At 43.8% G+C, this 62,398-nt stretch overlaps 1 protein-coding gene and 1 long non-coding RNA gene across 6 annotated transcripts; one reads left to right on the top strand and one right to left on the bottom strand.

The window, feature by feature from the left end:
- Positions 1-2,135: 2,135 nt before the first annotated feature.
- On the top strand, positions 2,136-44,199 carry HOMER3 (homer scaffold protein 3). Of its 5 annotated transcripts, XM_081325306.1 has the most exons (12): positions 2,136-2,283; positions 2,734-2,932; positions 20,621-20,736; positions 25,336-25,479; positions 26,159-26,315; positions 26,978-27,109; positions 28,677-28,784; positions 31,621-31,742; positions 35,432-35,588; positions 38,141-38,248; positions 43,191-43,271; positions 43,758-44,199. In XM_081325306.1, the coding sequence occupies exons 4-12, from the start codon at positions 25,466-25,468 to the stop codon at positions 43,944-43,946; spliced, it is 1,068 nt and encodes a 355-aa protein (XP_081181432.1). In that variant the 5' UTR covers positions 2,136-2,283; positions 2,734-2,932; positions 20,621-20,736; positions 25,336-25,465; the 3' UTR covers positions 43,947-44,199. The 5 variants fall into 5 exon arrangements, with proteins under 5 accessions (XP_081181432.1, XP_081181434.1, XP_081181431.1 ...); XM_081325308.1 differs by lacking the exon at positions 20,621-20,736 and having other exon boundaries at positions 43,191-43,265; XM_081325305.1 differs by lacking the exon at positions 20,621-20,736.
- Positions 44,200-53,137: 8,938 nt separating this feature from the next.
- LOC308667514 lies at positions 53,138-61,826 on the bottom strand. Its single transcript, XR_014026304.1, has 3 exons — positions 61,620-61,826; positions 55,454-55,604; positions 53,138-54,164 (listed from the first exon to the last, which is right to left on the bottom strand). It is a non-coding gene; the product is annotated as an uncharacterized lncRNA (long non-coding RNA).
- Between the last annotated feature and the right edge of the window lie 572 nt (positions 61,827-62,398).

Below are 62,398 nucleotides of genomic sequence, written 5' to 3'. Positions count from 1 at the left end.
TGTCTTGTTCATCTAAGGCGCATCCTTGAAACTTGCAGTTGGAAATGTAAAGGGGCAATTTATTTGGAGCACTAATTACTCAGCTGTTCACAAATTTCCACATGAAGTTCTCACTTGAGACTTGTGACTCACAGGCTTGAGATGTTGTACTCGAACAGAAGGTTGGGTTCAGGTCTCACTGTAATCCATGCTCCTTGAAGGCAGGGCAAGGTAAGGCAAGGCGTAGCTCGCTGATAGCCTGGTTGAGATTGTGGTGTATCCACTGAAATGAAAACAAAAGAGAATCTTCCCCAATCTGGCACTCTCCAAATTACTAGCTCCCATAAGGCCTAGTAATTAAGTAATTAAGTCAGACTGTTTGAAAATAATGCAATTGTCCTACGTATTAGGAAAAATCTTTCATCATCCTTTTTTAATTTTTGTAATTCTGTATTTTTATTCTTGCCCTGTTCACCGCCCTGAGTCCTTCGGGAGAAGGGCGGTATAGAAATATTATTAAATAAATAAATAAATAAATAAATAAATAAAGTCTTTCTTAGAAAAAACTGGGGGAAAGCTGATGTGCTCCAATATTTAGTTTCCAACAGTAGCCAGTCAGTAGTAAAGTCATTAACCAAATTATGGAAGAAATCAGCAGGTGTGCTACCTGTCCTCATTATCTTGTTCTTGTCCATAGACAAGCTTTTTTTTGTTAATGATTATGATGATAGCCACTGATTTAATCTTAAACTGCCCATCTGGTTCAGGTATCTCATGCATGGTATCTCATGCATCATCCAAAAATAAACAGGTATCCTGCAAAGCTGACAAGCTAGCCACAAAAGCAACAGTTACTCTTGTTCCAGACAAAAATGAGCCGTTGCTTGTTTCTACAGCTTGGTATCTTGCCTTTGAATATGGTTGGGCCAAGGCCAGATGACCATGAAGAAAAGTCAGGTCACCTCAGTCATCAGACATAGAGCTGGGATAAGTAGAAAACAGCAGAAGGCTTTTAAAAGAACAGATTCTGTGGCCTGCTGCCCCCAGGTAATTGGAGAATGATGTCCTAGTGTCTGTCTTAAGGTAACTGCCAGTCCAGTTGGCTTTTATTTATAGAGGTGTGTTTTCCTGGATGGACCATCTTCTCCGTAGCAAACAACAACATTTCATGCCCGGTCCTGACTTGTCTTTTCCCTCTAATTACCATGGTTGGGTAGAGACAGGATCCAGAAGGACCGTTGTGTTTTCATCTTAGCAAAAGTGGCTCTTCCATATTTCAGATACAACTTAGTATTGAATACATTATCTACAAATCAACAGCATGGATGGGTTCTTATTCTCTCCAGCTTCCTGGGAGCGCTGATCAATCGGTATGCTAGAGAAAAAATATTTAATTAAATTTATTTGCCACCCATCTTGTTGAATGTTCTGCGCCTGAGCTGGCTGGATAGCATTGTTTAAAAAGATGGTAAAAATTGCGGCGATTCCATTCTGTGAGAAAAGTTATAGTAAATTAAATATATTTAGTTTGCTAAAGTTGGCCAGTTATTTGAAGAATCTCACACTGGGGGAAAAAAAATCTGTATTTCTTGCTCTAGAAAACAGAATCCTGACTAATGGCTTCTAATTACAATAAAGACTTTAATCTTTATTCCTATGGGCTGTTCCAACGGTGCATAAGAACACGTTAGATTTCCTACCTGAGAGATTGGTAGGCAGCGGTTAATCAGGACTTCTTGGAATAAGCCAACTTCAAGCTCTTTTCCAATTCTGTGATTCCTAATAATAGATTTTAAAACAATGGCTTCAGTTCGAACTATGACAGCTGCCGGGCCAGGGCCAATTCTATAGTTTTGTAGCAACTTTCCTCTGTCCATCGGATATTTGACACGTTTGAAAAGGTTTGAATTCTAGGACAGCGTTTCCCAACCTTAGGAACTTGAAGATGCGTGGACTTCAACTCCCAGAATTCCCCAGCCAGCATAGCTGGCTGGGGAATTCTGGGAGTTGAAGTCCACGCATCTTCAAGTTCCTAAGGTTGGGAAACGCTGTTCTAGGAGGACTCCGGCGTGACTGCAGAAGCTGTGGAGTCCGGTTTCCTCCAGCAGATGGCAATAGAGAGTCAACAAAGAAGACACCCTCCCCGCCCCCGCCCGCCCCTTTGGAAATAACTCAGAAGAAATGTGATAGAAACGAAGCGGAGTTTGCAGATAAAGGAAGATAAATTAAAATAAATTTTAAAAAAAATCTAAAAAAGGAGAACAAAGGCTTGCCGGCATTATCCTCCACAAAAGAACAAAGTCGGTAAGCAGCTCCATTTTAACATGATTTTTTTTTCTCTCTCTCTCTCCCCCTTTCTGTTTGAAAGCGCTGCAGAGAAAGCTGTGGGTTTGCCTGAAGCGCTAGAAAAGAGCGAGAAATATTTGCTCACAGAAACCACCACCACCACCACCACAACAACAAAAAAGATGACAATCTCTTGCTTCCAGCCTTTTTCCAACTCAAGAGGAAGAAAGAGAATCGGGGGGGTTTTGGGGGAGAAAGAAAGTTCTTATCTCGGGGGTCCTTTAGGGTGATTTGGAAAGGGAGTGCTTTTTGGAGCGAAAGGAACAGCTGCTCTTATCCTTTCATGCTTCTCTTCCATCCCCACACCCTTGGGAACGTAGATAGAAGAAGTGTGTGTGTGTGTGTGTGTGTGTGTGTGTGTGTGTGTGTGTGAATGCGCATGTGGTAATGCGCTCCCTTTCTTTCAAGCTCAGAATCCAACCCCGCCTTTTCCATCACAAAGTCATGGATTTCCAAAGTGAAATTCCGGAGGAAATTTGAGGAGTATCCGGATCCGGAGAAAGAGTGAAAAGGAAGAAAGAAAAAGAGAGAGAGAGAGAGGCAACGTGGAGATTCGATCAAAGGAACAACTGAAAGAGACCCAGGCAGGCGGGCAGGAGAAGATGGGGTGAGAAAACCGATCTTTGACCCTTAATGGTGCTTGCAGAAAAATCAAGAGTTGTAACATTACGGGGTTGGGGTGCGGTTTTTTTTTTTTTTAGTTTTGCTGCTTTAAAAAAAAACCGACTCAACAAAGACAAAGTTTTATTTAATCCGAGGAAGAGATTGTGTGAATTTCCTGGTGTACAGGGTTTTAATGTGAGGAGAAGAAGAAGGAGGAATGTGGTAATATAAATCTCCCTGTATGTTAAAAGGATGGCATTTATTTTTTGATTGTATCCCCTTCAATACTGGTACACACTTTGTTCTCATTCCCACCCACCTACCCACCCACCCCCTTTCACGCTGCTGCTCTCTTTCACCCTAGCACACAAATGGTTCCCTTTTAAAGTGGCTTGTGAATGATCAGCCCGTCCTCCCCCATTCATTCCTGTTGAAGTATAGTGTGTATCTGCATATTGTAAGTCATTACCCTGGTCACCAACCAACACTTCCGTGGGTCCATCAATTTGACAAAGGGGTGGAGTTTGTCAATCCAAGCTTCTCTCCTCCACCACATGTACAATATAAACTCACAGCAAGTAAGTTTCTTTGGTGTGGCCCCCTGTCCTTCCTAATCATCCCATTTATTGTTGAATCATTGTATGTGGACCACAAAAGCCTGCTCAAAGGTGCAGAATTTGCTTTGAGAAACCTAATTGTTGATTTCCAGCAGGCTCCTGCCCTTCTAGCCTTTCATAGGCATTGGAATAGGATACGGTTGAATATCTGTACTTGTTTTTTTTTATTTAATAAAAATGTTTTACGGCAGAGAAGTTGGGGGCTGGGTTTTGAGGGGATATTGGTTTTTGTTATTTCTTTATATCCTTATTACTGTAGTTGTATAGAAGTTATAATGCCTAAAATGGACAATCATGTAAGTCTCATAATTACAAATATACATACCTTGGGCAGCCTGTGGATGTGAGTGAGAGACCCACTTCAGTTTGATAAGCAAACATGGAGTTGCAGTCAACTTTTGATAGAAAGAAGCAGACATCAATGGTGCAAGAATCCAGAGGGGAAGGTAATATTATCTAGGTTTATTAAATAATAAATGCACAATATATGGTGTGCTAGTATATATTTCATAATATACAATAATATATATCATCATTGTAATGTACAATATCTCCATACTACTGTGGAGAAAGTAAAGATGTTACAAAGCTGAGTATTGGATGAAGTGACAACTTGCAGGAATTCCCTGGCACAAGATACCCTGTTCTTAATTCAAATGTTTTGTGTGTGTATGTAGATTGGGAGTATCTAATGGGGTAAAATGGAAAAGAGATTGATTAATCTTGTACTAGCTACCAGAATGTCTTTAGGGATCAGCTAAGTGCTGGTGAGGCAAACAGAAGAACAAAGGAAGCAGCTTCCTGTTATTATTTATCTATGACTAGTGGAGAGATGGAATCAAACCCAAGGGCAGCATTATTTTTCTCCCTTCCTCCATCACCCCAGGCTTAGCATTAGACTCAGTGAAACAGCTTAGCTAGTCAATGAGCAGAGGCTGGGCTCTGCCTTCATTCAGCGCTGTCCATACTCATCAATGAGATATGGATTTCATTGTCTTTAAGGCAGGTGGCTCGCTGAAGTACCTCACCCTATCAGCTGGGCATCCTATGGAGGGACCTATGGAGTTACAAAGCCAACACACTTCTAGGCTACATTAACAGAGGGATAGAATCAAGATCACGTGAAGTATTAGTACCACTATCACACCTTGGTAAGGCCACACTTGGAATACTGCGTTCAGTTGTGCTCACCAGAATTTTAAAAAGATGTTGAGACTCTAGAAAGAGTCCAGAGAAGAGCAACAAAGATTATTAGGGGACTGGAGGCTAAAACAGATAAGGAACGGTTGCTGGAATTGGGTATGCCTGGTTTAATGAAGAGAAGGGTGAGGGGTGACATGATAGCAGTGTTCCAATATCTCAGGGGCTGCCCCAAAGAAGAGGGAGTCAAGCTATTCTCCAAAGCACCTGAAGGCAGGACAAGAAGCAACGGATGGAAACTCATCAGGGAGAGAAGCAACCTGGAACTAAGGAGAAATTTCCTGACAGTTAGAACGATTAACCAGTGGAACAACCTGCCTCCAGAAGTTGTGGGTGCTGCATCCTTGGAGGTTTTTTAAGAAGAGGTTGGACAACCATTTGTCTGAAATAGCAGGGGATTGGACTAGAAGGCCTCCAAGGTCCCTTCTAACCCTATTATTCTGTGAAAGAAAGCCAAGAGTGGTATTTCCACAGTTGGAAGGGCATTGTCCAGAAGAATGTTTAGATCCTGCCATAGGTGCCACTATGTTTTCCTTTCCAAGTATTTATAACGGAACTTAAGGCAGCAGTTTGTCACAGGGAGAAAATCTTCTGCTTTCCAAGTTCTCCTCCAAATAAAGCTGGAGAAAAGACGAGGTCAAAACAACAACACTTTCACCTTGGCCCCTTCAATCCAGCTGACTCAGCAGCCGGCTGTCTGCCAGCAATGAGCCACATTTCCCAGGCTCCTCCTTGCTGCTGCTAGCTCAGAAAACAAGCTCAAAAGGAGAAGGCAGATGTTCCAGAGTTTTAAAATTAAAGAAGTCCTCCACCTTAATAAGCTGCAGACAGGACCTTACATACGTACTTTGAGAAAAGTATCCAGGGATGCATGCGGATAATGGAAAAAGAATAGTTATTATTCTTGTTCAATACAAGAAAAAATATGGAGACATTTTGTACAGGGGTGGGGTTTGGTCATTCATGGAACACTGGAACTTTAAGTCTCGCCTCTGAGTGGTTTTTTCATTGAACGGGAATCTTCACCTTTATGAAACTGACAAGTGATTTTTTTTCCAAGCTTTGTTTTGAAATGGTGTTGTTGTTAGCTGCGAAGCTGTGTCCGACCCATCGCAACCCCATGGGCAACGTTCCTCCAGGCCTTCCTGTCCTCTACCATCTTCTGGAATCCATTTAAGCTCACGCCTACTGCTTCAGTGACTCCATCCAGCCACCTCATTCTCTGTCGTCCCCTTCTTCTCTTGCCCTCAATCTTTCCCAGCATTAGGCTCTTCTCCAGTGAGTCCTTCCTTCTCATTAGGTGGCCAAAGGATTTGAGTTTTAGCTTCAGGATCTGGCCTTCCAAAGAGCAGTCAGGGTTGATCTCTAGGACTGACCGATTTGATCGACTTGCAGTCCAAGGGACTCACAGGAGTCCAGCACCACAGTTCAAAGGCCTCAATTCTTTGGCGCTCAGCCTTTCTTATGGTCCAACTTTCACTGCCATACATTGCAACTGGGAAGACCATAGCCTTGACTATACGCACTTTTGTTGGCAGGGTGATGTCTCTGCTTTTTAGTATGCTATCTAGATTTGCCATGGCTTTCCTCCCCAGGAGCAAGCATCTTTTAATTTCTTGTCTACAGTCCCCATCTGCAGTGATCTTGGAGCCCAGGAAAATAAAATCTGTTACTACCTCCATTTCTTCCCCATCTATTTGCCAAGAAGTAAGAGGGCCGGATGCCATGAACTTGGTTTTCTTAATGTTAAGTTTCAACCCAACTTTTGCACTCTCCTTCACCCGCAACAAGAGGCTCTTTAGTTCTTCTTCACTTTCTGCCATTAGAGTGGTATCATCTGTATATCTTAGGTTATTGATATTTTGAAATGGTGGGGGGCCCCCAAATCAAGGCCTTAAAATATCCCCGCCAGGTAATGGAGCTTCCAAATTCAGAGGCAACAGAACATCTGTGCATGTTCATTGCTGGGGAACAAATAGTATGGTCCTGCATACTTTATTCCTAGAGGCATTTGGCTGCCTGCTGGAGGAACAGGATATTGGATTGAGTCAGGGTGGGTAATCTCTAGATGCAGAGTGGGTCTGGCACATATAGGCAGTCCTTAATAATAATAATAATGTGTATGTAAATAGTTATTACAAGGCAAGTAAGCGATTGCAAATACATTGCAGCTTAGCAAGGTTCTGAGCGGGAAATTAAGGTGCAATCATTGGTCGCCACAACCTAGGAGCGGGAAAAGAGACTCCATTGATTGGTTACAGTTCTAACGCTTTTCTCTATAAAAGGGTTGCAACATTTGACAGTTGTTAGTTGACTATGTGTATTCAATAAACTCGTTCATTGTTAAATCACTCTGAGTCCTCGTCAATCAGAACCAAACAATTGGCGACGAAGGTGGGATTGACAGAAGACCAGAGAATCGGCGATTTGTTGCGCATAGGCGGCAAATTCGAAACGAGTCACAGTCAACCGGCGGCCGCGGCGAAATAAAAATTCTCCGAATGGCGCAGATAGGGTCCTTGAAGGAATTCGACCCAAACTTCCCCGAGGATTGGGAAGAATACATCGGTCAAGTGGAAGGGTTCCTGCTAGTGAACGGAATCACTGACGACCGTAAAAAAGCGGCGGCATTATTGACGATCTGTGGCACACCGGTCTACAGAGTCGCTGTCGGACTGTGCCAACCGCAACCAGTCTCTAGCGTGCCTTATGCCGACCTCCTCGCCAAATTAAAGGTCCACTTTACACCCCGAAGGTCCGAGCTCTTTTGGCGGCGCATCTTCGAAAAGAGGAATCAGAGACCCGGAGAGTCCATACAAAAGTTTGTCGCTGCCGTCAGGGAAGCCGCAGTACGGTGTAAATACGATAATTTAGAAATTAGAATTCGGGACCGAGTTGTACTGGGCTTACGTGATGAGCAGCTACAAAACAGAATAATCGCCAAACCCACCGGCGATTTACAGGAGGTGATTGACGAACTCCTAACTTACGAGTCAACCGGGTATCGCGACCCCCCCCGCAGTAGCATGGCAGCAGCGCCCGAGATCAACCAAGAGGGCTATGTGGACTGCGGGGAGGTGGACCAGCAGTGGGAGGAAGAGATCGCCGAAGTCTCCAGGCGGTTTGGGAAGATGGCACCAAGACAACCCAGAAGTGAGGGGCCCGAATCCGGCCGCCGTCAACAACCCGCAACTCCGCAAAGACAACCGACCGGGGCACAACGACCGTGGCGGGACACCGCAACCAGACCGCGCGACAATGATAGCCAGGGCCGATGCGGCAGCTGCGGCGGCAACCATCCCCGCGCCTCCTGCCGATTCCGTACCGCCAAGTGCAGGGCCTGCGGCAAGACCGGCCACATCCAGGCCATCTGCAGAAACCGCGCTCGCGACAACCGTCTGAACGAAGTCGATGTGTGGTCTGAGGGTAAGGTAACCCCTAATGCTAGTGGCAAGGAGACCCCAATAACCCGGGTTAAAATTCCAAATTTTGGGGAGGTGGCGCGAATCAATCGGAGAAGGCCGGGGAATGGTCACAATTTTCCGGACGGAAAATTAAAAATCACAGTCCTTCTGCAAGGGGTCCCTTGCAGAATGGAAATTGACTCAGGGGCTTCAGTGTCGATAATTTCCACTGAAACCCTTGAGAGAATTGAACAAATAAGTGGGAAAAGAATCCCACTTAGTCCAACAAATATTCAATTAACGGACTTTCAAAAAAGTCCAATAAAAATAAAAGGGAAGACCAGCCTTAGTGTAAAATTTAAGGGGTTTAAGGGGGTCTTAGAACTAATAGTTACAGAGGGAAATAGGACTAGCTTAATTGGACTTAATTGGTTCCCGGCCCTGGGAATTTGGATAGGGGGAATAAATTCAGTGATTAAAAATAAGACCATCGAATCCGTCTGCAAGGAATTTGCAGACGTATTCGACGGATCTCTGGGCAAGTATAAGGGCCCCCCCATTAACTTCAACCTAGACCCCTCGGTAAGACCAATCAGGCTTAAGGCCCGAAGGGTACCGTTTGCCTTAAAGGGTAAAATCGAGGCCGAGCTCGACCGGCTTGTAGGCCAAGGAGTATTAGAACCTGTTGAGGGCGGTTTGTGGGAAACGCCGATTGTCACACCCCTCAAACCCAACGGGGATGTGAGAATCTGCGCGGACTACAAAGCCACCCTCAACATTGGAATGAAAAAACATGCTTACCCGGTTCCGACGGTGAAGCAGGTCCTCGCCACGATCCAGGACGCCGCCATTTTCGCCAAGTTAGACTTGGCGCATGCGTACTTACAGTTGACTGTTTCTGAAGAGGCTGCAGAGGCACAGACGATCGTTACCCACAAGGGGGCGTTCCGAGTTCACAGACTGCAATTTGGAATTGCAGCAGCTCCAGGCATCTTCCAAGAAGTGATGGAGAGGACCTTAAAGGGCATACCTGGAGTATGCCCTTACTTTGATGATGTCCTAATAGCTGGAAAGGATGAAGGAATGTTAGTGGAGCGGCTGGAACAGGTACTGGGTAGATTTAGGAAGGCTGGATTGAAACTGAAGAAGGAAAAATGTAGCATAGGGGTTAAATCCACTGATTTTTTGGGGTTCAGGATTGACAAGGGTGGAGTCCACCCTACCCCTGAAAAAATTAAAGCGATCAAAGGGGCCCCAGAACCAAGGAACAAGGCAGAACTACAGGCCTTCCTTGGCTTGGTAAATTTTTACCATACGTTTGTGCCACACAAGGCTGCCATTGCAGAACCCTTACACAGACTCTTAGATAAGAAGACCCCTTGGCAATGGCAGAACAAGCACAAAGTGAGTTTCCAAACTCTAAAAGACATCCTTTCCAGTAATTCAACTGTAACCCACTTTATAGAAAACAAACCAATCTACCTGGCGTGCGATGCTTCGCCATATGGCGTAGGGGCTGTAATCAGCCACTTAGACAACCAGGGAATACAAAGACCCATTGCATACTACTCCCGCACACTCACCAAGGCAGAGCGGAACTATGCACAAATAGACAGGGAGGCATTAGCCATTGTGGCAGGTGTTAGGAAGTTCCACGACTACCTGTATGGTAGGAACTTTACCATACTGACGGACCACAAACCCTTGCTGGGACTGTTTACCACAGATAAACAGACTCCCCAGATTATGTCACCCAGGATGCTGAGGTGGTCCATTTTCCTCTCAGCATACTCATTTTCCCTCCAATACAGACCAGGTAAGGACATGGGTCATGCAGACGCTCTTAGCAGATTGCCCCTAAGCACAACAGAGGAGGACCCTGCCCCAGCGGGACAAATAATGTCCCTACAGGACATTCCTGATTTGCCATTAACTGCAAAAGACATTGCTGAGGCAACCAATAAGGACCTCACCTTAAGAAGAGTAATGGCCTGGGTCATGAGCGGTTGGCCTAACGCCAAACCGGACGAAATGTACAGCCCATATTTCAGAAGGAAAGATGAACTGTCAGTTCATTTGGGATGCTTACTCTGGGGAACCCGTGTAGTTATTCCAGGAATCCACAAATCAGCTATTCTACAGGAATTGCATGAGGGACATCCTGGAATAGTCAGGATGAAAGCGTTGGCTAGGAGTCACTTGTGGTGGCCAGGACTGGACAACGACATTGAGGAATGCGTTGCCAATTGCCATTTGTGCCAACGTTCCAGGCCTGAACAACAACATATCCGCACACATAAATGGGAACAAGCTAGGAATCCTTGGTCCAGGATTCATATTGATTTTGCTGGACCCTTCCAAGGGTTAACATTCCTAGTAGTGGTTGACAGCTACTCTAGATGGCTAGAGGTAGTACCGGTCAGTTCAGTAACTGCGGGCAGAACAATACAGGCATTAAGGGGCCTCTTTGCCACTCATGGGTTGCCGGATTTAATTGTGTCTGATAATGGGCCACAATTCACATCTATTGAATTTCAGGATTTCCTCAAGGCCAACTCGATTAAGCACAAGACTTCAGCACCCTTCCACCCCTCCACCAACGGATTGGCTGAAAGAAACGTGAGGACCACAAAGGACGCTTTAAAAAGAATTATTCGAGGTGACTGGCATCAGAGACTGGCAGAGTTCTTGTTGGCTCAGCACTCGACCCCATGTTCTGCTACAGGGAAAAGTCCAGCTGAAATGAGGTGGGGCAGGAGACTATCCACCAAATTGGACAGATTGCACCCTGACAGACTGCAAACAAACATTGAATTTGACATTCCTAACAGGACATTTAAAGTGGGGGATTTGATCTGGGCCAGGAACTATGCCCAAGGGGACAAATGGATTCCAGGGGTGGTGACTGAAATCTTAGGTCCCCTGTCGTACACTATTGAGGGGGAAGGGAACAGGATCTGGAAGAGACACATAGACCAGCTGAGGAAAAGATCTAGTGGTTGTGTGCCAGTTGAGGGGGACCCAAGCATAGTAGGGGGAAACAGTGCAGATAACAACAGGCCAGTGAGTGGCATAGAGGATGGGCAAAATGACTCATCCCCTCTAACCCAACAACAACAATTCAGTCAAACCGAAGGGGAAATACTCCTGCGAGGTAGGCCAGTGACCACTGAATTACAAACTCAACCTAATACACAAAACAGCACACCTGAAGCCAGTAATCCAGAGCCCAGGCTTAGCAGCGACAAGCAGCCAAGCAGTCAACCAGGAAGAGGGGTCCCTACCAGCCACAGTAACAGATACCCTTCCAGAATACATAGGCCACCAAAATACCTAAAGGATTTTGTAAAGAAATAACATCAACTGGGGGGTAAGGGGTGTTGTGTATGTAAATAGTTATTACAAGGCAAGTAAGCGATTGCAAATACATTGCAGCTTAGCAAGGTTCTGAGCGGGAAATTAAGGTGCAATCATTGGTCGCCACAACCTAGGAGCGGGAAAAGAGACTCCATTGATTGGTTACAGTTCTAACGCTTTTCTCTATAAAAGGGTTGCAACATTTGACAGTTGTTAGTTGACTATGTGTATTCAATAAACTCGTTCATTGTTAAATCACTCTGAGTCCTCGTCAATCAGAACCAAACAAATAATAATAATATAAAGTTGGAAGGGACCTTGGAGGTCACCTTGACTTACAACAGTTCATTTAGTGATCATTTGAAGTTACAGTGGCACTGAAAAAAGTGACCTATGACCATTTTTTCACACTTATGACCATTGCAGCATTCCCCATAGTCACATGACTTACATTCAGCTGCTTGACAGCTGACTCACATTTATGATGGTTGCCGTGTCCCAGAGTCATGTGATCCCCTTTTTGACCTCCTGACAAGCAAAGTCAATGGGGAAACCAGATTCACTTAACAACCGTAATACTAATTTAAGAACTGCAGTGATTACTTAACAAATGTGGCAAGAAAAGTCATCAAATGAGGCAAAACTCACTTAACACATTTCTCACACAGCAATGTAAATTTTGGACTCGGTTGTGGTTGTAAGTTGGGGACGATCTGTACGTACCTTTTTGTGCTCTTAGGGACATTCTGACTTATGGCTTTTGTGCTCTTAGGGGTCTTCCCACTGAGGGTAATTTCTCACTGTTTCGAGTCAGGAAACATAAAAATTACTGTACATGTGACACACTGAAAATGCATACGTTGCAAATTGACTCCAAAACATCTAATCCTACCCAGGAGTGTAATATGACATTGTGCATTTTATATCCTAGGCCAGGGGTAGGCAACCTTGGCTCTTTGATGACTCGTGGACTTCAACTCCTAGAATTCCTGAGCCAGCCATGCTGAGGGGAAAGGGAGAGGTTTCCAAGCTGAGCCATGCCGGCTCAGGAATTCTGGGAGTTGAAGTCCACAAGTCATCAAAGAGCCAAGGTTGCCTAGCCCTGGCCTAGGCCTTCACCTGAGGTTAATGCAGCCTAGGGCTGCCAAAGACTTGTCCACCTCTGAATAAAATGGATTGCTGTTTTGATCCTTGTTATGTCCTTAAACTGCAGTTTTATTGTCTGCTCTAAACCTGCATTGCCAAGAGCATCCTTTCAGTTTAAAATTAGGCTCACTATAAGTAACAAGCAGAAGAGCAAAAAGATTATGAGGGCTAATTTACCATCATTCCACAGGACTATCTAACTTAGGAGAATATTTGTGGCTCAGCGTTGAAATAAAGAGTCCTTAGTGCTCTCTGAACTTGGTTGCTTTCTTGCAGACGTTTCATTGCCCAAATTAGGTAACATCACTGATGATGTTACCTAGTTTTGGTAATGAAACGTCTGCAAGAAAACAACTAAACTCAGACAGCACCAAGGACTCCTCACTAACTAACTTAGCATCTGATCAATAACAATAACACAGATGTCATAAGAACATAGACCAAGTTACAGTAAAGCATGTAGAACGTGACTTCCCAATACTTTCCAACTACTTAAAAGCTCTACTGGAGGTCATATGACTGGAAGGAGGTGGGATGGGACATAGGATGGAGGACTCAATAACTTTGTGATTGGTGACCGACCAACTGTCTCTCCCATCAGATATTTTTTTCTGATTTTTTTTTCTCTGCAGGTCCCAACCAAATCTGGCTCATTTTTAAACTTAAGCTTTCTTTTACTGGCTTTTTCCATTGCACCAAATATAGTAATATCCTTCTGTTTTGGTTTTGGAGTATATTCCTGATGCTTGGCAGATAGACCCTAACTTAGTCCTCAGTCCCCATTTATATACAATGATTTATTTCTTCCCAATATTCTGTTAGGTTGCAAAGGATAAAAACCATGACAAATCGAATTCTCCACTATTATTTTCAAAGACACAAACCAGATGCTGGTTAGAAAACCCATAAACAGGATGTGATTGGGACAGCCACTTGCATTTTCCAGGAAATATTAGTCAAAATTCAATCATTTCTGCTTATGAAAATCTACTTAGTTCTGGAACACAAATGGAAAAAAACCACTATTATTTTTGTTTCTGCTTTTGATTGTTTTAATGCCTGGTGCAAATAGAGGATGGTTGGCCATGTGACTATAGTTTTGGGTTTATATGGTTACTCATTTTTCTTGATTACTGTATATTGAGACATTGCTTTTGAGATTCTTCTGTATAATGCCCAAGTCATTTGATTGGAGTGATATAAAAATTCTATCAATAATAAATAAGCCACAAAATAGCTAAGCAAGATTGAAACTAATCAAAGCTTAGCATATTGCATGAACGCAGCTGCTATGACCTGGGCATGTATGTCATCAAACATAGTCATGGTGATTTTAGTTTTTAAAAACTCTTTTCTTTTAAAGTAATTCTTTTAAAAGAAGTGGAGAATATATTTCTGTTTTCAGAGGACACAACTGTAGGTTTTACATTGTTTGTTTTACTCTTCACTGCAGTATTTAAGAATCTAGTCTTATTGATTGCTTAATTTAGCTTGCTATTTTCCTCAATCCCTTACAAGAAGAGTTCGAAGCATTTATTCTGAAGTTCAAGACCTGTTCCCTGTGGACTTTGAGATATCATTTAATTCATTAAGTCACTTCAATAAGTAGCTTCAATGAAAAACTTTTTTTTGGAGACCTTTGATTTGGTAGCCTTAGTAAAGAATTCTCCCAGTGATTTATTCTGTGGAGTTATGGTTATTGCAATTTAGTAACAATTTTGCCATATGACTTGCCATAGATGGTTTTGGAATTGTCCGTTTTTTGGGTTTTTAAAGTACTGAAGTTGTCACACTAAAGATTTTCTTGTAGAACAAAAAATAGAAGTGGAAAAACACCTTAACTGGTAGTCCTTGACTTAATAACCACAGTTGGGACCAGAATTTCAGTCATGTTGAGGTATCCGCATGACTGGACCCAATTCTTTTATTATTTTTACAGCAGCTTATTTTAAGTGAATCCATTTTCCTGAATGGTGATTTTTTTTTTGCTGGGAACTGGCAAAAAAGATAGCAAATTGTCATGTGACTGCAGGATGTTGCAACCAGTCATAAACACGAGCCAAATACCCGAAATGCACTAATGTTATGACAATGGGAGGATGTGACATTTTACGAAGACCAGAAGTGCTTTAACGGTCATACAGCATCCTTTCTGAGGCTGTTGTAACTTTGAACAGTGATTAAATGATCGGTCGTAAGTCAAGGACTACCTGCAAAGGTAAGAACTTGTCAGAGTTATGGAAATATTTGGCTGAAATCAACTTTCCCAAGAGCTATGTTGGATTAGATAATTAGAAGAAAACTAATTTCTTCTAGATTTTAGAATCATCTTAGGAAAGAAAAACAACAGCTAAAAAACTTTGACCTTAACTCACATAAAAAGCCCTTTATCAGGTGCAAGTAACCAGGAACAGGCATTGAGTCCGAAGCACTACAAGTTTATTACATGCAACCTGTACACAAGAATCTGATCTATTAACGGTCAAGCCAAATTGGAGCTAGATAAGGGTCATCAGAATTCACTGCAGGTTGAACGTGGGTCTCTTGCAGGAGTGCACTGACTCCAAACTAATGATACAGGCCTTCGGGCTCAGCCTTCTCATTTCCTACATCCTTGCAGCCATCCCATAAATTCTGAAATCATCCATTTTTAATGCCCTCCCTGCGTGCCCACTAAAGCCCAGGGTTGTCCTAGAATGGCCCCCACCAGCCCACCTCTTTGTCCTGAATCTACTCCCAGCTAGCTAGTTCCTTTCTGTCTATATATCATTCTTCATTTTTCATTCCCTAATATGTTCACATTCCGTATGACCGCCCCACTTCCTTTCGGCCCTAGCCTCTGAAATTTGATTCATTCCAAGTGATTATGAACGTCAACCTGCTCCTTCAGGATTTGACAGCGTGGCATTGAAACATGTCACACATGGTTTGTGGAGCCCACAGACTATCAGAATTGACCCACCGGTGTTCTTGGAGAATAAGCTTCCCGGTCGGGCTGTAAACCCTCTTTGCTCAGACTGATATACAGAGAAACTTGAATAACTAACTGCTGAAGAATAGGGGAAGCTTATCCCTTTGTCTTTTGGTACTGTCCATAGGGTTTTCAAAAAAAGACAAAGGGATAAGCAGTCACTGAAGCAGTAGGCGTGAGCTTAAATGGACTCCAGAAGATGGTAGAGGACAGGAAGGCCTGGAGGAACGTTGTCCATGGGGTCGCGATGGGTCGGACACGACTTCGCAGCTAACAACAACAACATCCCTTTGTCTTCTGGTCATTGTAGAAAATGTTGGTATTAAAACCGATGGTTTGGTCCGATAAAAGTTTCTTAGATACAGGTTTGGCTGCATTTTGCATTAATTTTATATTCTGCATTTCTTCAGAAGGAGCCCTCAACAGGAGCCCTATAAGATCAGTTGAATGACACATAAAGACCGGCTCCAAGTCACCCAGTGAGTTTCCATGGTTGAGAATGACGTTGAGCTTGGTGTTCCCAATTCCGGGAGCTAATTACTACACCACACCGGCTCAGTGTTTGTTAGATTTCTATCCTACTTTTCTTTTAGCAGTCAAAGTATCCAAGATAGTAGCAGTTGTAAAGTGCTCTCCAGCCCATAACTTCAACATCTTTTGGGGTTTCTCAGATATTGATTGATTATGTGTTACAAACTTCCTCCTTCAGTACCTACAACTATCAGCAAAAATGCTAGGTTTATCTGAGCTAATGGGCCACTTTCATGCCGTCCACTACGGAAAGCAATTGTATATTCTGGTTTGAAATTTACATCAGGTCAAGAAGCATATGTCTTTCAAATGGCCTGCATGAGACAGCCAAGACTGGGATAAAATATATTTCCGCATTCCGTAAGCAGAAAGGGAAGAGGGTCAGAGCAGGCATGGAAGACCTAAGCAGCAGTTCGATGAACCAAATTGCACAGACAGCCCATAGAACATGAAAGAAAGAAAGAAAGAAAGAAAGAAAGAAAGAAAGAAAGAAAGAAAGAAAGAAAGAAAGAAAGAGAAAGAGAGAGAGAGAGAAAGAAAGGAAAGAAAGAAAGAAAGAAAGAAAGAAAGAAAGAAAGAAAGAAAGAAAGAAAGAAAGAAAGAAAGAAAGAAAGAAAGAAGAAAGAAAGAAAGAAAAAGAAAGAAAGAAAGGGGGTTAACAAGAACAAAGTTTGTCAGAGGAATATTCATTGCAAACTGGCAACTGCAGGAAGGGAGGGAGAATTAAGATAGACAAGAATAAGAGGAACAAACTTGTTAACTGATTGGTTTTGAACTGTGTCGTTTTTATTCCTAGCCCCTCTCCTGTGAATCAACCTATTGCTTATAAAATGCATACGTCTATTAGTGCATAGGATGGTGCGTAGGATGGTCAGTACTAACAAGTCAGAATCGCCGTTCTCTCTTCATACCTCTTTGCATGTGGCAAGGAGGGTGTGCGTATTCTTTTCACTGATGCTTCCTGGCCTGTAATCCCAAAGGTGGTTTTCAAAAAGGCAACTTTTGGACTTTCTTGGTATTTTTTTTTCTTTCCTTGAAAACGTTTCGCTTGTCATCGAAGAAGAACTGAAGAATCTTCTTGGATGAGAAGTGAAATATTTTCAAGGAAAACAAAACCAAGTCCAGTTGCCTTATGAAAAGCGCTTTCGGGACAACTATGACCCGGATGATTGAGAATCTCCATAGATATTTACCCAGTAATGCTGCAGGGTGACACACAACACTGCTGGCAAGAGATTTGAAATCAGAGACTAGAATTACCCAGTGATCTTTTTTTTTTTTGCTTTTGCAGGAAAAAAAATACTATATGAAAAAAAAAATCCTTACTCAACTTTCCAAAGTTGGATTTATACAGCTGTATTTAAAAGAAAAAAGGAAAAAAAAGAAAAGAAATGGAGAGTTTAGTGTTTTGTGGAAAGCACAATTAACGGAAAATGCAAGTTTTAACTTTTATAACACACTCACACAAGATAGTATGGTTTAACTAATCTAGGGGAAATTAGATAAATTCACAGGTGAGGAACAATCTGTTGATGGCTATTAATACAGCCAGCAAAGTAGAATCTCCCCATTGTGGGGCAGCATTACTGATCTTGCGTTAAAGCAAAGCAAGGTTGCTGTGCTGCTTAGCTAACAGAACCCTGATGACATTCTGGAAAGTCTTGACTATTCTTCCAGGACTTGGGGTGGGATGGAGAGAACCTCTTGTTAAATATTCTTGACATATATTGCATCAGGTTTTTTTTTTGGGGGGGGGGGTTGTCTGGATTTCCTATCTTGCTTATTTCCTTCATTATATTTTTATTTATCTGATTGTATTCCTCTCTCATGTTTCTTCACATTCTGAGCTGCTAAGAATTGTTTTGCAGTTCCAGAACTGAAACAGATAAATAAATATAATATTGGTGTTCATGAATGTCACAAATTATTGGTTGTTAAATCAGCTCAATATTATTGCTGTTTTTCTTATCTGAGAGAATTAAACCTCCCAGAAGTTGGTTTGGGGGATTTCGCACCTTATCCTTGGGAGCTGGGTTGAGCTAGGCCTGAGGCTGCATATTTCTGTTGGCTCATATTTTTTCCAGTAACTTTTAGAAAGTGAAAACTAAACACGAATAAAGAGCTGTGTATTTCACTCTGAATTCAAATAGGGATGCCAGCCTTTTTCCAACCTATTGCACCACAGATTTATGAAGCTGTAGCTCCGTCATCTCTAGCAATTGTGCGTTTCTGGAGAATGGGAGGAAATGTATTCCAGCCCATCTGTACTGTATACTATCAGTTTGGGATGTATGCTTAGCTATCTGCTTCAAGGCATATTAAGATCAATAATATTATACAGTCCCCTTAATGTTAATGTTAAGCATGCAAGTGTTGCTTGGTTGAACAATAGGATTCAAGCACTTGCTGAGGCTAATTGGAAAGGCGCAGAAGAGACAATAAAGAAGAAAAAAAGGCAAGATATAAAAATAAGGTGGTTCTGCACAATTTTTCTGGACCATGAAACATAGTCAGAAAAGAGGAAAACATTAAATGAAGAGCATTTTCCCAAAAAACGGGTAGAAACAAAATAAATAGCGTTCAATTTTAACTAGACGTACTGTGAATACGATTACTCTCCACTTCTGTATTGAATTCTTTCCCACCTGTCATGTTTGCTGATTTATTTTTTTCCTTTATTATAAGTGCTATTATGCCAGTTCAGTCTTTAAAAAAATCTGAACAGCTTGCAAAAGCCACAGGTACTGTATTGTAATCTATAGTAACTGTTGAAGTGTCTGGGACCACATCCAAGACTTTCTGGAATCACAAATTTTATTTTTATTTAGTTTTACAAATATCTCAAGGCAGTGAACCTACATAATAATCCTTCCTCCTCCTGTTTTCTCCACAACAGTCCTGTCAGGTGGGTTGGGCTGAGAGAGAATGACTGGCCTAAGGTGATCCAGCTGGCTTTCAGGCCCAAGGCAGGACTAGAATTCACCATCTTCTGGTGATTGTTCCCAAGTCACCCAGCCGGCTTTTGTACCTAAGGTGGGACTAGAACTCACAATTTCCTGCTTTCTAGCCTGGTGCCTTGACCGTTAGACCAAGTCTCAGATTGCACACATCTAAAATAAAGCAAGTAAGAAACAAAAATTGAAAGCTTTCTGTGCATTGTTTAGTGACGAATTTCTTTTTCTGTTCGTTACTGAACCCTATTTTAAAATAGCAGGGCAAATGTGGGCTAGACAGCAAGAAGCAGGGGATATTTCCTGTGAAATAGATGATTTTCTCTGTAGAAATTGTTTTCTTTCCATGTGGCCTTGCGTAGTCTCTGTGGGTACAAGTGCTTCAGTGAAACCTGGTATTGTCAGCATCTACGGATGTGTATGCAACGTTCAAGGTTGTGCACTGAAAACGGAAAAAGAAGGAGGGAAAGATGGCTGATTTGACCCCAAACCTTTCAAATATTAATTTTGAATGGCTTGAAAATTGCTGTGGCAAAAGCCAGCAGAATACGGATGGACAGAGACCATTTTTTTCTATCAATTATAAACGTGAAAAAAATAATACATTCTAAATGATCTTTTCTTCAAATGTTGCATAATTTCCAATCATTCATAATGATATTTCATATTTTTTTCTTGTTAACTGTTCCATTTTTGATTTTCTCTGATTCACTTCAAATCTTGGAACTGAAGGATGAAAAAAAAGTGCTCTGATGAGCTAAGTGTTGGTCTTTTCTTTTTTTTTAAAAAAAAATCAAAGTTGAAATAATGTAGCAAAGATTTATACACAGTGTTGAGAAATCAGCACCACTTCCTCAGATTTCAGAAACTATGCGTATGTACACACACACACACACACACACACACACACACACACACACACAGGTGTAAATCTTTGCTACATTATTTCAACTTTGACTCCTGTCCCAAAAGCTACTGTATTGCCATGACTTAATGATCTGCATTTGAGTAAAAGTACAGGAGGAAGAAAATAGCTCCGTGACCAGCCAAAAGTCCTTCCAGAGGTTTCACAAAAAATAGATGAGAGGTTTTAAAAGTGCTTTGCATGAAGAGGGAGAAGTGGCACCACGGGCATTCCAGCCATCAGAGGCGGCAAAGAGTGACAATTGCCTTTAAATTCAAACCAGACGTGTCTAGTCCTGCATCCTGTTTTCCAATACACTGGCCCAATAGGATGACCTCTGGATAGTAGCCAGCTTGGGCTTGATGGAGTCAGCTGTCTTCCATAATATCTGGTTAGGGTGAGATGACGTGGCTGAGTGACGAATGAATTGATTCCATTTAGCTTGTGGAAAGCCGCCTTAGGATGACTAGCCTGGTGTCTTTTGTCAGGGAAAGAATTCTTTTTTAAAAAAAAATTAATCAAAACGTTTTACTTGTTAGATATTTTGCATTAATCATGATTACTGGCAGTTTTTCCTTTTGTTTTTATGCTAGTGCTGTTCTATTTTACAGAGAATCTTAACCGTTGGAGAAATCCTACATGTAACTAAAATACAAAATGAATCTATATAAGATTAGTTGGAGGAAAACAGAGGCACATCTAGCTCACCAGCATACTCTTAACACAGGTATTCCTCGCTCAGAAAAAGAGCTTTGTTGGATGAGATTAAATTGTACAGGTAGTCCTCGATTTACAACAGTTCGTTTAGTGACTGTTCGAAGTTACAACAGCACTGAAAAAAGTAATTAATGACCGTTTTCCATACTTTCAATCGTTGCAGGATCTCCATGGCCATGTGACCAAAACTCAGACGCCTTGCAACTGACACAAATTTATGACGGTTGTAGTGTCCCAGGGTCATATGATTACCTTTTGCCACCTTCTGACAAGCAAAGTCAATTGAAAAATCAGATTCAGTTAACGACCGTGTTACTAAGTTAACAACTGCAGTGATTCACTTAACAAACGTGGCAAGAAAAGTCGTAAAATGGGGCAAAATTCACCTGACAACTGTCTCACTTAGCAACAGAAAGTTTGGGCTCAGTTGTGGTCATAAGTCAAGGACTACCTATATTTGTTCCCTTTAGTGTTGTTTTTCCAAAACCTGTCAGAAAGAAAGCCCCCAAGGAAGGCAAATAGCTAATAGTTTTGTCCGTGTTTCTTTTACTTGGTATTTACTACTACGGTCTAGACCAGGACTTTTCAACCTTTTCACCCATTGTACCACTTTTAGGATATGGCAACATCCGGGTACCACCAATCGCCTAGCAAGGTGTCCAAAACTTGATTACCAAAAAAAAGGAAAAAAGTGATGAAGTACAGGTAGTCCTCGACTTACAACAGTTAGCTTAGTGACTGTTTGAAGTTACAATGGCACTGAAAAAAGTGCCCCCCCCCCAAGCCACAGCCAAGCAAGAGTGCCTGCCCGCCCGGCGGCACTCTTCCTCCTGTCCGAGGTTTTCATTGTTGTGAGCATTTCTGTTGAGGATTGGCAGCGGGGGTGGGAGGGTGTTTGGTTTTTATTCTCCACCCCCGCCCCTCTGCTGGGTGGTTACAGCAGGTTTGAGTCACTTCATATGACCCTGGGACACTGACCGTCATAAATATGAATCAGTTGCCAAGCATCTGAATGTAGATCATAAGACCCTGGAGATGCTGCAACATTCCAGCTGATCTGCGCTTCTTCTGGGCTTAGCAGAAGTGCCAGGATCAGCGCCAAGCTCCAGCTGGATCCTGGCGCTGATCCTGGCGCTTCCGCTGAGCCCTGACAGCCCTGCAGCTCCAGCCGTCTCTTGCTCAGGCTTGTGTGGTGCTGCCACCGGTTCAGCTCATTCCCCTCCCCCGCTACCACTTTTCTAGGATGGTCGGGTACCACCTGCCAGGTGCCAATGTACCACAGGTGGTACCCGTACCACTGGTTGAAAAGCCCTGGTCTAGACTGCCCCTGTATCTGAAAGTTTCACATAGACTTATTATCTTCCCATGAAAATTCATTTTCAGAGGCTTTAAAAAGATGTCCGAAGATGCTGGATCAGCATCCAGCTTTCCACTTTGCTGCCTCTTTTCATCTGACTTGACTTCCGTGCTGAGAAGCAGACTCCCAGTTCTCCTTCTCTTGCTATATTTATGCACTTGCCCTCTGATTCACTCTTGGTGGAGGCAAGAAGAATTAACTAAACAGATCTCCAGAAAGGCAGTTCCTTTCATCCTGACATCCGCTTTTCTTCATCAACAAACATCTGGACTTTGCCTACTTTGGTAGTTTTGGGTTTCATCAACACGTTGCGTCCATCGTTGCCTCACTTTTCTTGGGTCATTTCCTTCCTTTTATTGGTTTCCTTCCTTATTCTTTTTTTTTTCTTCTTCTGCATATTGTGCTCCTCACATCCAGCTTGTCTTCCTTATTCAGTCAGCAGGTGAGCGCACTGTAATGAGCTGGTCTTCAAAATACTCAAGGAGGGCGATCCTTGTCCCTCACCCCACTGGCTTGCAGATGATGGTCCCCATCTCATTATAAATACTTCTTTCTCTTGGCGAGGCTGTGGTGATGTGAAACATTCTGGAGCTCTGAAATCTTCTCAAGCTGTGTATGAAGTTCAGCCTATTGCCCTCTGGGCAACCCTATGCAGGTGACATGTAAGTTACAGTACTGGGTGTAAAATTGTCCCAAGATTAGAAGTAGCTGCTTTGAAATGTCCGCACGTGGGGGACACCAAACTGCCTGAGCTCTAACTTTCTTCTAAAGCAGGGGTGGAGAATGATGCCTCCTCTTTATGACTTGTGGACTTCAACTCCCAGAATTCCTGAGCCAGCATGGCTCAGGAATTCTGGAAGTTGAAGTCCACAAGTCATACAGGGGGGGGCATCATTCCCCACCCCTGTTCTAAAGACTAAAAAGTATTCCCTCTCCTGCCTGCCTTCCTATTCTGTTCTTTTTATTCTGTTGAAACCCTGAATCACCTGATCATTACCTCCTTAATTTACTTTTACAAACTAGAGTTTGTAATATTTTGATTGCTGAAATAATATAACTCAGGCAGCAGCTTTTAGTCAGGTAGCATCTTTGCCTATAATCAATGGATGTATGCACATGAAGTACTGCAAAAATCAAAGCAATCAGTAGACTGACTTCCCAATTATCTGTATGCAGTCTTTGATGGAAAACATGCATGCTTCAGTGCACTGATACATGCTCAGAAGGAGTGAAAACACACTCTTATGGCTGAAATATGCCCTGTAAGATAGGATGTAAAACGTGGGTTACACAACTGTAAAGTATACAAACCAAACGAGACAGACATAGACTTCAACGAATAGCTAGAACTGCAGAAAAAAACAATTGCTACCAGCCTGCCTTCCATTGAGGACCGGTATACTGCACGAGCAAGAAAGAGGACTGTGAAAATATCTCTCACATCCCTTGACATAAAACTGTTTCAACTTCTTCCCTCAAGACCGCTGTAGGGCATTGCACACCAGAACAACTAGACATAAGGACAGTTTTTCCCCCCATGCTGTCACTCTGCTTAACAAGTAATTCTTACAACACTGTCAAAATACTTAGTAAAGCTGAATTACTATGATACTCTTCATCTTTCCTATTACCTATCCTTATCTTCTTATGACTATGCTGCTTGTATCTTACAATTTATATTGGGGCTTTTTTAGTATCCTAGTATGATTTATGTTGTTTGCTTAGCTAGTTGTTGTTAGCTGCGAAGTTGTGTCCGACCCCTTGCGACCCCATGGACAACGTTCCTGTCCTCTACCATCTTCTGGAGTCCATTTAGGCTCACGCCTCCTGCTTCAGTGACTCCATCCAGCCACCTTGTTCTCTGTCGTCCCCTTCTTCTCTTGCCCTCAACCTTTCCCAGCATTAGGCTGAACCCAGTGAGTCCTTCCTTCTCATTAGGTGGCCAAAGTATTTGAGTTTCAACTTCAGGATCTGGCCTTCTAAAGAGCAGTCAGGGTTGATCTCCTCTAGGACTGACCGGTTTGATCACCTTGCAGTCCAAGGGACTCACAGGAGTCTTCTCCAGCACCATAGTTCAAGGGCCTCAATTCTTTGGCGCTCAGCCTTTCTTATGGTCCAACTTTCACGGCCATAGCTTAGCTAGTACTCTGTGACTATCACTAAGTGTTGCATCTTATGATTTATGATGAAGTGTTGTATTTCACAATTTATGGTGAATATATTTTCATGCTGTATATGATCATGATTATCACTATTACCTGTATGGACACTGAGAGCTTATGCACTGGAGATAAATTCCTTGTGTGTCCAACCACACTTGGCCAATAAAGAATTCTACTCCTGTTCTGTTCTGTTCTGTTCTGTTCTATTCTATTCTATTCTATTCTATTCTATTCTATTCTATTCTATTCTATTCTATTCTATTCTATTCTATTCTATTCTATTCTTCTATTCTACTCTACTCTACTCTACTCTACTCTACATTATTGCTGATAAAATTCGATACCTTTCACCTATATTATGTGTTTCAAAAATTCAGTTATTTATCCTCATAAAGAAAGAATCTTGGAAAGATGTAGAGAAGCCAGGCAGATTCCCAATGGATGTGCCATCAGGAAACCAAAACCATTGTAGCTGGGGATGCTTGTGCTGTGCAGATTGTAAATACAGATGTTTTTAAATTCCGTTATTGAAATTTAGACTTCACATGTCTTAGATCACTCCTTTTCAGAATGCTACAGAGTTGAAAAAATATCAGTTCCAATAATTTTTGCCCCGTCACCCTTTTTTGTACTCAGTAAAACTCATTGCCTACAGTTAATGAAAAGCTTTATAGGTATTGCTATATCTCACCCGTTGTGACCAAACTGACATTTACCTTTGTCTTTAAACCATGCTGATATGGAAACACATAATTTAATGGTTTGTGCATTTTAAAATTTCTAACAGCTCCCCATAGATTTCAAATGTTGCCATTTTTATCTAAGTGTGAGAAAATGCCCAGTTCCTTAGTTACCCTTCTGACACAAATTTTGGAATTGTTAATAAGCTGTCCTAACCTAGCATTTGGAAGCTGCATGGATTTCTCCCTCACTCTTCCTTTAGAAGCCAATAATAATTTCAGATTAACATTTTTAAAAAGCTTTAGTTGGTCCTAATCTAGAACTAATATTATGTGTGTGCTGCCTCCATTTAATTTCTCCTTTCCTGTATTGTACAGTCTCCATTAACAGTGTACATTTCCATTGGTAGGAAATGAATTGGTTCCAGACCCTAATCAAAGTGGGATATTAGCCCAGCAACTCTACTAACCTAATGGTAGATGACCTGATCTTTTAACTACCTCTATTGCCAAACCAGCTGCCTTAATCAGTCTTAACCAATGTCAACAATTAGGTAATGTCTTATCTTAATCTTCCCATAATCTGTGTTTGTGTGTCTGAGTGTGTGTGTGTGAGGAAGAGAGAGACAGTGTATGTGCATGAACATTCAAGCTAACAGTTTAAAGATGTTGTAATCCCATTTTTGATTAGAGCTTTGAGGTAGAAAGCAGTGAGAAAGCTGAATTCATTTGTACTTCGATCTGGGTCAGAGTAGAGACAACATTATTTTTGGTCTTGGAAAAACGATAAAAACTTGAGTTTCATTACTAATATATGTCTATGTGTGTGAGTATATTTCTATATTTCTAGGTAGGCCAGACACACACACACACACACACACACACACACACACACACACACACACACACACCAACATCCTTAAATATATCAAAATACCGTTTTTCTGATCACAAAGAATATCTAAACTAGCTACCACAGACTCCCCTTTTCTGCACAATTAAGTACAAGAAGAACAGTTTAAGGCATCATTTGTTAATTGTTGTCTGAGATCAGCCTCTTAAATTCTAATTTTGTCCCTACCCAGGGACTTCACATAACCCCTTGACCTAGAATGTGTTTGTGTGTCTCTGTGTGTATAAATGTAGAGAAATACATCCTTCGGTGATCGGGGTTGCCTAATTCTTCCCTGCTACAGTTGAGGTCCTTATGCTTTATTTTCTTCACTTCTGCAGGGAGCAACCAATTTTTAGCACCAGAGCTCACATTTTTCAGATTGATCCTGCCACCAAGAGGAACTGGATCCCTGCCAGTAAGCATGCCTTGACAGTGTCCTATTTCTATGATGCTACTCGCAATGTCTATCGGATCATCAGTGTGGGAGGCACCAAGGTGAGACCTAAGGGGTCAAGCAGCTTCTCCCATGTCCAGTTTCTTGTTTTAAAACTAGTAATGAAAAATAATTTGTGATAACTGTATTCTGTCCTCCTTTAAGGAAGTTAAGACTTCTCGATACATTTTAATCATTCTTCATAACATATTCTGTAGGGTGTATTAAGTTGAAATATGGTAAACAGCGTCTTGTCAACCCAGTGACCTTCATTGCCGAATGGGAATTTCTACCCATGTCTCCCATGACATTGTGATCATACTGTGTTGGCTCTCCCAGAAAGATTTTTTTTAAAAAAAATTAATGGTACAATTTGGTTTGGTCCTGCAAAATTTCAAAGTATGCTTATTCAGATTTTCCAATTGTCTTGATTTAGAGCCAAAGCAGAACCTTTAAAAACATTTCCACCATGTTCATAATTGTGTGAGCATCTCTTCAAAGACTAAATTGTAAGCGTGGTGTGTGAGCTGTCCAGACTGGATACCAGCAAGCTGGGGGGGGGGGAACGTACATTTAATTTGTTGTTGCCTGCCTGGGTATCACTGCATCCTGCACCCATGGCTTCCTGTCATTTTTTCAAAAACTATTCATGCAATTGCTAGTTGTGGAAATAATTCCTTTTCTAACCTGAGTCTAAAAGTCTTGGTGTTTGTCTTCCTCGTAGGCCATCATCAATAGCACCATCACCCCCAACATGACCTTCACAAAGACCTCCCAGAAGTTTGGCCAATGGGCAGATAGCAGAGCCAACACAGTGTATGGGCTGGGCTTTCCTTCTGAACAACATCTCTCTCAGGTGATGAATTATAGGAACTGGATGGGGAAAGGACCGTTTTGCTAAAGCTTCTAAAGGACAGTTTGGATCCTACTAGCTTTTCCAAGAAACTATCGGCAGAGATCAGTGGGTGTTCTCATTTCTTTCATTGTTTTAAAGCTACAAAGACTGGTGTTTGAATCGCAGGGAGGATTTTACAGCTTTACAGAGTAACAAGATCAGTTATTGCAGCCAAATTGGATCAGTTTTCCCACCTTTCATGGTGTATTGGACTATGTCACCATCAATCCCAGCCTGCAAAACCATTGCCTGGGAAAGAATAGGAATTCTACTTCCACAGATCTGGAGGCCAACCGATTAGGGAAGGTTGGAAGCCATTTGTCCGAAATGGTATAGGGTTTCCTGCCTGAGCAGGGGGTTGGACTAGATGACCTCCAAAGTCCCTTCCAACTTTTATTATTATTATTATTATTATTATTATTATTATTATTATTATTATTATTATTATTATTATTGTTATTATTTATCTTTCTTAACAGTCCTTTTGGACAAGAGGGAATAACCCCACCCAAACGCTTTCTTGATGTATCATTTAATATATTTTTGGCACCTACATTTTGAAAGTATTCTCATTATTATAAACTAATTTTTTGCCTACTGTTTTCTTTGAATTATCTTTTTATTACTTATAATACTCACTTTTAATGTATTAATGATTGTGAGAGGGGGGGAGACAAAAAAGACACTTTTAATGTATTAAAAGTGTCTTTTGTGTCTTTTTTTCCCCTCACAATCATTCTGCAAGGTGGGAAAGTACGAGTAAGAGAAAGTACACAATATGTGAGATTGACTCAAGGTCATCCAGTGAGCTCCATAGCTAAATAGGGATTCGAAGCTGGGTTTCCTTAGTTTTAATCGATTTGTCTTGTATAAACAACCATGGGTACCTTTAATGATTCCGTAACATACTCAAAGAATTCAGGCTGAAGAGTGAGGCCTAAAACTATAAAAATAAAGCTGTGTAAGCAGATCTTCAGTTATTGGAAGACCTGTTCTGTGTTTGCTCCAGAGTGCAAATTGCAGGAAAGAGATTTTGAATAAACATTGCAAAAATTCCTTCTAGTGGCAATTGCTGATTAATGGTGGAACTGCCAGACTGTATTCAATTGACTGGAAATACTTAAGCCGGGATGCAACCAAAAGGAAAAATAAGAGGTGTGAGGTGACAGCTTTCTTCTAACTCTACTGTGAATGGCTGCTTCCCAACATTTCCCATTATTGCCACAAAAGTGTTTGCTTAAGTCACAGTTAATTTGAAACTCAGTCCTAGAAAAGTGCTTATAGCCCTTAATTCAGCAGACAAATCCTTACTCCCGTCCAGAAAACATTGATTTCCTATCATTCAGAATGTGGAAATCAATAGCCCTCAGCAAAAGAGAGGAAAGATGTCAGGAGAAGGTGAGAAGCTGATGATAAGAAGGTTGCGGTTTCACGGCTTAGTTTAGAAGTTCCAGAGCAGTAGATGACTTGTGGTGTTGTTGTTTTTTTGTATTTTGTTTGTCTTCTGTTCTGTACACTCTAAACACAGTTTGCAGCAAAATTCCAAGAAGTGAAAGAAGCTGCTCGCTTGGCCAGAGAAAAATCACAGGATAAAACTGAACTAACCAGCCCCGCCCTCAGTTTGACTTCCCACCAAGTAAGTCTGGAGGGACTAAGTCCCATATCCATTGGTCCTTAGTGGGATGGCTGAATTCACTGCAAATTAAACAGGATTCAGGTCAAGGGCCTCTCTGTCAAGGGCAGCAAATCTTTTCCGAAGTCAGAGCCCATGGATTTTTTCCAAAATAAAGTTTTTTAAAAAAATAGCTCTTAGGCTCGCATTTTGTTTTCACTGTTATTTTTGTAAAGGAATTGTACAGTGCACAATTAGTGTCTTGTAGCGAATGGGGTATGATTTTGCGGGACTCTTGAGAGGCTGCCCCCCCCAAAAAATGGCTGGGGAACTGCATGCAGCCAGCGTTCACCGAAGTATCATCCATTTTAATTGGCAATGGCTCTCCAGGATCCAGAACTGATCCTCTCCCTGGCTGCCAGAGGGCCTTTTAATTGGAGATGTTGGGGACTGACCTGAGAACTACTGCTGGCGAAAAAGGCCCTTTACCATTGACATAAGCTTCTTTGACACACACACACACACACACACACCCAGCAATAGCAGATGCAAAGCTGAGTGTGCAGGTACAACAACAACAACAAAGGGTTTGTTGTGAGTTGAGGGGGGCACGAAGGGGGGCACGAAGGGAGGCTCAGCCAATCTCAATGTATACATGGTTGTACTTTGACAATAAAGGTTCATTCATTCATTCATTCATTCAAGAAATAAGGTAACAGCAGAAGAGTCAGGCTTTGCGGCAGTAAGGCAGCTAAGAAACAGTTTAATAAAGGGCTCTGAGCGCCAGCAATAGAATGTCTTTAGAGGGCACACCCTGCCAGAGAGAGAAGTTCCCCGAGGATGGGGCCTCCAGCAGGAGTCCGAAAGCTCGGAAGACAAAATCTCGGGTCCTGGTGACTGACCTAGATTGGCTCCTGCGGAATGTCTTGCACTACGAGACAAGAAATGGGCTTTCTGAATTTGATTTCAACTTTAGCTTATAACCGTTTCTATTCCTGGGGTCCCACTACTTTAAGTGGATGATGGTAGAACTAGGTGTTGTGATTCAGTGTCAGCCTGTGCTTCCAGCAGCTGAGTCCGATGAATCTGAGGAGGAGGAGGAGAGGTTTGGAGAGCCTTTGGTGTCGGAGGGAGGTTCTGATTCATTGCAGGACTCTCAGCCTGGCCCCTCCAGGCATGTTCCTCATGAGGCCCAGCTGTGTGAGCACGCGTTGTTGGACTTAAGATGAGTCACAGCTGAATCTGTTCAGAGACACTAGAAGCAGAAGGCAATCCAGCAGAGCCGAGAAAATCAATGAGGCAACTCAGTGAGAGGAGGAGAAGGCAGTGAGAAGCCACTCCTTGGGACTGATAATAAAAGGGGAAGGTGTGGGCGGGGCTGGTTGCTGAAGGCAACTGTTTGAAGACATTCTGAGAGTCCTGGTCTGTTCTTGTTACTTCTGTTTAACTCTTGTTCAATATTTTGTTTCATTTATTCTATTTCTTTTTTGTTTGAACCGTAAATAAATTTGGGTTGGGTTTTTCCAGCCTATTGACAGTAAGAAGGAAAAAGGGGTTGTCCCTGATACACAAACAGGGCCGGTCGTAGGCTGGAAGAGAACACTAGGAGGGTCTACACTCAGTTGTTGTTGTGGTTCTTTTTCCTTTTTCACCCTGCAGATTCCATACCTTGATTACTGATGTAGCTTAGTTTTGGATCCACACAATACACCGTATCATAAACAGACAGGGTTTCGTAGCTTGCCAACCCACAGGAAAAAAAAAGAACCAAATTTGCTCAGTATGTTGCATGAGTGCAACCACTAGGTTTAACTGACTTGGTTGAGTGTACCCATCCTGTCAGTAGAGATCTTCTACAGCTTGGACTGTCTATTTAGGATATGATTTGACTGATTTACATGCCTCCACAAATTATGCCTTTGATTTCCCCTGCCTCCTTGCTGCTTAGGAGAGAAGAAAGTAGACACCAGAAATTTATGGTTGGAGGACAATCTCCTTCACCCCACCACCAAGGGATGGCTGTTTTCCTCTGGTCTCCTGGGTAACGGGGGTAGATGGATCTGGAGGATGAAAGACATGCGTTCCCCAGATGGATTAGTAGTACATGAGGAGGAGGAGGAGGAGGAGGATGTCTGAACAGTCAACTGGCCTGGAGGAGACAAGAATATTAACTAACCCTCGAAGGGAGCAGAGAGAGGAAGTTAATAGAATCATTGTCATGGTTCAGAAGTTCTAGCTTGGTGCTGAGATTAACCACTTGGAGATTGAGCGATTAAATTTGTTTGCCAACGGTCTCACCACAAGGTGACTCTTGAGCGGCTTATAACAGTGAGAGCAACAACACCATAGGCACATTTATCTAACTGCCACAAAAATACAGATTACAAATTATGACTAAAAGAGGGGGAGGGAGGGAGGGAGGAATGGTGTGGGGGAGGAGGAGGAGGAGGAGGAGGAGGAGTTGGGATCTGCTGTTGGTCCATCCACAACCTCCAAGTGTGATACTCTTCCATTGGGGCCCCAAGCCATCTTCAGGCTTTTGTAGAAGGTCAGGAGGGTGGAAACTGGTCTCACCTTGGGGTGGGGTAGGGGAACAAGATGTTCCAAAGGGCAGGAGCCACGGCAGAGAAGGCTCTTCTCTTGGACCCCGCCAGCCGGAATTCCCCGATGGCCCACAGCAGGCTTTCTGTGCGGGCACGGATGGGGTGAATCGAGATGCTTTTTCTTTTGTATTTGTATATGGGTGGTGGTGGTGGGGGGAGGGAGTGCAGAAGAATTGCTTAGCAAGCTGTCTTGAGGATAGCAGAGTCGACTCCTCCCTTCACGTGACATTGGATTCTCATGTTCCTTTGCTTGACAGATTCTGGCCAGCCCCATCATTAGTTCCAATGGTCCCGGAGATGACAAGCTGTTCCGGAGCCAGAGTGCTGACATGGAGATGACAACAGAAAGAGAGCGCATTAAAAAAATGTTCTCTGAAGGGTGAGCAAGCAGTTAGGGAGTGATTCACATGGGTACATATTCTGCATTTCATTTTCCACCGAGTGGTTTAAGAAAAGCAAATGGCATTATCAAGAAGAGGCTAAGATACTACTGTTTTATTTTATTTTTTTTAAATGCCAGTGAATTTGTTACTTTTGAGGACTATGAGTTGCTTTGGATTCAACCCCCCCCCCCAAAAAAAATGTCAGCCCTTTAAATTAAACCAGGTCAGGAAATAAGACACCCACCAAAAATACTGGAACTCTATTGGTATAGGATAGGTCATAACATACAGTATAGAACACCTGACAGTGTTTCTCTTTCCCTTCCCTGTACACTAAAGGGAATTGACGTGGGGCAATCTGGGATTTCTTTTCTACTCTTTTCAGACTAAGTTTACGTTTTGACAATGGCCCTCATGTATCTTGTTCAAGGCTGTCTCCACATACTTATACAAAAGGTGCTTTAGAGTACCCAGAGTGGAAAAAAAATAGCATGTCTGCAATTCTTGAAAACAGCCACATTTTTTCCTGTGGATCACATGGTAGCTTCAAAGGCAGTTGCGTAATCCCAGGAACAGATCGAACCGCTTTTAAAGTATTGCAGACATTTGCCCTCCTGTGCACACCAGAGCGCTCTCTCTCTCTCTCTCTCTCTCTCTCTCTCTCTCTCTCTCTCTCTCTCTCTCTCTCTCTCTCTCTCTCTCTCTCTCTCTCTCTCACACACACACACACACACACACACACACACACACACACACACACACCTTTACTAATGGGTGAAATACTCTTTTTTTTTAGTGCCCCATTCAGCTCGTGATCAAGATATTTCCTGCTTTGCTCCTTCAGTATTCACTCTCTGACGCTTTTTGCTCCTGCTAAATTCAGATCACTAGGAAAATGTCTAAAATTAAATGCTAAATTGGAGTACGTGCTGATTACTGTACCACTCAGTTCCTTCCATTCATTGGCATAATTCTCTCTATTATCGGTGTGCATTTGTGTATTAATAAATACCTCGTTACCTCCCGTATAGATTACTGCAGTGCTCTCTACATGGGGCTGCCTTTGGAAGACCACCCGGAGGCTCCAGCTGGTGCAGAATGCGGCCGCGCGGGTAGTGATGGGAGCATCCCGATACTCCCATATTACACCCCTCCTGCGTGAGCTGCATTGGTTACGGGTTGCCCTCCGGGTGAGATTTAAGGTGCTGGTACTTACCTTTAAAGCCCTACATGGCCTAGGCCTGGGATATTTGCAGGACTGTCTTCTGCCGGGAATGACTTCCCATCGCCCAGTGTGCTCACACAGGGAGGGCCTCCTCAGGGTGCCGTCAGCTAGACAATGTCGGCTGGCGACCCCCAGGGGGAGGGCCTTCTCTGTGGGAGCGCCAGACCTCTGGAACCAACTTCCCCTTGAGCTCCAGATGGCCCCGGATCTCCGGTCCTTTCGCCACGGCCTTAAAACATTCCTTTTCCATCAGGCTGACCTGGACTGATGACAGGGATTTTTAAAATGTTTTTAATTTTATTATTGGGACTGCTAGTTTAATTCTTTTTTCACTTTTGTATTATTGTATTTTTTTATTGTTGTTAGCCGCCCTGAGTCCTTCGGGAGATAGGGCGGCATATAAGTCCCAAAAATAAATTAATTAATTAAAAAAAACCTCTAATGTGACTGCAAAAAAATAGGGGTTTTTTTGTAGTTTTATCAATATTGTGCATTTTGCATACATAGATACAACTTTACGCATAGCCACAACAATATTGTCTTTTGCAGTGTTCGTGAAATGAACATTGCTAATACAGAGAAAGCATAGCTTTCTCACAAAACGTTCAGTTTCTTACTAATTTTATGTCGTGCGGTATTGGTTTTGTTTTTATTTTGTTGCAAGCCATTCTAGGAGCTTTTAATTCACCGATGCAGTCTGAGAAATCTTGAATGCCGCCTCCAGAGACCTCTAACATTTGTTATCAAGCTGTAATTTTTCACGGGAGTGAGCAAAAATGTTTTGAAATGGGTTACTGCAGCGTAGACAAACTGTGTCCAATACGAATGGCATGTGAATTCAGTTAAGTCAATTTTAACTTTTGTTCGGACCTCCTGCACTATTTTTTTTCAAAGGTCGCCATAATTACACCAACTCCATAATCGGAGGTGATCGTTAGTCCTGATGAAATTGGGCCACCTTTGTTTGTGTTGAAAAGCTACCATAATAAATGTACTAAAAGAAACAAAAATCACTCCAGGTTCATCGCTTCTGCTTTGGAAATATGAGCGAATCCTTTTAGAATCCCCCCCAAATCAAGGGACAAATTCACTTTCAGAAAATGTTAATGCAGCTTGGAATGCAGAAGAAAGTAGCGTAGCAGTTAGTGCGCTGCTAAGCTGCTTATGTGTTCTATGTGTGACATGACTGATGGTACCTCTAAAATTGTTGTAAGACAAATTAGCTAGAGCAGGGGTAGGCAACCTCGGCTCTTTTATGACTCATGGACTTCAACTCCCAGAATTCCTGAGCCAGCCACGATATAAACAAGATGTTGAGACTCTAGAACAGGTAGGCAACCTCGGCTCTTTTATGACTCGTGGATTTCAGCTCCCAGAATTCCTGAGCCAGTGTAGCTGAAGTCCATGAGTCATAAAAGAGCCGAGGTTGCCTACCCCTGAGCTACAGTATCAGGGTGTTCTCATCCTGTTTCTTTTTTTGCAGTTATATTCCCCCCCCCAAGCTCTGTAGTTATGCTCTGTTATCAAAATCCTGGGAAAGGAAAGGAAAGCATTGGATTGGGCTATTAGTTCATTATGTTTTTGCAAAAAAAACATGCCCCCCCCCAAGTGAGTCAGGACTTGTGATACAATTTATTCATTTCCTTAGTCTTAACCCAGATGTAGATTCCCACTGTTTGCTTTTTTTCCCCCCTAACCCGATATATCACAACAAGGGAATAACCTGGTTCTTTTTCCTTTTCCTTTTAACACAGAATATAGTGTGTTTAACAAGGGAAGGCTTATCACCTGTGTTTAGAAATACCAGCACCAATAAGTTGAAAGCTGGCTACGGTTAACTTGTTTCCATGCAACTTGGCCACACGGTTAATTTTTGCTGTGTTGTGGCAGCTGATGCCTCTAAACACTAAAGGTAAATATTAATTTTGAAAAACTAGCTTCCCTTTGGGGAACAGTGTGTCTTCAGAGTTGCTCTACTGCCGCTCCCCGGAGTTTTTCCCTGGTAGAAGGCAAGATTTTATGCTCTGTTAAATTGATAATACTGTATTTTAATAGGGTTTTTACTCGGTTTCGTGAGCTCCGAGACAGGTTGGTGACAGCCATATTGATTCAGTGAAACTTTCCTTCCCTATCAGAAATAAATCTGGAAAGCAATGTGAGAAACCGCAGTTAACTCAGATGCAACTGTTTAATTGCTCATTGGGTGTGGGTATTTTTTTAGAGACTGTTTATTGTGCTGCCTTTGAAGCCCGTTACTTTGAAATTCAGGATAACTGTCTCCAAATATACCTGCCCTCAAAGCCCTTGCTAGAAATATCCCTTCTCCAACTTTGTTGCCCTTCATTTTTATTCACAATAGATTGATGGAAAATGTCAGCTGCTGTAGGAAAGATAGAAAGGTAGAACGTAAGTAAAATACCTAGAATGCTTCGCATGTTTCCTTGTCCCTATGTCTCCCAGGTCTGTTTGCGAAGTCCAGTGGGAAGCTGAATTTTTCACTCTGCAAGACAATAACAACAAACTGGTGGCTGCATTGCATGAAGCTAATGCCAATGTGGAGCAGTGGAAGCAACAGCTGGCAGCATATCAGGAGGAGACCGAAACGCTGCGCCAACGAGTGAGTGGAGGTCCAAGAGATTTATTCAAGGTTCCCCCGACGGAGGAGGGATAAGGAAGTAGGGCATCCTCATCCTCACAGCGCCTATCAGCCTGACCAGTGGGGCCCTCTCTCCCGCCATACTCCTTTGAGGCCTATACAACTAGGCCTTGACTTACAACAGTTCGTTTAGTGACCATTCGAAGTTACAGTGGCACCCCCGAAAAAGTGACCTATGGCCAATGCTCAGATTTACAAGCATTGCAGGATCTCCGTGATCACATAAGCAAAATTCAAGAGCCTTGGTGGAGCAGTGGGCTAATGCCTCCTTAAGTAACACCAGCTGCCTGCAGTTAGTGCAGGTTTGAGTCCCACCAGGCTCAAGGTTGACTCAGCCTTCCATCCTTCCCAGGTAGGTAAAATGAGGACCCAGATTGTTGGGGGCAATAAGCTGACTTTGTAATAATGCCACTGGGGGGGGCGAAAGCCCTAATAAGCAGGCATATGCATAGAATGAAGGCTATTGCTAAGCACATTGATTTGTGCTTTAGATTGTAAGCCGCCCTGAGTCTTCGGAGAAGGGCGGGATATAAATGGGATTTTAAAAAAAATAATAATTCAGACCCTTGGCAGCTGACTCATGTTAATGACAGTTCCAGGGTCCCGTGATCATGTGATCAGGTTTTGCCATCTTCTGACAAGCAATGGGGAAGCCACATTCACTTAACAACCGTGTGACTAACTTAACAGCTGCAGTGGTTCACTGAACAACGGAGACAGGAAAGGCTGTAAAATGAGGCAAAATTAACTTAACAACCATCTCACTTAGCAACAGAAATTTGGGGCTCCATGGTGGTCATAAATTGAGGACTACCTGTAGAGGTTTGAGTCAAATCCCTGCTTTGTTCTACTTAATTACAGCCAGCTAGTGCTGAGCAGTGGCAAGCAGACTTTTTCCTACTTATTGTCTAAAAACACTGCTACTAAAGTCTGCTAAAGACATGCTAGTTTTAAGAAAGGCGTCTCAGAGCCTTTACTTTGACTTTCTTTTAACCTTCATTCATAATTTTTGTCTACTGCAGCAGCTTTGCTACACTTGAGAATCTGTGTGCGGCAAAATAGATTTTATTTGCAGATCAATCCAGCCCCGCTTGATGCTCTTTGCCATTCAGGCCTGATTTGGTAATGAATGAAGCCATCATTTGCAACGTGTGCCATTTCCAACTTCTCCTATTCCAAACATTCCTTCCTAGAATTTGGGCTTCCAAATTACTCGGACATTCAGTAATTCCAAAGCTCTGCTGATAACGCTTCTGGGTTTGATATATAAGAGCAATTCTGTGAATGAATAGAGAGATTTCTGGCTTTTAAGAAGGCTGATAAAGCATATGTTTCCGTGTGAGTGTGTGTGTGTGTGTGTGTGTGTGTGTGTGTGTGTGTAGAGAGAGAGAGAGAGAGAGAGAGAGAGAGAGAAGAAATAGCAGTGATTGCACTTGAAAGAAATGAAAGGGTACAGAAAAGTCGAAGCGCACGTCAGGAGAATAGCCTAAATTTCAGGCAGAAATAATTGTATATTTCCCAGTAATCTTCCTATCTGAACTGTTGGATGCATCATTCTTGTTCAACAAATTGTCTCTTCATTGGTGCGGAATATGGGAGGAATCATCTGGTCTGAGATTTTACTTCTATTTTCTGCTGCTGTTATGTTCATAGAAGCTGAATAAGTATGGGCTATTCTCTGTCCTTGCTAAACACATACAGTATTGTACAAGTAGTTCTGGAAAGTCCCTGCCTTTTGATAGGTATAGATATGTAGAGATACATGAATTATATGTATTACATACTTTATTGCATTTCGTGCTTTTCTCTCTTCTTCTTTTTGCCTTTTGCCTTTTTGACATTGTGCCGATTTTAACATAGCATCAAGCTGTATTTTGCAAGTTGTGCCACAAGTATGCTTACTCTGGTGTGGATATAGGTATTGACAGGGAGAGCTCTGGGTGCAAATTAAACTGGAAGTTATCCACAGTAATTTCTCAGCATGAATTATATTGCATTAGGAAAGGGCTGCATGGGTTTTATTGGGCTTAAGGTTATGGCATTTAAGGAAAAGGAACTGAGTATCAGTGGTTTGAGAAAGAATCTATCAGTCACTAACTTTCTTCTAAGAGATATAAAACTCCAGAAATTTTACAGTCCTCCTGTTCAAAACAAACATTCTAATATAGTAACTCAAATATGGAAAGTAGACGGATTGTCACAGCAGAACAAAGTAAACAAAAGATTATGTCGATTGAGGCCCTATCTTCCACTTATCTCCCTTAAACAGAGCATTGAGCATAAATGAGGGTATTGCCGCTTAGCATCCAGGTCTTTCAGGATGGTTTGTGGGTAGAGGACGATTCATTTTGTGGTCTTTTTGTCATAGAGATAGTTCGCAGTTCATCTCAAATCCGTATCTTTTCCAGACTCAGGTTTAGTGGTCGTGATTATTTTGTAGCCCATCACTTTTCAACAATTCTGCTGAGAGTGTTCTAATTAACTCCATTCTCCTTCTCCCCAATTTCCCGTAGGTGGCAGAGCTGGAAGCCCAGAGAGGCCACAATTCCTCAAGCGATGTCAGGAAAGAGACCTGCCCCGCTTTAGAAGAGCTGGAACAGTTGGTGAAGGCCAAAGATGAGGTCAGTAGCTGCATCCCAGATCTCCGAGCTGCCACGCTAGGGCAGAGCTCATACATTCAGAAGTCCACAATTAAAAAAACAAGAAGGGAGATTCTCTGGGTGGTCTTACATAAGTAATTCTCTGATAAAGGAGAATATTTGTAGCTCAGGGTTGACATGAGGGGGTCCTTGGTGCTCTCTGAGCTTGCTTGTTACCTTGCAGACGTTTCACTACCCCAACTAGATAACATCATCAGTGGCAGTGAGCAATTCTCTGTATCTCATTCTGCAAGATTAGATTAGTAATAACATTCTGTTTGAAGATCGGGGGGAAAAATTACTTGGGCTGTGTTTGCCAGTCTGTTTCCAAGTTAAATTCAAAAGTGCTGGTAATAACTTATAAAACTAAAGATGGCATGCAGGCGGGTTATTTGTCGGTCTGCCTCTGTACCTCTACCCATCCCATCAGATCCCATTGATTGAGCAGTGTCATCTGACAGGATGCAGGAGGAGACCCTTTTCTGACACAGCACCTGCCCTTGACAACACTGTCTCTCCCCCCACCCCCCACCCCACCCCGAGATTAAATTGGACTCAAGCCTGCTTGCCCTTTGAAAGGTTCTAAAAACATGGTTTTGTCAACCGACCTGGGGATCTGGTCACAGTTTGGAGTCTGCTAGATGGTTTATAGTGAGTTGCCTGCTCTTTACGCTTTTCGATTTTAATTTGAGTCTCAGTGAGTTCTTTTTATTACATTTGGTTTTTCAGGATTACTGCGTTTTTACTCTTCCTGCATTTTGTTTATTGTTTGTGTTAATTTGGTTCTTTTTTTTTTTAACCATGCGGGCCACCCAGAGTCACAAATGTGAGATGGGCAGCTGTACAAATCATATAAATAAATAGCTGCAACGAAGCAGCCTAGAATACAAAGCCAGGTCACGTAATGTGCTCATTGATCAGAGCATTTGAATCCACAATTTTGGGTTAATTGAGTCGCTACTTGCTCTTTCGGTTGGAAAGGCTCACGGAAGCTGAGGCAATTCCTGGAGGAGCTGGATGGAGCGTCTGCATTACCCTAATTGTCAGTTTGATTAATGTGACAGTGCTGTCAGGACCCCTGGCAAGGAGATTTGACTGGGCTAGCAGGTGATCAAATTAAACGTGTTGAGGAAACAGTACTTCAGGAGTCACCGATGCTGGCTTGCTTTTCTGTCCTTTACTGCAGTAATTAGAATTTGCATGTTTCTACTATCCAAGGTGATTGTGCTGGGGGCTCATTACCAACCCTCCTTTTCCTGGAATTGTGGAGGAGAGATAAGTAGCCTAAGGTACGTCTGAGGTGTCTGAGAACATGTGTGAACCTCTGCCTATATTTGTTGATACAATATTCCTTTTTTTTTAAACACTCCCCCAATCTGGCTCTTGTAATTTGGCAAATCCCATGACTTTAATGACTGCAAAAAAGGAGCAGAGGAGGGAAGGCACATGCAGGATCCAATCTGGATCAGTCACTGGGACTAGAAGTTTTGTCTTCCGAGCTTTTGGACTCGTGCTGGAGCCCATCCTCAGGGAACTTCTCTCTAGCAGAGCGTGTGCTGTTCTCTGTGTGGTATTTCTATGGTGCCTGTTGTATGCGGCTTTTTAGATGTTGATTGGGGTATGTTGATGGCTGGCTTTTAAGTCATTGGCTGTGGTTTGCTTGTGCTGCCCAGCCCTCGCCTTCAAAGTACTTGATAGGTTGGTGGTAAATCAGCCCTCCTGTTGACTGATGAGGGGCCTGTTTTCCAGGCTTCAACCACTTCCCTGGCTGTTTTGTGCCCGCTTGTCCAACAATCTTAGTAGTTGCAAAATTGAATTGAACTGTGTCCTTTTCATGGTAGTGTGAGGCTACCAATGACTTCGGATCTCCTCATCTGACCTTTCGCTCGTGTTCTTGCCATCTGCTGGTTAGCTTCCTCCCCATCTGTCCTGCATGATCCACGCAGGGGATTCAGTAGATTACATTGGAAGTATCTCCCACTTCCAAGCGATCTTTACAATGCATAATTTGTCCTCGTATGGTAGCCTCTGGGCAGTGTCTGCAATGCCCACTTGCAGATCTCGGAAGCTGCATTCTGCAACTTCTGAAATGTTTTTGATGTAGGGCAGGGTGCGTGCCATGTGGTTGGTCATGTCTAATCTAATAAGCGCCTGAGCTGCCTGCTCTGATTTAGATAAAGCTAATTTGAATGATTTTATGCCCAAATCACACTAAGATCAGAGAACTGATGCTACTACAAGGAAGACACAACCATGGAATTCCATGAGCGCCTATCTTGAAAGGGGACAGTTGTGCCTGTAGAATCCTATTGCCGAATGCTACACCTTGGCCACCCACAAATACAAATGGGAACCAGTGTGGACAGAGGTGCGCATTCTCATTACACACTGCAAGCAAAACAAGTGGCCTAGCTAGGAATAGCATTCATTACTGATGCACTATTGATGCACTACTATAGCATTACTGATTCTGAGGCGTCCGAACCCTCTTTCGCTATTCAGAAACAGAGCTTGACAACCCTTTGCCTCCAGCTACTTCCTTGTTTACCGTGCCTTCAATGAGCCCAGATGGAGAAGAGAGTCAGCCAGGGACAGAAATGCTCAGGGGAACCACACACAAGAATAAGGAGCGCTCCATTCATGCACAATGACTGCAGTTGCCTCTAAGGGAGACACAGAGCTAAAAAGCAGGAAGAGATGAGAATAGGATCCAACTCACTATTTGCAAAGAAAAAAACACCCCAAAAACATACAGCTTTTGAAAACTTAAATCCACATTGCATACCTCCACAATTCACCAGCATGTAGAAGCGGACAAAATGACAGTATACACCCCAAATTCTTAACCTGGTTAACCACTGCTCCAGTCCTTGCAGCTTTAGTCTAGCATCACTTAATCATGCTAACTGAGTCAGAAACTATTATTTGGGGGAACATTTCTACCTAGCTGCAATCAAATTACCCTAAGCAGTTTGATTATGATTTTGTTCCATTACATCAGTGTCAACTGCTAGTGAACAGCTGAGGTTTTTTTTCTCTCCCAGGATAATCTGTTTTCTAATTGGTCCATCAGGTTTCCCAGCGAAGTGTACACCGCTGTGTTAATCAAGTCCATCCATCTTGCTGCTGCTCATTCTATTTTCCCCTTTTCCCCCACCTTTCCCGACTTTTCTATAGAGCTGTGTCTTCACAAAATATGATAATTTGAGCCTGGTCATTTGTGTCTTGAGTGAAAACTGTGGATTGATTTGTTTTCTATGATGCATTTGTTTGCCTTCTTGGCTGTCCATATTATTCTTAGGCGTCTTTTCCAAATCAAAGTTCAAAAGCTTCAATACTCTTTCTATCCTGCTTCTTCCAAGTCCAACTTCCACTGCTGTAGGTGGAAATCACGGCACACACAATTCTGATTTTGTATGGGATTCACTTGCCCTATCCATCCAGGCAGAGGAGGCATGCTGCAGGCCCCATCAGCCAGAGAACTCTGGCTGGTGGGGTCCAGGAGGAGGGTCTTCTCTGCCATTTTACCTGCCCTCTGGAACATCCTATCCCTTCCCCCCCCACCCCAAACGAGGTCAGCTCCAACTCTCCTGATCTTCCGTAAGAGCCTAAAGATCTGACTCTGCCAGTTGGCTTGGGGCACCAAAGGAGGGGCTTCACGTTGGAAGTCATCATCATTGGCATCCTTCAGTCTTGAGAGAGTACGGTATCGTGCTCTGGAAAGGGCTCCTAAAGCAGCATCTGGTGTGGCTGAAAAGGCCAATTTGAGAGTGGCAGTCCCATCCACGCTGAGGGCAGATACAACCTGTCCCCTGTCCAGCCCCCGGATTTCGCTGGTTTCAGGACTGCCTCTTTGCCTCAGCCTGCCCCACAAGTGTCTCTTCGAATTGGAGAAGGCCATGCTGCATCTTTAGCCTCCAAGCTGAACGATCAGAGGTCAAGGTTTCGCAACTGTTAATGTCCATTCCCAAGGCCTTTAAATCCCTCATGCAGATATCCTTATATCGCAACTCTGGTCTCCCTCTGGGGCGCTTTCCCTGCACTAGTTCTCCATACAGGAGATCTTTCGGAATCCGACCATCGGCCATTCTCACGACATGCCCAAGCCAGTATAGACGTCGCTGTTTCAATAGTGTATACATGCTAGAAATTCCAGCACATTCCAGGACTGCGCCATTTGGAACTTTGTCATGCCAGGTGATGCCGAGAATACGTCGGAGACAGCGCATATGAAAGGTGTTCAACTTTCTCTCCTGCCGTACATAAAGGGTCCAAGACTCACTTGTCGGAAGTGGTTAATAGATTAATATCAGATCCCCCTCCCACTCCCCCACCCATCCTACTCACTCCCTCCCTGATACAATTTGCATTCCATGCCCAGGGAATCTTCCCTTAATGTTCTCATGATTGCCAGGTTCATTCATTTGGATTTTTGAGAGGATAAAGATACTTATAAATGTGGCTTGCCTTCCCAGTTTATGGCATTTGTTGCTTTTGAGCAAAATACTTTAAAGGTTAAAACTACACCTCCTGACTTGAGTGGATGAGAAGGTTCCCGCAACATCTGGACCACGGAGAGATCCCATTACTTTCTATTGAGCAGGATTTTTTTCTACCTTCCTCTCTGTTTCCAAGCTCAGTACCTCATCAGTGCCAAGTACTGGAGAGAGCAGCCATGACTGGGAGATGATTGTCCAAAATAATAATAATAATAATAATAATAATAATAATAATAATAATAATAATAATAATAATAATAATAATAATAATAATAATAATCTTCCATTTTGTCTGAAAGTTTAATCTGCCCTGTTTCCAAAAATAAATCGGGGAAATATGAATTACATTTTTCATGCTCGATTTTGTTTTAACATAGCTTCTCCGTTTTCTTTCGCGATATTCTCCCTGCCCACTTGCGATTCAGGAGCTTCAACAACTGAGAAGCCAAAAGGGGCTGCAACAGCAACCAGAGGATGAATACGAGGAAACCCGCCAAAAGGTGCAGGTAACAAAGATAACGGAGGGCGAGAAATGATTATGGAAAAAAAGTCCCAGGGAGGACATGACAAAATACCTGTGAAACGTAGCATGGGGCGGTTTCTTTGCCACCAAGCAGCTTTTGTTGTGAACAGTTCCGATGTGATTCGTGTCTTTGTTTCTTCCCGGTTTGCTTTCCTCTTGACCTTCCGTTTTAGATTATTTGTCATAAGCTATAATCATACGTATACGATTAGATGATACGATTATGAATCTTTGAAGCCGTCTCGTGCCAGATCGGATGCTTCTAGCTCAGAATATCCACCACTTTGTGCGGGTTCCCAGAGATAAAAACTTTTCCCACTTCTACGGTAGCAGAAATCCTTTTAGGGAGGAGATCCCTGGGGTGGAAAGGGGGAAAAAAATCTGCCTAAGAAGCTCAGGTTCCTCTTCCGGGAGCGGCCAAGGTGACGGATATTGGATTTGCAAGGACTCCTCTTTTCTCTTTCCTTAGGACCTAGAGAGACAGAACGCAGAGCTGGAGCGGCGCTTGCGTCTGGCCGAACAGGCCCTCGCGGAGACCCTTTCCGAACGGGAGAAGATGCACCAGGAGGTCACTAAATTGGCAGAGATCATGGACATGAAAATATTTGAGCTGAGTGAGCTCAGGCAAGACTTGGCTAAACTTGTGGAGAGCAACTAAACCAGGAAAGGCCGCAGCGGAAGAGCGTAACAACCCTCCTTTGAACACCGGCGTGGTGGGCGTGGGTGATCGGTATGGATAAGAAGTGAAGACTGCTTGACTTATCCAGGGGTTGCATCCTTTCGCCTCTGTGTGGACATCTTGGGAGAAGCAAGTCTAGGTAGAGACTGGAGAGGACCTCCGTGCCCATTTCTCCAGCCTTATTGTCCTTTCGGACGCTTCCATTTCTATAAACCATGATGTGTTTTGTTTTTGTTTTTGCCTAGCCTGAGGCAGTATGATGGGTTTTTCCGCCCCAGTAGTTTTTGATAGAGAACTCTTAACTCTTCCCCTCAGCCATCCTACGGAAGCAACCACTGAGTCAGAATCCCCCTATTGTTCCCGTAACCCTTGTGTTGCGTTTTTAGCAAGACTGCTTTTTATAGATGACTAAAAGCTTCCCTGTGCAGTCAAGCGCTCCCAGAGAATCCCGACTCAGTTTTTTTGGGGAAAAATCTTGGGAAAAGACGGTTTTTTCCTTTTCTCTCCTTCTTTTATTATATGTATCATGGGGAGGGCTGTCTGTTTTAAATCTCAAAATCGGCACTGAATATTTTTAGCAAATTGGCAAACTGTGATATTCCGTTCAAAAAACTGGGGAAACAGGCAAGAGGAGCAGGCTGTGAAGGGCACAGAGAAAGGAGGGGGGGGGGAAGAGTGCAAGCAGAATCATTTCTCAGATTGACAGCTGCCAAACACTGACGAATTAGGATAGAATAAAGGAACCTTTTTTTTCTTTTAGTCTGACAAAGCAATGCAGTTCACACATAAAAAGGTAAAGGTTCCCCCACACACGCGTGCTAGTCGTTTCCGACTCTAGGGGCCGGTGCTCATCTCCATTTCAAAGCCGAAGAGCCAGCGCTTGTCCAAGGATGTCTCCGTGGTCATGTGGCTGGTATGACTAGACGCCAAAGGCGCACGGAACGCTGTTACCTTCCCACCGTCCCTATTTTTCTACTTGCGTTTTTACGTGCTTTCGAACTGCTAGGTTGGCAGAAGCTGGGACAAGTAACAGGTGCTCACTCTGTTATGCGGCACTGGGGATTTGACCCAGCAATAGATCTAGAAGTGGGGGGAAAGAGGGCAATTTGTAGGATCACAAGTTCTAGCACACACTGCTGTTATTTAGTTTCCTTCAACCTGGCACCATGCTGGCCAGGAATGATGGGAGGTGAATTCAAACATACTTGGAGCGCACCTGGTTTGGAAGAGTGCTTCTTGATTTAATTCCCTTTCCCTTTGTCTTTGTTAGCCCAGGTGCTGCGGAGCTTGAGAGAGGAGGCTAACATGTCATGTCACTCAGAATGGTCAAACTGCCGGCCCGCCGGCCGGATGCGTCGCACCGAAACTGCGACCTCCCCATTGCCGACAGTGGGGGAAAAGTCCCGATATGTCGCGCAACGTCACATGATGTCGCGAGTTTGATATGCCTGTCCTTAGGGGATCAAGTTTTGCCCTCAAAGCGGCCCTAGGTTTGTTTGAAGCTAATGTCATTCTCTCCAGTGAGCCCAAGGATAGCTTCTTTAGGAATCAGCTGATCTTTTCCCATTCTGAAGCAGAACTCTACGACGGGTAGGTAACCTCGGCTCTTTTATGACTCGTGGACTCCAACTCCCAGAATTCCTGCTATGCTGACTCAGGAATTCTGGGAGTTGGAGTCTGTAATGTATTCCACACAAGAATGACAGCTGTCAAAGGCCACTCCACGTGGCCGCACTGACAGCTGTCAAAGAAAAGCCGCGCATGCGCGGTAACATCCTCGAGCTGTCAAGAGGCCGCTCCACGTGGCCGCACTGACAGCTGTCAAAAGCCGCGCATGCGCAGTAGCAGCCGTGAGCTGTCAAAACAGCAGCAGCCGCGAGCTGTCAAAGCGGCAGCAGCCGCGAGCCGTCAAAGTTGCGCACGCGCAGACACCTCAGCCACTGACAGCCGCTAGCTGTCAAAACGCCGGCTAGGTTTACCCAGGTCCCCAGCTGAAATGGCAGCCAGCTGACAGGATTCCCCAGCCCAGAGGCGCATGCGCTATCACTGGGGAAATGTCAAAAGCTGCCAGCTGATTATTGGGTACGGCCCCTTGGTGGGAAAACACCCGTCCCTGATTCGTTAACCTGTTTGACAGTTGCCTATATAAAGGCTGTTTGTACCGTTCTGCCCCGTCCGGGCTGAGTCAATAAATGTTTGAGCTGAAGCCATCGTCTCCCTCTTCATTGCCCAAGATAAACCAGAGTCCATGAGTCATAAAAGAGCCGAGGTTGCCTACCCCTGCTCTAGGAAGTTCTAGAAAGACCACCTGGGAGGTTTCACTCTAGCCCTCCGTGTCTGCCATAAGTTTGCATTTTCCAGGCCTGTCAACCTTCTGGGGACGGAAAGTGAGGCAGAAAGGGGCGTGTTCATCCTTGCTGTATTGGCACCAACTTCATGGAACCATGAGTTAGTCCTTAGTTTTCTTTTTTTCCACTCCCAACAGCGAGAGAAAGAAAGTGTCAGCCTCCAGTTTCTTTGGCAGCAGCTGAGCAGACCTAACCATGGCTATTGATCTGACCTACTGTCTCTATCCCAGATGGTGTCCTAGTGGCACATAAAAGGCAGGCAGCTGGCCAGGGAAGGAGATGACTGGGTTAGCCATGGGCAAATTGTCTACATCTATCTGTGAAACACAAGAGCCTTTGACAATCCAGCAGGCTTCTGAAAGGGTAGCAGCGGCGGCAGCTTGTTAAAAGGTCCTTCGGATCGGGCTAAGCGTTGCTGTCAGAGATGTGACCTGAAAAGGGAACAAGTCCCACTCTGCTCTCTACACACCCCTCCCCCCAATTCCCCACCTCCCCTCTCAAGAACACAAGTCTCCGGGCTTAGTTACCATGCGGTTCTTCTGCTCGTTTGGGTACTGTTTGCAATTTGATAACATGGTAATAACGGTGTAAGTGAAAGGTTTTTATTGATAATAGTTTCTCTCGCTTTGGTTTAGTGCTACATGATTGAAACAATAACTCAAGCAGTTATTTGTATGGACAAAATCTTTGTGTGGATCTCTTGAATTCCTTCACAGTTGCAACAGGCAAAGTGAAATCCAGCAGAGAGACTGGCATGTTTTTGTTCTAAATTTAACTTTCCATTGTAAGATTCTTAACTCCTTTTGATTTTTAACATAAGACCGAAAACACCAGAAGAATCCTGCTGGAACTCTCCTGCCCGTTGGACCCATCATCCTGTTTCCAGCCTTGGCTGAACAGCTTAGAAGCAGCACATGGTGCTTTGCAGTTGGTCCCTTGCAATCAGTAATAAGGTACACTGCTTCTAAGACTGGATGCTCTAGTTCCATGGTGGCGAACCTATGTCACACGTGCCACAGGTGGCACACAGAACCCTCTCTGTGGGCACCCGTGCCATCACCCCAGTCCTAGGCCTTCAGTTTTATAAAACCTTTTCACTTTAGGCCTCTGCTGCTGTGTGCAAAAAAAAAAGTTCAATCAATCGATCAATTTCAACTTCTCGTGGGGAAAAAAAAGATCTCGCAAAGTTGGAATTGATTGATTGAACTTTTTAGTCCCACTCAGTCTGCCGTTACCACCACAGCCACGCCCACCCAATGAGCCATGCCCACCCGATGGGCCACAGCCACTCAATGGGCCACACCCACTCGGCACCCGACAATACATAAGTCGGTTTTGGGTTGCAGTTTGGCCACTCAGTCTCTAAAAGGTTCGCCATCACTGCTCTAGTTAATGTCTAATGTACTGTGCACATTTGTAATCTTTCAAAGTCAACTAGGTCATCTGATTTAAGACTTTTAATTTGGAATCTGATTATATATATTGAGAGAGAGAAATTAAGTGATTCCCAGTGAAATCTGTGAAAGTGGCTGGTTGAAATAATGGATTTATCAGTCCAAGGCTGGAAGTAGAATACCTCATGTTGTTGCCTTCCTATTGTTAGTGGAAAAAGTAGATACTGTCATGATTGCATGTAAACAGCTAGACCCAGAATTCAGAATTTAAGAATACATTTGAATTTGTGGATTGATCCTGATTCATGTTTGGTGGAGTGTTAGTAAGACAGTTCAAGTCTCACATTTTCTTCTTTGCTTCCCCCCCACCCCCCAACTTTTCATAGCAGAGATTTAACTGGAATGTTGGTTTGATAACAGCCGCTCTTGCTTTTAATGCCACAGGGCTGATTGTGATAGAATTTGGACTAACCTCCCCAGGGTACCTGTACACACCCAGGTAAATTGAACCCTACTCATAAGCAAGCTTATAGCTCAGTGATGATGGGAAGAAAAAGGTAACATGCAGGTCTTTTCCAACTTCTATTAACAATTTCTTCCACTTGGATGGAGTCATCCTAGCAAGACCCGAGATGGCAAAAAGATAGGCCTTGTCTTTCCAGAGAATTTCTTCTCCTTCCCTGTATGTTTAACTCTTTTTTAAGATCAAAACTAAGCTTACAGTGGCCTTGCTTCTCTGGGATCCAAGTCAGGATGATTTCCCCCCGATGCCCAGGCTTGTGCTCATTGTACTGCACTGTTAGGGACAGCACAACTCCTCCTGCTTGTCCTTGAAGACACCAAGATGGATTAGGACAGGAACGGCGGTCACGTGTGCCACAGTCAGCTCCATAGGCTCTTTGCAGGCTTTGCAGTCCACGGAGGTTTTCTGATTTTGGTCAGAAAAGGGGATCGGTGATGCACTTAAGACCATTAAGGGGAAGAAAAAAAACCTTGCTGAAAGAACAAAACAAAAGTAACCTCCCTGCAAAATGGTCGTTTAATTTAAAGCATCCCGGCTGCAGAAAGGCTGAGCTCTGCTAGATTAAGGGCACAGGATCAAATCACGCAGCAGGGCTATTTCAGGCCGTTCTATGCCCCACATCTCTGCCACTGGAAGGGGGTGTGCGTGTGCTTTCCTTGTCAGAGTCAGTCCCGAGTCGAAAGGATATTTCAATGCGAGAGGCTTTTAACTGAAAGAGGGCTCTCTGCATCACTGGGACCCCAAATCGAGCCCTTTCTCGGGAAAGCTATCCTGTCTCCCTCTGCCTGTCATCCCTCGTTCTGATGGCCCAGGCAGCAGAGAAGGAGCTATGGAGGGGGGAGGGGAAAGGATGAATCTGCCGAGAAAGTGAGTTGTGCAATTATTTGTGAAAGAATGTAGCAGCTGAAGAAGGCACTCAAAAAACTGCAAACCAGTGAGGGGTCATAGGCCCCATGTCTCGCCCCCCCCCCTTTCACTAGAAAGGATGGCAGAACTACCACTGTGCCTTTCTGTAAGTCGGTCCTCAACATGCACCAAGGTCATAAAGCCTCCTGTAATCTGGAGGCCTTGGTTAGTCTCTCAGTGCTTTCGCTCTTGCTTCCTTGGGATTATTTTCTGGTTCGTTTCAGTTCAACCCATTCTTCTTTGTCTATTACCTTAGTGTGATAAGGGTTCCCTCCGCACGTTCATCTGTCGTGGCTTTCTCAGTTGCCAAGTTTTGGATCCAGCGCAGAGACTCTTGGCTCCACATTCAAAGCCTTGTTCCTGTCCAATGAAAGGCTTTTAATTGACCCTTTTTGCAACATGAATGACTTGGGGGGGGGCAATTCCAAACATCTCTCTTTAAGCAGGAAAGGAAGGCAGCTTGAGAAATGGCTATCTGGATGTCAAGCTGTTTTCTGTCCAGAGGCTGCTTATCATGTCCCCAATTGTTTGGATTCTGCTCCTACTTCACCTACAACAGGGGTCTCCAGCCTTGTCAATGACGAATTCTGGGAGTTGGAGTCCGCAAGTCGTAAAGTTGCCAAGGTTGGAGACCCCTGACCTACAACGTCTGTGCCAGAAAACAAAGCATTAGACACCTTCAGCATTTCCAAAAAGGTTCCCCACCCATTCCGATTCAGGTGACTCTGAGGACACGGATAACTCCCCCAAGTGGCTTCATGGGCCCTCAAGAGTGCTAATGACCAGCTGACTGGAAGAATATAAATCCTTCCATCCCCCACCGGGAAATGAAATGTTGATGAGAAATGAAACGTTTTTAAAGAAAAAACAACAACAACAATAAGAAAGTCCAGTTGCCTTTTGACATCTTTGGGACAACCATGACTTGGATGATTGAGAATCTCCACAGAGAATGCTTTGCTTTCGGTGAGCAAGTCTTTCTGAACCCCATGGTTTCTTATGTTGGGTGAGAAAACAGTGTCCGGTGTTCATGAATTCATAGGCTCATGAGGATGGAAGAAGACCTTAGATGTCATCTAGTTTAGTCCCCCCCGGTCAGTGCAGGAGTTGCTTGTTCACAAACGGCATTTCATCAGTCCCATGTCAAAGTCAAAGCACCAAGCATGACATCTGGCGTTATTTCGGAGTAACTTCTTTGTTGTAATTAACCCACAAACAGAAATCTTACCAGACTAAAGCAGTTATCTGCAGTAACTCTAGATATAACTCTTGTGAATGGCTAGGGAAGATCCAACCTTGCTCTTTTCCTGCCCACCAGACATTCCAAGAGCTCCTCGGTGGTCTCTTTTTCTCTCAGGGAAGGAGCTTCTCCCTCATTCCACCAGATCCCACTAGTGCACCAACTGAGTGGGGGTGGGAAGTAGGAAAACTCCTTTCGGGTTCTTGCTATCAATAGAGCTAGAAGCAGAAATCCATCATCTCTGTCAATTTCATCCTAATCCCAATTTCCAAAGAGATTCTTGCCCCAAGCATTTAGTTTTCGGCAAACCCAAAACAGAACTGGTTCAAACCCAGACCTGGGAGCTGCAACCACATGGAGAAGGGACGTTTGTGGAATTAAATCTTCTTCTCCTCACGCTTCTTTATGGTGGTCAGGACGAAGTTTGAGGTTTCCTTGCTCTTCTTGCCCATAAAACATATCCCAAGGAGCCTTCCTTCCCTCCTCCTCCTCCTTTCTCGCAAGCATGTCAAACTTCTTCTTTTCACCGGGTCAATTTCAAAAGAGAGGAAAGGAAAAAGCTGCCATTTGATTGCTGCATTAGCAGACTGGTTAAAAAATTTTTTAAAAGGATCTGATTGAGCACCCCGCCCAAATGTTAGTTAATTCTGTAGTCCAGCAACTCAGAACAAAATGGTCGTGGAGGTCAGTAACAAGAACAGGGAAGTTTAAGACCTGTGGACTTCAACTCCCAGAACTCCCCTGGCTGGGGGATTCTGGGAGTTGAAGTCCACAGGTCTTAAAAGTTACCAAGGTTGGGCACCCCTGAATCTAAAAGGGAGAATATCCACAAGAGCACCATTTATGGCCTCCAGAGTCAAGACGTGGACATTTTAGATAAGTAGGCATAGTTATCCATAGTTTCCATTCATGACTCCCTCAGTTCACACTGTATATGGGTGAAGAGATGGGGATGAAAACTTAAAGTGAGCAGCAGACTGAAGTTCCTAGAGCTATTCCATTTTTATGGCTGTTCCAGGACTTCATGCTAGCTGACTTTAGCAGTTCACATGTTACTTGCTCCTGACCCATTTACGCCTGTAACACCAGCACAGCTTTTTAGCAGTTTTCAGACCAACTGCATTTCTATCAGATGACGTTCTTTGTAGTCTATAATTGCCATTATGATAATTTATAGGATCTTCATAAATTAGGATGAATTATATGCACAGCCAGAATTCCCCTTTACATCTTTAAAGGTCAATATCAACCATTTAAATTGTGCCTAGTAAGCAACTGGCAACTGTTCAGATCTTTCTAATGGGCACCATTTGATCTCAAGTTACAGACTATAATTTATAATTTCAGGACCCTTTTAAGAGAAGCCCCGCATAAAACATAGTGCATTAGTTAAGTTGGATGTAACCAAGCTGTGGACAACTATTGCCAATCTAATCAGTTGGCCTGTTAGCCACAATTATGCAAACCCAACTGTTGACCACAGTTGATAACTGGGAATTCAGTACAAACTCTGGATCATGGAGCACCCCCAAATAGCAAACATCCTGTTTTGGGGCAAGGCACCACTAAAGGGGCAACCGCAGCTCAGAGATCCTGATTTATTAAGAGCATCTCTGTTGTCTGGGTTTGATTTTATTTTCCTTTATCCACCAATACCTGTATCCCTTTGTTATCCTTTATGACTGCTGGCAACAGTCTAGTTTCTTGTATTGTTCTTTCCTCTCATTTGTTTATGGGGAATTTTCCTTAAGAACGTGAATTGCAGTACAGATGATTTCCCATAACTTTCCTGCCAGTTCTCCTGGTTGGGATGAAGCTAAAAATAATTAAATCCCTGGATTCAGACCTGGATTCCTTTCCAATGTACGGAAGAGGGGGATGTTGTTTAAAAGAGTTCCTCCAGGGTCTCTCTGGGGTTACCTGGGGATTTGGGGAAGGTTCCTTTCTCAAAGTGATTCCTTGTTCTTCAGTCGCTACATGGTGTCTGACTCTTCACAGGCCCCTGGATCATAGCACCTCAGCCACCGCCACCCCATCCTCCACTGTCTCCCTGAGTCTTCCCAAACTCATGCATCAGTGACACGATCTAACCCCCTCCTCCTCCTCCTCTGCCGTCCCCTTCTCCTTTCGCCTTACATCTTTCCCAGCATCGGGATCTTCTTCCATAAGTCTTCTCTCTCCTAATTAGGTGGCCAAAGTATTTGAGCTCCAGCTTCAGCGTCTGTCCTTCCAAAGAACAGCCAGGGTTGCTTTTCTTTTAGGATCGACTGATTTCATCCCCTTGCAGTCTCAAGAGTTCTCCTCCGGCGCCACAATTTGAAAACATCAGTTCTCCAAGTGATGCTCTCGCACAGGTCCTTTCGTTAACAACAAGAGTTGTAGGATAAATCCCACAGCAATGTGGGATCAGATCACCATTCAGTGCGGGGGGGGGGGAGAGAAATATTTATTTTATTTATTTTATTTTATTTATTTTAATTCCATTTATATCCCGCCCTTCTCCGAAGACTCAGGGCGGCTTACAAGCTTAGCAGTAGCCTTCATTCTATGTATATGCCTGCTTATTAGGGCTTTCACACACACCCCAAGCAGCATTATTACAAAGTCAGCTTATTGCCCCCAACAATCTGGGTCCTCATTTTACCTACCTGGGAAGGATGGAAGGCTGAGTCAACCTTGAGCCTGGTGGGATGCGAACCTGCACTAATTGCAGGCAGCTGGTGTTACTTAAGGAGGCATTAGCCCACTGCTCCACCAAGGCTCTTATTACACTAGAGTGTTAAAAAATGAGCAATCTTTTCAAAAATTGTACACTTTCTTAAAGATTCTTGGGAGCTCTGAGCCTCTGACTCCTTCTTACGAACCTTTATTATCAAAGTACAACATGTGTATAGTGAGATTGGCTGACCTTCCAGAGAGGTGAGGAGGCTGTGGTTACTTCCAGAACCTTAATTTGTAAGCCATATTTAAAAAAAGATGGTGGTTAATTCTTTACTATGTCAGCCCTTTGAGCTGGGGAGGGGGGGAATCCCCCAATAACTCATTAATAATACAAATTTATTCAAAGAACATGTTACTCATATATTAATCATCCCCTAAGAATTTTTTAATCCATTCCAAGCACTCTGCATAGATTATTTTACAACAGATTGTGCGGCAGGTCTAATATAAATCATAGTTAGTAGATAAAAGACAAGGACTGCTTGGCTGGTGGGGGGGGCGGGGGAGATTCCTGTTAAGAATTCCTCAGTTCCTTTTCTTTTCCAAGGCACCTCAGACATCTTGGAGCTCAGAAGCTAAGAGGGATTGGAGAGGAGACCACAAGGGGATCTTGGAAATGGAATTGAAAAACACCCGAGACAGTTCATTTCTGGGCTTTAATCAAGATGTCTCCAGGTGTTACCCTAGACCAGGGGCTCCCAATCTTGACCTGCTGGCCGAGGAATTCCGGGAGTTGAAGTCCACGTGTCTTGAAGTTGCCAAGATTGGGAACCCCTGCCCTAGACTTATAACAGGAGAAGCGCATTCTAGAAAGTGAGGCACAAGTATTTCTGATCCTCATACTGTGAGGCACCTTATTAGGCTTTACTGGAAGAGCGAAACCACCTCTGAGGATCGGGCTTTAGAGGAGGGGCTTCCAGCGAAGACCTTTCAGTCTGATCCAGTCAGGTCACAGATGGGCCAGAGGTGAGCCAGTGGTGCCAAGTTCTTAACAGGGGCTTTCATTGGCATCCCTTCTTACAGCTCCCGGCCATTGTCCCTGAGCAAGTAGGCCATTTCGGATGACTGAAATAAAACAACATCCATAGCTCAGCCGTTATCCACCCACAGAGGAAGCTGCAGAAAAGCCCCTTGGATCTCCTGCCCTGAATGGCCGCTGTTCTATCAACCTTTGAGACCAGCAAGGCATGCTAGGTGTGCGCGCAAGCCTCTTCAGGGTTCATGGGTTACTTAACCCAGTTTGGGGGTTCATACGACACACTGAATTGGATAACGTGCACATGGGCTGGCTTTGCACATTAGATTGAAATGGAGTTAGGCTAGCTTGTGGCTGAGCACCTCTTGTGAATTCAACCTGCGAGAATAGGGATTGTTCTATCCTGAGGGGGAATTCATAAAAGCACATAAAAAACATGGTCCCCAAACCCTGGAACGGCTTTACTGCCCTGAACCAATAGAGGTACTTCTTGACTTACAACCATTTGTTTAGTGACCGTTCAAAGTTACAATGGCACTGGAAAAAGTGACTTATGACCATTTTCCACACTTACGACTGTTGCAGCATCCCCATGGTCATAGGAGGAGCCTGTGGTGGTGCAGGGGTTAGAATGCAGCACTGCAGGCTAACTCTTCCCACAGCCAGGAGTTCGATCCTGACCAGCTCGAGGTTGATAAAATGGGAGCAATATGCAAATAATGCTGACATTGTAAACCAGGGGGCTTCAAACTTGGCCCTTTATGACTTGTGGACTTCAACTCCCAGAATTCCTCAGCCAGCGTGCCTGGCTGAGGAATTCTGGGAGTTGAAGTCCACAAGTCATAAAAGGGCCAAGTTTGAAGCCCCCTGTTGTAAACCCGTCCAGAGACTGCTGTAAAGAATTATGGAGCAGTGTATAAATCAAAGTGCTATTGCTATGATCGAAATTTGGATGCTTGGCAACTGGTTCACGGTTATGACAGTTGCAATGTCCGCAGGTCATGTGATCACCTTATGTGACCTTCTGACAAGCAAAGTCAATGGGTAAGCCAGATTCACTTAACAACCCTATTACTAACTTACTAACTTAACTGCAGTGAGCACTTAACAACTGTGGCAAGAGAGGTTGTAAAATGGGGCAAGCAACAAATTTGCAGCACAATTGTGGTCGTAAGTCGAGGACTGCCTGTACAGTGCTTGTTGCTCTTGACTTTGTTGGACTGCAGCCTCTATTTCCCATTTATCTCTCCCCCCCCCTTTCATTGCAATATAAGAATCCCCCGCCTTCTTGAGCCCTCAATTTTAAAACAAAAAACCTGCTACATTTGGTGCGCGCGCGCACACACACACACACACACACCAAAGTTAGCCCTTTCACCTGTGGGCTAGCGTGAGAATCTGAGTGGAGGAAATTCTCCTGACTCTCCTTCATTCAGCAGTGAGGGTGACGTTGTGAGGCACCGAGGCCTTTCTTAAACAAAAGGTGGTGCTGCCCAGCAGTTCCTGTGACCTGAGAAGGGATAGCAAATCTAGAAGACAAAAAAAGTGCTTTTCATCAGTATGGTTAAATGGAGTCTCTGTGTTTAAGAATCCACCACCTCAGAACATCCATGGTTGAGGATAAGCAAACGGAAACAGCTGACATTTTTGCAGTGCTTTTTTTGTAAAAGAAAAAGGTGCCGGAACTCACACGTGTCATACAACCCGCCTTGCCTACCCTATAAGGTTCCATCCAAAAAAGGTGCCGGAACTCCGTTCTGAGCGTTCTATGAGGAAAAAAGCCCTGCATTTTTGTCTGTGTTTGTGTGTGAACTGCTTGTAGGCTTGCCGAGGATATTATTAGAACTGGAACTCTCATCTCAGTGGCGATTATTCTCTGGCACAACAGGAAGATTGGAGTTACTTTGAAGCCATGTGCATTCACACAACAAAGCAAGATGTGGATGTTCAGAATCCATTCAGCCCTTGGTGAATTTGAACTTTGCTAGACAGATGTTGTTACTCCTTCTGAAGATGTCTCAAGCCAATAGCATCACAGCCCCCTCCCTTCCCAGGTGTGGCTGGTCTCTGTTTTTATTATTTTTTATGAATAAGGCCGCCAACAAAGGTAATCCACCTTCCCCGTCCTTTTCCCCCCATAATGACAACCCTGTGAGGTGGATTGGGCTGAGAGAGAAGGGCTGGCCCAAAGTCACCCAGCCGGATGTCAATAGCTTTTGAAGGAATCAGACCCATCAGGCACACAATTTTACCCCATATTTTTTAGTCTGCCCTCCCATCTAGTTTTAAAGAGGTGAATTGGTAGGGCAGCCATTTTACGATCATCCCTCTCAAACCTTGTAAAAGAAAACTTTCCCAATTACTTTATACCATATCAGCTTTGGAAGCCCATTATAAATGACCCTTGACTTTAATCCATTTTTGCCTTCCATGGCAAACAATTCCACATTTGCACTAAGCCGTTCGAGAAGGATTATTTGATTGGCTGGGTCTCTGTGGTGGATTTAGCCAGGGTTTAAGCCTCAGTGCCTATGTTCATACCACGTACTAAGTCAAAACTAACTGAATCCAATTATGGTTTATTCGATGCACGAATCCAAAAAATAAATAAAAAATCTCTCATTTGCTACGCCATCAATCAGAGGCTTAGTTAAGTGCAGTGTGATTTCTTTGCCTACAACGAATGTTGAAACAGGAGGAAAGAGCTGTAATTCCCTCCGGAATTTCCTTGTGGTTAATTAAGATCCCATCTGGACCATTTCTGCCAGGGGAGGGGCGAACATGAGAACACTGAGGCCGCTGCACAGATTGAGGCTCCTGGGGGTGGGGGTGGGGGATGCGAAGCTTGTGGCTTGACATTCGCTCCGTTTCGTCCCGAGGCAAAGGGCCTTGACCCAACGGGAACTCCTGCTGGAAGAAGGAAGGAGCAACATCACGTACAGGCAGTCCTCGACTTACAACCGTTTATTTGGTGACCAAAGTTACAGCTGCACTGAAAAAAGTGATTTATGATCGTTTTTCACTTACGACCTGGCCAGCATCCGCATGGTCACATGATCAAAATTTGGACCCTTGGCAACTGACTCATATTTCTAACCTTTGTATTGTTTTGTATTGTCATGTGATTATCTTTTGTGACCTTCTGTCAAGCAGTGTCAATGAAACCAGCTTCACCTAACAATCGTATTGCTAATTTAACAGCTGCAGTGATTGACTTAACAGCTGTGGCAAGAAAGGGTGTACAATGGGGCAAGCCTTGGTGGAGCAGTGGGCTAATGCCTCCTTAAGTAACACCAGCTGCCTGCAATTAGTGCAGGTTCAAGTCCCACCAGGCTCAAGGTTGACTCAGCCTTCCATCCTTCCCAGGTAGGTAAAATGAGGACCCAGATTGTTGGGAGCAATAAGCTGATTTTGCAATAATGCCGCTTGGGGGGGGGCGAAAGCCCTAATAAGCAGGCATATACATAGAATGAAGGCTATTGCTAAGCACATTGATTTGTGCTTTAAATTGTAAGCCGCCCTGAGTCTTCGGAGAAGGACGGGATATAAATGGGATTAAAAAAAAAGGCTCACGTAACAACTATCTCAGCCAGCGAAATGTTGGGCCCAGTTGTGGTCGTACGTTTGTCTTTCTGCAACAGAGGTCATTCACAACTGTCTTGTGGCAAAGGCTGTGGTCAAACCGCCTTCCCCAACCAAGAAAACCACATGCTTGGCATGCATCCTGCTAACTCAGCGCAAGGCGAGAATTTCCCCCTGAAACATGACCATCCAAGGTTGTGCCAAAGGACCCGGTTGATCTTGCATAAGCCCTTGATGGAGAGAGGAAGGCTGTTGTCCCCAAGGAGGTGTCCCGTTGCTAGCGTGGTGGATCTTTCTATTTTTACACATCATGTGTCCCTAGCAAGCAAGATTTCTTCTTGTCGAGACAGACCTCAGAACGCGTGGAGACCTTCACAATATTGAATAATCGTTACGGAGAGGGTGGCTGCAAAGATTGCAAAGCTCCTTCCCAGGTTATCGAGAACCAACAACACTGCCGCCTCCCCGCAACGCTTCAGCCCAATTTCACCTAACTATTTGGAAATTTTGTCCTACCTCTTCCAGGTGTACTCTCTGTAAGATTGTGATCTCTTTTAAAAATAAGTCCTGGGAAATCCCACTGGATGTTAGTAGGCTATTCTAGCCTAAGAAGCTTTGCAATATATGTTGAAAACTTCAGATATGTCTTTATCTGATCAAGAAACAGCTCTGAATTTGCCTAAAATGAAAACGGTGATTGTTGGACCGGACATCAAGGAAATGTGATAGCTATAAAATCTGTCCAGCTATCACAGGTGGGGAAGAAGGAATATCAACTAGTAAAGGTGAGAAAGCCAGTTCCATTTCTCCAACTCTATGGATGCTTCTCTAGTTTTTATAGTACCTGCATCTTAGGGGGGTTGGATATTTCGGAGAACAGCAAGACCCTCAGCCATTAAAAGAACCTCAGCAGAAAATGCTGGGCTCCTGTTGAGTGGATGCATCTGTTAACCTCACCACATTTCCACAGGTACCTCTACAGACTTCTGCCAATCACAGTTGTTGTTCATTTGCTAAATCATGCCTGACCCTCCATGACCCCAGAGTTTGCCCAGACTCATGTTCATTGAGTCGATGACACTATCTAACCATCTCATCCTCTGCCGACCCCTTCTCCTTTTGTCTTCACCCTTTCCCAACACTAGGGCCTTTTCCAATGAGTCCTCATTTGGTGGCCAAAGTATTTGAGCTTCAGCTTCAGTTATCTGTCCTTCCAAAGAACAGTCTGGGTTGATTTTCTTCAGGATCGACTGGTTTGATCTCCTTGCAGTCCAAGGGACTCTCAAGCCTTCTCCAACACCACAATTCAAAAGCAATCTCAGTTCAAATGAACAGTAAAAATGGAGTATTTGTAGTAAAGGTAAAGGTAAAGGTTCCCCCGCACATGCATGCTAGTCGTTTCCAACTCTAGGGGCCGGTGCTCATCTCCGTTTCAAAGCCGAAGAGCCAGCGCTTGTCCGAAGACGTCTCCGTGGTCATGTGGCCGGCATGACTAGACGCCAAAGGCGCACGGAACGCTGTTACCTTCCCACCGTAGTGGTCCCTATTTTTCTACTTGCATTTTTACGTGCTTTCGAACTGCTAGGTTGGCAGAAGCTGGGACGAGTAACAGGCGCTCACTCTGTTACGCGGCACTCGGGATTCGACCCGCCAAACTGCCGACCTTCTGATCGACAAGCTCAGTGTCCTAACCCACTGAGCCACCGTGTCCCTTATGTATTTGTAGTAGGCTATGCTAATAACAAGGTGCCTAATAAATAGGGGAAGGAGGTGAGATTTAAACCAGAAGACTTCCAACTTCTGATACGTTTTCCAGCTCAATCCCACCAAACATTGCTCTATTTCAGGGATCTTCAAACTTGGCCCTTTTATGACTTGTGGACCTCAACTCCCAGAATTCCTCAGCCAGCATGCCTGGCTGAGGAATTCTGGGAGTTGAAGTCCACAAGTCATAAAAGGGCCAAGCTTGAAGACCCCCTGCTCTATTTGATAGGTTCCTGTTTTATGACAATTGTCAATTGCTGTACTCTGGAAATTATTTCATGCTGTCTGAAAGAATTCCCTTGGGCCAAATCAAACTCCCAAAGCTCATCAGCAGAAAAAGCTCTTTCCTCCAGCATCTGTTGCTTTCCTAGGAGGAACTAAACATTGTCTTCACACAAAGCACGTTCTCTGCCCTTGAGTGCCAGGTTTTTCAGCTTGTCTGGGAGAGGGAATGAGTTGTGGAACCGCTGTGCTGTAATCAGGAAAGGGCAACATCTGTCTATCCAGATTGCCTTCAACCAGCTGTGCAGAGACAAATGGCACAGACAAAATGGCAACCAAAGCCTGCAACCTCAGCAACTTTAACATGGGTGGACTTCAACTCCCAGAAGCTTTGCTGGCTGGGGAATTCTGGGAGTTGAAGTCCACCCATGTTAAAGTTGCTGAGGTTGAGAAACACTGCTCCAGGGTGAATTTACAGAGATCGTAATGCAAAATGCAAAGCAAGCAGCAGTTGTTTTCTGGACACCTCAAATAAGGAGGCTAACATTATTCAAGAATAGAGAGAGGGCCCATCTGCAGAACAACTGAGTCTTCTCTCATCAGAGATCAGCCCACTCCTTGACGCCTCTTCCAGCGTCCCCACAGTGCAGGAGTTTCCCTAAATGAGCATTCTGACATAAGGGCTACCCATGCTGCCATCTAGTGATGGCAACAGAACACACCTGTGATACCGATGGGGTTCTTTACACCTGGCACACACGTTTGCCAGCTTCATACTATCTGTACGTCTTCACACACTATATTTATTTATCAAATCATATGGTTGCCCATCTCGCAAAAAATGATTCTGGGCAGCATATAACAATAAAGATACAAAAACAGTCATTATTAAAAATATTAAGTAATTCTTGTTAAAATATAAAAAGTACAAGGCCCAGAGAAATTAAATACAGCAATAACAATAGCATTTAGATTTATATACTGGTCCATAGTGCTTTACAGCACTCAGTGGTTTACAATATCAGCTTATTGCCCCCCCAAAAAACAATTCGGGTCCTTACTTTACCAACCTTGGAAGGATGGAAGGATGAGTCAACTTTGAGCTGGTCAGGATCGAACTCCTGGCTGTGGGCAGAGTTTGCCTACAATACTGCATTCTAACCACTGGGCCACCAGGGCTAATATCAGCCAAAGGGAGGGAGCCAGCTTAGAATTTCACCGGTCCTGTGGACCACTTAGGCCTGATGACATAGGCAAGGGTTTTTTTTGGGGGGCGTGACTTCCTGAACAGTAAGAAGGATGTAGCTAACTCACTTTGGGAGATGGAATGTGACCCCACATTCCTGGGCCCACCAAAGTCCTTGGCTGATGATATCTACAGCATGCCTTGTCTGCCAGATCTACGGGATGGACAGATGTAATTGGGAAGAGGCGGCCCATAGATTACCCAATCCCATGCCAGAAAGGGCTTTCAAAGTAAAAAAAACAGCACCTTGAATTAGACCCGGAAGGGAATTGGCAATCAGTGCTGTTCTGGGAGCACACGTACTGTAACTGCCTGTGGTATTGCATTCTTCACCAGCTGAAGCTTCCAGATAGACAGGGCGTTACAGCAGTCTAATCAGGAGAAGGCTAGGACGTGAGTGATTATGAGCCGAGCAGCCCAATTTAAGAACAGGCACAACTGGTGCACAACATGAAGCTGTGCAAAAGTCTTCCTTGTTACAACTGCCACCTACTCTTTTGAGCAGGAGTTGTAAGTTGAGGAGGACCCCCCCCCCCCAGGTTGTGCACTGGGTCTGTTTGGGGAAGTGCAGCCCCGAAGATGGCAGATAATCCTAGAACTGACAGGCCCCCAAATCCATCAGTTTAGCTAAAGCCTGTTGTTGTTCCCCATCCAGACCTTCAGATAAGAGGTTTACTACATTGCTTAATTCACCAGGGGGAAGAGATATTGTGTACTGATGGGAGCTTACCCAGCAGCCTCATATGGATGTTAGGGGGCTCTTCTTCTTCTTCTTCTTCTTCTTCTTCTTCTTCTTCTTCTTCTTCTTCTTCTTCTTCTTCTTCTTCTTCTTCTTCTTCTTCTTCTTCTTCTTCTTCTTCTTCTTCTTCTTCTTCTTCTTCTTCCTCCTCCTCCTCCTCCTCCTCCTTCTTCTTCCTTCCTTCCTCTTTCTTCTTTCTTCTTCCCCTCCCCGTCCCTCTCCCCCTCCCCCTCCCCCTCCTCCTTCTTCTTCTCCTCCTCCTCCTCCTCCTCCTCCTCCTCCTCCTCCTCCTCCTCCTCCTCCTCCTCCTCCTTCTTCTTGTTATTCCAAGGGGCAACCAAGACTTTGGATGGACTGTACAGACCAGCAGGAGCAAATCTCAGAAACCCATCCGGATCCGTCAGTCACCACTCTGATAGGCCCAGCCTCCCTGCAGTGGGTGGTGGTGTTAAGAGAATATCATGGTAATTGGGGCATGACAGACTAGGACAGAGAGACACCATCTCCCCTCCAATGGCTGCCTCACCCAGAAATCCAGCCACCCCCTCCCCACCATTTCCCAAGACCCGAAATTTGCCACTGTCCTCTCCAACCATCCCTGGGAGGGGAAAGATAAGCACCGCAAGGCAATGCACCTTCACTAGCTCTTAGCACCATCAAGGGACCCAGTCATCACTTCCCCACTCCATGACAATACACACAGACACACTAACACTCAAGGGCACCCTACCCTCCTGCTTCCACCAGCTGGCAAAGGGGTCCTTTCCATT

Source organism: Vipera berus, assembly GCF_964194415.1.
Source record: "Vipera berus genome assembly, chromosome: 1".
Classification (NCBI taxonomy): domain Eukaryota; kingdom Metazoa; phylum Chordata; class Lepidosauria; order Squamata; family Viperidae; genus Vipera; species Vipera berus.
Note: the sequence above shows the minus strand (reverse complement) of the source record. Positions and strands in the feature narration are given on the sequence as shown.

What these genes read in the sequence shown, in the direction of transcription:
- HOMER3 (XM_081325305.1), top strand. An exon ending in CTGAACAACATCTCTCTCAG is followed by an intron (nt 27,110 to 28,676) that starts GTGATGAATTAT and finishes CTCTAAACACAG; the next exon opens with TTTGCAGCAAAATTCCAAGA. An exon ending in AAAAAAATGTTCTCTGAAGG is followed by an intron (nt 31,743 to 35,431) that starts GTGAGCAAGCAG and finishes TATGTCTCCCAG; the next exon opens with GTCTGTTTGCGAAGTCCAGT.